Raw genomic sequence first — 71,611 nt, 5'->3', positions numbered from 1 at the left:
GTCTTATGACATTTGCAACTTTTTAAATTCATTTTGTTTAATTGAGTCTTGTGTGTTTCCAGCTGTGCAGTCAGAAGGTGGAAGTGGATATGGAGAAACTAGCAGCAGAGATGGCTGCCGCTGAAGAGGCAGCAAGGCGCCGGGCAGAGGAGCGGGAGCGGGAGGCCGCTGAGCAGGCAGAGAAAGCTGCTCAACAGCAACAGGAGGCTGCTGGAAACAAAGCTGCAGAGAAGAGCAGCACTAATGCTAGCCCCACCTCAGGGACCAAGGAGGAGGACAAACCTACACCAATGGAGACAGGTACCAGTGGGGGGGACACAAAGACATACACAGGGGGGTGGGGAGGGTGTCTGGTTGGTGAGTCTATCCTTGGGTGCTTCATTCTGCAAGCCAAATATCCTTGGGAAAAATACAATCCCCAAGATTCATCCATCAATGTGTGAGAATTTTTGAAAATATTTAAATATAGATGGAAAGTGCTTGTGTGAATAAGGCATGTTGGATAAAACGCTTTAAATCTTAAAACTTGTTTGGATTTAAGTACAATCATAATCCACCTGATAGCCACTGGGTTGATGGAGGAGTCGTTCAAAGCAGTTTCACTGTATATACAGTGGGGCAAAAAAGTATTTAGTCAGCCACCGATTGTGCAAGTTCCCCCACTTAAAATGATGACAGAGGTCAGTAATTTGCACCAGAGGTACACTTCAACTGTGAGAGACAGAATGTGAAAAAAAAATCCATGAATCCACATGGTAGGATTTGTAAAGAATTTATTCGTAAATTAGGGTGGAAAATAAGTATTTGGTCACCTCAAACAAGGAAAATCTCTGGCTCTCACAGACCTGTAACGTCTTCTGTAAGAAGCTTTTCTGTCCCCCACTCGTTACCTGTATGAATGGCACCTGTTTGAACTCATCATCTGTATAAAAGACACCTGTCCACAGCCTCAAACAGTCAGACTCCAAACTCCGCCATGGCCAAGACCAAAGAGCTTTCGAAGGACACCAGGAAAAGTATTGTAGACCTGCACCAGACTGGGAAGAGTGAATCTACAATAGGCAAGCAGCTTGGTGTGAAAAAATCAACTGTGGGAGCAATCATCAGAAAATGGAAGACATACAAGACCACTGATAATCTCCCTCGATCTGGGGCTCCACGCAAGATCTCATCCCGTGGGGTCAAAATGATCATGAGAACGGTGAGCAAAGATCCCAGAACCACACGGGGGGACCTGGTGAATGACCTGCAGAGAGCTGGGACCAAAGTAACAAAGGTCACCATCAGTAACACACTACAACGGCAGGGAATCAAATCCCGCAGTGCCAGACGTGTTCCGCTGCTGAAGCCAGTGCATGTCCAGGCCCGTCTGAAGTTTGCCAGAGAGCACATGGATGATACAGCAGAGGATTGGGAGAATGTCATGTGGTCAGATGAAACCAAAGTAGAACTTTTTGGTATAAACTCAACTCGTCGTGTTTGGAGGAAGACGAATACTGAGTTGCATCCCAAGAACACCATACCTACTGTGAAGCATGGGGGTGGAAACATCATGCTATGGGGCTGTTTTTCTGCCAAGGGGACAGGACGACTGATCCGTGTTAAGGACAGAATGAATGGGGCCATGTATCGTGAGATTTTGAGCCAAAACCTCCTTCCATCAGTGAGAACTTTGAAGATGAAACGAGGCTGGGTCTTCCAACATGACAATGATCCAAAACACACCGCCCGGGCAACAAAGGAGTGGCTCCGTAAGAAGCATTTGAAAGTCCTGGAGTGGCCTAGCCAGTCTCCAGACCTCAACCCCATAGAAAATCTGTGGCGGGAGTTGAAAGTCCGTGTTGCTCGGCGACAGCCCCAAAACATCACTGCTCTCGAGAAGATCTGCATGGAGGAATGGGCCAAAATACCAGCTACTGTGTGTTAGGGCTGCTCGATTATGGCAAAAATGATAATCACGATTATTTTCACTGAAATTGAGATCTCGATTATTTGACGATATTTATTTAACCCTTTAAGACCTACTATAGAACCAAGTCCACCAGAGCTTATATTATTTTTTTACATGCTGTAGTGCCATTTGTGGGAGCATTTCAAGTTGCTATACATCAATACAACTGTTATAGCCCATATTTTAATAATATGTATGCATTAAGTCCATAGTAATTACATAAAGTGCAAAAAAGTGCAATAAACTACAAAAAAAATTGAAAATCGCTTTTGTTTTGTTTACATATATTTCTACTTGGAGAAATTTAAGAGGTTTATCCCTCAAAACTTTAAATACAATAAAGTTGCAAAAAATAGTTTCCCACCACAGGAAATTTATTTTGAGTGTCTTCATAGTTTTATTTTGGAGATACAGCAATTTTTATATACTGCAGGAAAAACAAAAAACAATCCTATGATGCAAATTTGCAAAGAAAACAGCATGTGCATCATTTCACTGTGGGAAGTGTTACGAACAGCTGATAGGAACGGCAAAGCGTGTTTCTGGAATATTATGTTTTTGTTCCTGCAAGCGCTTTTTATGCAATTTTTGCAAAGCTATATGTGGAACGAAACCGTGACCGAGGACAAGCTGATGGCATAAGATGTAAGTACAACTCCTCCGGTTTCATATGCAAAACAAATTATTGCGCTAGCTTACACGGTTCAGGTTCTACAGGGATTTAACAATAGTTACGCAAAACGGAGCGTGCTGCTCTGACCGGCTTTAAAGGGTTAACAATGACTTTAAAAAAATAATATAAAATAGTGTGCAACACCACTGAAGTTCACTGAAGCTTCCCTCGGGTCCTCTTAATCAGCGGTCTCCAACCTTTTTTGCGCCACGGACCGGTTTATGCCCGACAATATTTTCACGGACCGGCCTTTAAGGTGTCGCGGATAAATGAGGGAGGGGCTAATAATCGGCTCAGTCATTTTTAATGATCGTTGAAAGCCCAGATCGTAATCGTGATTAAAATTCGATTAATTGAGCAGCCCTACTGTGTGTGCAAACCTGGTAAAGACCTATAGTAAACGTTTGACCTCTGTTATTGCCAACAAAGGTTATGTTACAAAGTATTGAGTTGTATTTTTGTTATTGACCAAATACTTATTTTCCACCCTAATTTACGAATAAATTCTTTACAAATCCTACCATGTGGATTCATGGATTTTTTTTTTCACATTCTGTCTCTCACAGTTGAAGTGTACCTCTGGTGCAAATTACTGACCTCTGTCATCATTTTAGGTGGGGGAACTTGCACAATCGGTGGCTGACTAAATACTTTTTTGCCCCACTGTAGATAGGTTTGGTCAGTGGAGTTAATTTTTTTCTTTAACTGTTTTATTAATTTTGCAGAGCTCACAAGTAGCAATGAACATTTAAATCAGATTTACTGGGACGTTACCCAGTTATGACTCCGCACCTTTGATGTGTACTATAATGCCTTCATTATTTGTATTGACTGAATTGTGGGACCAACAGAATGAATGAAAAGGCTTTTTTAATTACTCCAAATTGTAAATGTTGCTAATGGCTAACATGGCTGTCAGCTTATTACTAATAGTTAAACAGCTAGCTAATGTGCTGCATGATAGGTTAACATTTATGAAAACTGTTTAGTACGTAGATGTTGTTGACACAATACTTCTACTGACCTCTCAAAGTGCTTTAGTGCTTGTACAGCGCTTTGAGGTGACTGTTGTTTTCGATTTCGATAAAACTGGATTGGATTGAAACTGCTGTAAATGTCAGGTACAGCTACTATTACTTTAGTTTTAGTTGAGTTTTAGCAACATCTCAAGTAAAATTAATCAAAACTGAGCAGAGTTTAGTGGACACAGCATTAAACATCGTTTATACAAATATTGCACTTTTAAGAGTGGTTTAATTCTATTCTTCATTATTCAGGTTTTAAATGTCAATGACATGTGTCTTTAAAGACGGCTTATTTTTTAAATCAGATGTGTTTATACCAAATCTGCATCCATTCCTTTCTTTAGATGAGGCCGCACCTGCAGAGCCGCTTTCAGACCCCCAGGTGGCTCCACCACCACCACCATCTGATACTTCATCGTCTTCCTCTGATAAAGCAACACCTCCCCCTGAGCTCCCCAGGGAGAGCAGTACTCCCAACAGCAGTGCCCCCAGTGATGATGGGGGCAGCAGCAACAGCATGCCTCCTCCACCCTCAGACATCCCACCTGGAGCAGCAGCATCAGGCTCATTCCCAGACCCACCTGTAGGCCAAGAAGCCAACCTCAGTACAGCTAATCCTAATGAGGCCGCAGCACCAGCCCCTCCCTCAGAAGAAGCAACCCCTCCACCACCACCACCACCACCACTACTGACCCCCAGTCAGAGCAGCCAGCAGTACGATATGTAGTAGTGCTGCCTGTACAGTGATGGGTGTAGATGTCCTCCTGGTGCTGCAGCTCTCCCTCTCTGGATGGAGCAGCAGTGTTGTAGTGATGCAGAAGAAGTGGCTCTGTAACAGCTGAGAAATACTGATTGGTTGAGAGGTGTAAAAGTAAAGTCAATACAAAAAAAAATAGTGCGAGAGTGACGTAGATTTTCATCATCCAGCTTCATGTAGCTGCACCAAACGCAGGGAAAGTAGGATTTCCTTTAAAGCTCTGTATGCCTCCTGTAACTTTACTCAGCATGCCTGGTCTGATAATCTGACTTAATTGAAACGTCACCAAAGAGTACAACACCTGGCCCTCTTTGAGTTTGTGCTCCAGGCACTGTGAGAGCATTTCCTCTTTTCTAATCAGGTCACTTGATGTTATTTTTTTTTAAAGTAATCAGATACACACTCAGAAATAGGATAACACAGGGCTGTGAAACAACTGCTCAGCACAAACCGCACCACCGAGTCTGAAAGTCCGTTTACTTTTATCATCAGGGTTTGTATCCCCAGCACTGAGGTCAGAAGTGAATCAATCTGTTAGTGAGACTGTTTTCTTCTTCTTCTTTTTTTTTCTCTTTTTTTTTTTTTTAAGACTATAAAAAGGTTTAACAAAAACAAACCTGAATCACGACTGACTTCAGAGTGAAACGGCTTCAGATGAACGAGAAAAAGCAGCCACGTGCCCCTTATGGTTCAAATAAACACCTGAGATGAGGCTTACTGTATAGACAGGATGTGGTTGAAACACACACATCTGCATGCATTAAGCACATTAACAACCAGTCACAACATTGAAACCACCTCCCTGCTGTTGTCCACTTCATTACTGCAGTGTGAGTGTATCTATGATGTTGTGGTGCTGCAGCGGCTGAGCTTGTTGGTATGCAGCAGCGAGTAGGTGAATCTCAACAACCAGATGAAGGCTGGTAGCCAAGTTTTCCCAGCACAACTGTGATGATCATCAGAGGTTTCAATGCTGTGGCTGTTACGCTCCATGTTTGTTTATTTTTTGGACCACTGCAGAGTTTTATTTTGCGATTCATTTTGAGAAACCTGACATATGTTAAAGGGCCAGCTCTGACAAAAGGACCTCAATATTTTCAGCTCTCACTTATTGAAAAACCTCAATTTTCTAGATAAATTTCATTTGCAGAACTACTACTGTTACTTTTTTGTCTTTTGTGATTTAGTGAACCTTATTAAACGAGTGTAATCCAGGGCAACCTTGGTAATTTGTACTCTTGAATCAGATGCCATTTTAACACACACCCTTGTAAAGTCAGCATCAATTGATTTTTCCATATTCTGCATGTTTGGCTATGTACTAACCTTACCCATGTATGAATCTGAGTGCAGGTCTTGTATAGCTGGAGATGAGGAAAATTAAAGTTCAATACAAAACGCATGAAGATCCCAGCAAATAAATAATGATGGGATCATCTCCAGGGTATTTTTAAAAAATCTGAATAACATGTCTTGCTTTGAGTGTAAAACATTAACTTGGATATTTGTTCCCCTGTATTGAAGTCTAAGTAGAAAGAACTGACACTTGTACTCAGTTAATTTAATTTTTGCTCATTTAACCTGTAAAAGCTTCTCTGTGAGGCGAGGCTTTTGTTTAGACCACAGATTCCTGCTGGCACTACATGCATCTAACTTCACCAGAGAAATGCACAGGTAACCTCACTTATGTATTCAAAGGACTGTTTTCTTACTTGGACTGTTTTTTGGTAGTATGCCTGTCTTTTTTTTCTTTTTTTTTTTTTGCATTTTTCTTTTCTACTGTCTGAACTTGTTGACCCAAATAAAGATGATTTGTCTTTCTGCTACACCTGTTTTGTTTTTTTGTTTTTTTGTTTTGTTTGTTTGTCTCCCGAAAGACTGGATAAGGAGGTTAGTGACAATTTCACTCTCGGAGAAAGATGTTAAGAGTGAGCCAGTGGGTTTTGCTAAGAGGAGGGCTCAGCAACTGATATAATCTGGTACCGAAAGCATATACAGGTCCTTCTCAAATAATTAGCATATCATGAAAAGGTTCTCTAAACGTGCTATTAACCTAATCCTCTGAATCAACGAATTAACTAAACACCTGCAAAAGATTCCGGAGGCTTTTAAAACCTCCTAGCCTGGTTCATTACTCAAAACCGCAATCATGGGTAATCATGCCGACCTGACTGCTCTCCAGAAGGCCATCATTGACACCCTCAAGCAAGAGGATTTCCCCCCAATTTCGCTATATAAATAAACATATAATATCTCCAGCTGAAGCACAGAAATTGGGGACAGACTTATAAGAGCAAAGCCTGCAGCTCCACCGCAGGAAATAAGGAGGAAGTCTGACTGTTGAGGCTCAACTTTCCAAAGAGTTTCCACGGAGTGACGAACATTTTAAAAGCCTGGAATCAGAAAGTCTGATGTGAAAAAAAAAGTCAGATTACAAGAAAAAAGAAGAAAACAGGTGGAGGATAAGGAGCTGTCAGCCTCAGGTGAGAAACCCACTGCCAAAGTTTCCAAGGAATTATACTGCAAGTGATGGTCAAAGTCATTTTTGTCATTTGTTCATAAGAAGGAATTGTAAATGTAATCCTAAAGTAGTAAAATATTGATAAATTACAGATTTATGTGTATGCACTGTTAGTAAATGAGGCCCACTGAAATAACCTTACTCTTGCAAGACATGTATGTATAGAATGATGCTCCAGAAATCTTTCAGTTCACACTCCATACAGCTGTTTTCTTACATTTACTGCAAATTAACCATTTACCTGTTATACCATCTATATGTCAAGCTTCCCAGTCTCACATTCAGCTGTTGGAGGATGAGATCTTCGCTCCTCAAGCGATAATCCCCCCTTGGACTGTCTTGGTGCAAAACCAAGACATAAATCATGTCTCCTGGAAGGGGGAGGACGTACCACAGGCAGGGCACAGCGAGCTGAAATCTCTGAAACCAACTGGCCTTCACTTCCTACGAGACAGAGAAGCTCTTCTACCCCTGTATACGAGAGGAAACAGGACTGGACAACCGTGAATAGGAAGGTTAACAACAAACCTTCAAAACAACTGAACACCAACGACCAGGACCAGGATCTTCCCCAGTCCCCCAAACCCCTGACAGGCCATCACCCCCATCACCCTCCTCCCCCTCCCTTTCTCCCTCCTCCCCACACCTGAAATTCACTGAAGAGATGATGGAGCGGGTCAATGCTGGGCTCAGATCTACCCCCCGGCCCAATCCCTCTTTGTCCCCCATAAACCCCCCACCAAAGCAGCCAAAGGTTCACCACCCTCAACAGAGCAATCGAAGTCACATTGCCCAGCCTCGCCCCACTTAGTTCCTCCTTACCACCTTCATGCTTTGTCTCCGCAGTCTGATGTGTGATGTGTGGAGGGTCCGGGCTGCGAGGATTATGGCAGTGGTGACTTTTCCCAGGAGAAGCTGGGACCCTGTTTACTAGAAGGTTTTAAAATTTCTGTACTTTTAGGTGACAGAAGGAGACATGTGGCCTGGTCAAAACACAGAGAGCTGCACTCTAAAAGATCTTTAAATATAGTAAACATACCTCGTGTGCCACAGACTGCTCCCAAACACGAGGGGACAAGTAATGCCTCTAAAACACTTAAGTTGGCTTTATTAAACGTTAGATCTTTAGCTGGGAAAACATTTTTAATTAATGATTTAATCACTGAGCACAGCCTTGATTTTATGTTTTTAACTGAAACTTGGTTGGACCAAAGTAACAGTGGAGCTGTTCTCATCGAGACGACCCCTCCTAACTACAGTTTTATCAGTGAGGCCAGGGTGAGCAGGAGAGGAGGAGGGGTTGCGGTCTTATTTAATGAATCATTTCAATGTAAGCAGCTATCTCCTGGAAGTTTTCAGTCTTTTGAATATGTGGCTTTACAGCTGAAGGCCCCATCCAAAGTTGTGTTTCTTAATGTTTACAGGCCTCCCAAATACTGCACAGACTTTTTTAATGACCTCAGTGAACTGCTGGCTGTGATCTGTGTTGATTTCGACTGTGTAATTATTGTTGGGGATTTTAACATCCATGTGGACAACCCTCAGGACAAAGGGACTAAAGACCTGAGTAACACTCTGGGCAACTTTGGGCTGACTCAGCATGTAACAGAGGCCACACATAATAGAGGACACACTCTCGACCTACTGATCTCCAAGAGCCTGAGCATTTCAAACATTACTGTGTCTGATGTGGGCTTATCTGATCATTACTGTGTTTTCTTTGAAAGTAAAATCTCAGCCCACACAAATATATCAACAGCAGTGATCACAAAACGGTGTATAACTGAAGACAGTAGTGAGATCTTTAACCAGGTCTTCCCATTAACACCTGACCTGTCCAAAGGTTCAGTCAATGAGCTCGTCAATAGCTTTAATGCAAAAATGTTAAATGTAATGGATACTATTGCCCCCATTAAGGTGAAGGTTATCTCTGGAAGGAAAAAGTCTCCATGGAGAAACTCCACACTGGTGAAAAATGAAAAAAGAGAGTGTAGGAAAGCTGAGCGCAGATGGAGAAAAACAAACCTCCAGGTTCATTATGACATTTATAAAGAGAAACTTCACAATTATAATTTACAACTGAGGAGTGCAAGAAGGTCCTACTTCTCTGACATCATCACTAAAAACAGCCATAATGCTCGGGTCTTATTTTCTACAGTTGACAGGCTAACAAACCCTCCTGTGCCAGTGGCAGCTGAACTTCATTCAACCATGGCCTGCAATGACTTTGCCAAATTCTTCACAGACAAAATCCAAAAGATTAGACAAGCAGTTGGTACATCAACAGCAGATCCAGGATATGTACTGTGTCCACCGAAAAACTGTTTAAACACCATCAAACAGTTTCACCCTATTAACAGCAAAGACCTGGAGGACATCTTAGGTCAACTGAACTCCTCCTCCTGCTGTTTAGATGTCCTGCCAACAAGTTTTTTCAAAAAGGTCTCAAAGACTTTAGAGTCAGACCTGTTACAGATCGTCAACTTTTCCTTAATGTCAGGTGTGTTTCCAGAACCACTAAAAACTGCTGTAATCAAACCTATACTGAAAAAGGACAACCTTGACAAGACACAAATGAAAAACTACAGGCCGATCTCAAATCTCCCATTTTTAAGTAAGATCATTGAAAAAGCAGTTTCTCAACAGCTCAATTACTTCTTAAAACAGAATAACTGCTATGATGCCTTCCAGTCAGGTTTTAGACAGAACCACAGCACTGAAACCGCTCTGACAAAAGTGTTTAATGACATATGTCTGAATACAGACAGTGGAAAAATGTCAGTCCTAGTTTTACTGGATCTCAGTGCAGCATTTGATACAGTTGACCACAACATATTACTCAAACGACTGGAGAACTGGGCATGTCTTTCAGGAACTGTACTAAACTGGTTCAAAACATACTTAGAAAACAGGAAATACTTTGTATCAATAGGTAACTTCACATCCGAGCAGACAAGTATCACATGTGGAGTTCCCCAAGGTTCCATCTTGGGACCCCCTCTGTTTAACATTTACATGCTCCCACTGGCACAGATTATAAAGAACAACAAAATAAACTACCACAGCTATGCAGATGACACACAAATATATATCACAATGTCACCAGGAGACCGAGGCCCTGTACAGGCTCTTGGTAAGTGCATTGAGGAAATTAATGACTGGTTGTGCCACAATTTTCTCCAACTAAACAAAAACAAAACTGAGGTAATAGTCTTTGGCGCCAAAGAAAAACGATTACAGGTCACCAGAGAACTTCAATCTATACATCTAAAAACCACAAACCAGGCGAGAAATTTGGGTGTAATGATGGATGCAGACCTAAACTTAGAAAAACACATTAAGACAATAACAAAGTCAGCTTACTATCACCTCAAGAATATTTCAAGGATAAAAGACCTGATGTCTCAACAGGACCTGGAAAAACTAGTCCATGCATTCATCTTTAGTAGGCTTGATTACTGTAACAGCATCTTTACAGGTCTACCTAAAAAATCAGTCAGACAACTACAGCTCATTCAGAACTCTGCTGCTCGAGTCCTCACTAAGACCAAAAAAGTGGACCACATCAGTCCAGCTCTGAGGTCTTTACACTGGCTGCCTGTCCGTCAGAGGATAGACTTTAAAGTTCTGATGCTGGCCTATAAAGCTCTGAATGGTTTAGGACCAAAATACATCAGTGACCTCCTGACCCAGTATGAACCTTCCAGATCCCTCAGGTCATCTGGATCCGGTCTTTTATCAGTTCCCAGAGTCAGAACCAGACACGGAGAAGCTGCATTCAGCTTTTATGCTCCTTATATCTGGAACAAACTCCCAGAAAGCCTCAGATCAGCTGAAACACTCAATTTATTTAAATCCAGGTTGAAGACTCACCTGTTCTCAGCTGCATTTGAATAAAGCACCAAATCCACACTTTTAAGCTTAAATTTCAAAATTTACACTAACTACTGATCTTATCTATTTCTGATTTTATCTGTTTTGATTTTATATACTGTTTTGTTTGTTTGTTAAGCTTAAATTTCAAAACTTACATTAACTACTGATTTTATCTACTGTTCTGATTTTATCTGTTTTGATTTTATATACTGTTTTGTTTGTTTGTTTGTTTGTTTGTTTGTTTGTTTGTTTGTTAAGTGGGTTTAGAGCTCTGGGTAGCTCCCCAGCTGGGTCTAGACTGGGTCTAGAGAGTATTTTAAATTCAGGGAATTTAAAATAGAAAGTAGCTCGTCCACAGAAGGACTGGTAGCTCCCCTTACGATAAGGGTTCAGATCGCGCGAACAGGTGTGAAATGTGTGTGTTTAGTTAGTTTGTTTGTTTGCTTGTTTTAATCAATTTTAAATCATGCTTTTTATTTGTTTTTGTTTCTAATGTCTCTGTAAAGCACTTTGAATCACCTTGTTGTTGAATTGTGCTATACAAATAAATTTGCCTTGCCTTGCCTTGCCTTGTGGTATTGATGGTATTTTCCTGGGTATTGATATTGAACCTTAAATTCTAGCACATGATGACTCTACCTGAATCATGTAATAAATTCAATCTGCTCTTTGCTGTTAAATTCAACATCATTTTGGTAGTGTTCTTTACACACTGGCGATCCTTCTAACTGTACTGTCACAGAATTACTTGATATTGCCAAGTCATTTAATCTGGGCTTGTTCAAAATCACTACCCTTTCAGCTTGTTCGTGGCCAAAAGTGGCCACCAACAGATTAGGTTTGTAATTTTTATTTTTTTTATTTTTTTTTTGCCATTTTTTTCTGCATAAAGCTTTTAAGTAAGTTCAGTTCTTTTCATAAATATAAAATAATTATTACTTTTAAAATTTTTAACCCTTTAAACACCAGTTTGTTTGTCCACTGCACTATCTGGAAGACAACCTCAAATCTCGCAATTTTATATAATTGCATTGCTACTGAAATTTCTTGTATTATTAATAGTAGAGTCTGGGATAAGTAATTGATTCAATCAACACTGATTATAATGCATTGTTATTTTTGTGCAGGGAGAGCAAAAACATAAAAACTCCCTCTCAGCTTGTTCGTGGCCAAAAATGGCCACCCCCTTGTTTACGTTTAAAAATGCTATAAAATTAATATATATTAAAACATTTTTCAACTTTCATTGACTTGATTTTTTAAATTAGCACCGCTCCTAGTCATGAAAGCCAAAATATAATTCAAATTCAGATATTATACCCTTTGAATACCAGTCAGATTATGTATTATTACTACGCTTTTGGGGGAAAATAGTAATAAAGTTCACATTTTTTAGCATATGAATGATGAAACCTAATTTTTTTTTATCATCATTGCAGGTCAGTAACAGTAACTGTAACAATGATTTATTTTCACTTTATTTATTTATTTATTTATTTATTTATTTTTCTTTGGGGGGGGGGGGGGGGGGGGGGGGGGGAATGAATGGCCAAAAAGAATATCACACATGGTGTGTTAGTGGCAAGAAAGGCAATTTAATGACCCAATAACCATTGAAATGACCAATAAAATGATTGAAATTTATATTCCAGTGTGTGCTTCTGTGTGCATCCTCATTAGCAGCAAGATGTAGTAACCACATTAGAGTGGTTTTTGTAGGCACACTTTCTACACCTGGTGCAAGGGGCTTCTGTTCCAATCCAGGAGGTGCACCTTTTGCACTTTCTCGTTTCGTTGGTGGGGTGTGGGTCACACTCTGGTTCAGACTACTGTATCTTGAGATCAATGGCAGAAGTGGCTGAGAATTAAGGAGAAGGGTGTCTTGCAGTTGTTGAGGTCACCAGCATGTGCCCCAACTCTCCCAGCATCACTCTTCATTTGTAGGTTGTAGATGACTCCCCCACTTCAGTGAAGTTGTTTCCGGCGGGACAAAGCATCGTATCCCAAGACATCCAGGAAATTGGAGAAAAGAGCCATCAGCCATCAGTTAGTTTTCCTTCAACAACTCGAGGTGCCAACATCCTCTAAGTTATCCAAGCTGTATTTGTGCCTATTGTAGTCCAGGATTGCTTCTTGCTTTCACACATCCTTTATTCCCCATCACTGACTGCTGGTTCCTTGTGTGTTGCTGTCAAAAGAAGCACATTCCTCCGTTGCTTTGGGATGTGGGATATTTCTGTGGTAGTTTTGGTGAAGCCAAAGACAGACAACAAAATCTTCCTCTGTTGCAACTGGAGGAGCTGGGGAGGAAGCTCTGGGTTGTTTCCCCTGTGCCAGTTTTCATCTGAGGGGTTCCTCTGCCAAGGTGACCAAAGGAAAGACGTCGTCCTCGGAGCTCCTCCGTCAGTTGGAGTCTGAACCCCATGCCTTTTTTTACTTCCTGAGAACGTCCAGTGTTGTCATCCAACATGCTATGTATTGCTTTATTCTGGTTTAGGCTCACATCTCCACTTCATCTATAATCCTCCAATCATCACACCTTCGCCTCCCGTGCAGGTTTGTAAGGGTGCACAGCAGCTAAAAGATCTCCTTTGTTATAAAAAATCAAAAAGTAGATCTCAGGCTGCTAATGCAGGAAACTGCATACAGGCTGAGCCCTGGTTTGATACCAGTGGGCACTGGATTGTAGAGCAGTCTCTCTTCAGTGGTGGGACCCACATGGCTTTCCTTTCATGAGGGATCCACTCAGTCACCGGCTCCTCGGTCTCAGAAAATGCTCCTATGTTCTTTTCCATCAGCTGCTCGGCCTCCACCTCCATGCCCCCCAACCCCAGTCCTCCCCCAAAGAAGAGGATTCAGGCACTGGCTAGTACTCATCATCAGTGGTGATACAGTCAGCCTCTTTGGAGATTGTCCCCTCATCTTCTGGAGAGGAAGTTTCTTCATCTTGGGCAGATGTCTTTTCTTCAAGGGCAGAGGACTGCTTGCTGTCCTTGCTCTCTGACCAGATCATATAGGCAGTGCTTGAAGCAGTGATGGCCTTCTTGCCATATTGCCAGAGTAAATGATCTGGAAGCTGTTAGGCGCACCGTGGATGACGTCAGCGCGCACACTGTGTCTGAGGAGGATGAGTGGAGGTGCTTCAAGAAGGTGAACGCACGCAAAGCTACTGGTCCGGACGGGATTCCCGGCTGCGTCCTCAAGTCATGCGTGGCTGGCTGGAGTGTTTATCTTCAACCTTTCCCTCTCTCTGTCTGTAGTCCCAGCCTGCTTCAAAATGGCCACCATCGTCCCTGTACCCAAATCCTCCACCATCTCCTCAATGAACGACTGGCGACCTGTAGCCCTGACCCCCATCATAAGCAAATGCTTCGAGAAGCTGGTCAGGGACTTCATCTGCTCTGCACTACCAGACTCACTGGACCCTCTACAGTTCGCATATCGCCACAACAGGTCCACTGATGATGCCATAGCCCTGACACTACACACTGCCCTGTCACACCTGGAGAAGAGAGACACGTATGTGAGAATGCTGTTTGTGGATTACAGCTCAGCATTCAATACCATCGTTCCCTCAAAGCTGGACAGGAAACTGCAGGATCTAGGACTGAGCAGCTCCCTCTGCAGCTGGATCCTTAACTTCCTGTCTGACAGACGCCAAGTGGTCAGACTGGGCAGCATCACCTCATCCCCCATCACACTGAACACTGGTGCTCCACAGGGGTGTGTACTGAGCCCTCTCCTGTACTCACTCTACACCTACGACTGCACGGCCACTAACAACTCCAACATCATTGTGAAGTTTGCGGACGACACTACAGTGGTGGGTCTTATCACCAATGGTGATGAGACGGCCTACAGGGAGGAGGTCAGCGCCCTGACCCACTGGTGTCAAGACAACCATCTCACCCTCAACGTCGCAAAGACAAAGGAGTTGATAGTGGACTTCCGGAGGTGCTGTGGAGAGAGTGAGCAGCTTCCGGTTCCTTGGTGTACATCTGGCTGAGAATCTCACATGGTCAGTACACATAAACAAAACAGCCTCTTCTTTCTCAGGAGACTGAAAAGATTTGGCATGAGCCCCCGCATCCTCAGGACCTTCTATCGCTGTGCCATTGAGAGCATCCTCACTGGATGCATCACCACCTGGTATGGCAACAGCACCGCTTACAACCGCAAAGCTCTCCAGAGAGTAGTGCGGTGCTCTGAACGGATAATTGGAGGTGAGCTTCCCTCTCTCCAAGACATCTATAGGAAGCTTTGCCTGAGGAAAGCAGGGGGGGGGGGGGGGGGGGGGGGGGATCATCAAGGACTCCAGTCACCCCAGCCATAAACTGTTAAGACTACTTCCCTCAGGAAGGAGGTTCTGCAGCATCCGGTCCCGAACCAGCAGACTGAGAGGCGGCTTTTTCCATCAGGCCATCAGACTGCTGAACACATCATAGACACCTCACCCTTACTACTGGAACTTCAACATTATGCACTCCACGCCTTTTGACAGGTAGCAGGAAATTTTCTTCCATCACTCCTGTTCTTGCTGGCTTGCACTGGCTGCCAGTTAAATACCGTATTCAATTTAAAATACTACTTTTCACTTACAAAATTATCAATAATTTGGCGCCGAGCTACCTCAATGAGCTTCTTAGGTTACACACTCCTGTCAGAGCACTTAGATCTGCTACCCAACTTCTTCTGGAGCAACCTCGTTCTCGGCTGAAGTCTCGTGGCGACCGTGCGTTTGCTGTAGCTGCCCCAGTCTTATGGAACAATCTATCCGGGCGTCTGACTCTATGCCACTGTTTAAATCACGGCTGAAGACTTATTTATTTAATCTTGCTTTTCCACCTAGTTAATATTTGGTGTGCGTTGGTACATTTTTATCCGTTATGCTTGTTAACTACTTTTATGGTAGTTAACAAGTGGTACAAGGTCAGCAGCAGGTTGGAATCCAGTTTACTTTGGCGTTGGGTGGAATGTGCACAGCCGTGATGATCCCTACTGTTAGCTCTCTTGGTAGAAAAATAGGCCGGCATCTTACTGACATGTACTCAAGATTCAGGGAGCAGTGACTGTTTATAATTGTCCTGTTGTTGCACCAGCGTTCATGCATGTAAATACAGAGCCCCCCTCTGCTCTTGTAGTTTTACGGAGGGCGTTTATATAGATCAGCAATCTGGCTTTCCAAGCTAAATGATGATCTTCTAAATTATTGAGACACCATTTCAGCTCCAGATTACATGCTATGTACTTTTAGGAGTGCATTTGAGAGTTACACCAGGGAGTCAAGTAGTTGACTGACACCAAAACCTTTGTTTGCACACAACTATAGCATGCAAAGAAACCTCACAGCAATGAGTAGTGCAGTGTTAGTCTAAACACAAATTTGCTGATGTGTTTTACATAGTGCACGATGTTAAATTCAGACTTGGTTTTATTTTTGTTTTAAAAATCCTCTAGGTCCTGAATTTACATATAATTTGCAGTTGATGGCTCTGTTTGCAGTTATATGTTTAAATACGATAGGGTGATATAGTTTCTAAGTGGAATTTAAAATAAAATGGGGCTTGATTATTAAAAATCTTGCATGTGAGGAGACAGATTTTAAATTTGATTCTAGATTTAATAGGGAGCCAAAGAAGAAAAGGAGAAATATGCTCTTTCAAGTCCCTTTAAGTACTCTTAGTGCAGCTTTTTAGGGACTTTTACAACAACCTAATAATAATAATAATGAATTACTGTAGTAACAGGACAGGCTGTCATGTGTAGGCTGTGTGCAGGCAGACAACGTCCCCAGACAAGTTTGAACTTTTGCTGTTTTTCAGTTGTTTCTCAGCATCTCCATTCTGCTGCACCCAAGAAACTGTCATTTAGGTGACTAACCAGCCTCTTTGTGAGAGACTGTAACATCATGAGCAACAACACGGACAGTTTTCACTCTCTCCTGTATGCAGTAGACGAGTTGGCAAATAAGATTGATGATGATTGCGCACATCGCCCAAAGGCTCTAAACTCGCCTGTGCTCTGCGTGGAAAAGAAAAAAAAGTTTGCATGAAAAATTACCACTGGATTTCTGAAACATGCCAGCATACTATGTCCTCACCACCCTGCACAAGGCAGTCTCCTATTGCTAACTTGCATACTATCTGCATGCTGACCCGCCCCCATTTTGCTATATAAATAAACATTATACAATATCTCCAGCCTGCAGCTCCACCGCAGGAAATAAGGGGGAAGTCTGACTGTTGAGGCTCAACTTTCCAAAGAGTTTCCACGGAGTGACAAACATTTTAAAAGCCTGGAATCAGAAAGTCTGATGTGAAAAAAAAAAGTCAGATTACAAGAAAAAAGAAGAAAACAGGTGGAGGACAAGGAGCTGTCAGCCTCAGGTGAGAAACCCACTGCCAAAGTTTCCAAGGAATTATACTGCAAGTGATGGTCAAAGTCATTTTTGTCATTTGTTCATAAGAAGGAATTGTAAATGTAATCCTAAAGTAGTAAAATATTGATAAATTACAGATTTATGTGTATGCACTGTTAGTAAATGAGGCCCACTGAAATAACCTTACTCTTGCAAGACATGTATGTATAGAATGATGCTCCAGAAATCTTTCAGTTCACACTCCATACAGCTGTTTTCTTACATTTACTGCAAATTAACCATTTACCTGTTATACCATCTATATGTCAAGCTTCCCAGTCTCACATTCAGCTGTTGGAGGATGAGATCTTCGCTGTGGTATTGATGGTATTTTCCTGGGTATTGATATTGAACCTTAAATTCTAGCACATGATGACTCTACCTAAATCATGTAATAAATTCAGTCTGCTCTTTGCTGTTAAATTCAACATCATTTTGGTAGTGTTCTTTACATACTGGCGATCCTTCTAACTGTACTGTCACAGAATTACTTGATATTGCCAAGTCATTTAACTAAGTGCATCTAGGTTTTATCTGGGTTTTAATCTTGGCCAGTCTATAAACTCCCTGCAAATGTCTGATTCATATGAAGGGAGTTTGGTCCGACCACAAATGTGTAATTTTTGATACAGCCAGTATTTTCTTCCCAGAAGAAAACCATTTAGTCTGACATTTTTAATGAGCACCTGACAGCCAGGTTTTCAGCTCTCCTTTCTCACGTCCACATCACCACACCTACTTTTTTGGACATCTTGGTTAATTGGATTAATAGTTTATGCTCATGAATTCTCAATGGGGTAGAAGCCTGATTACCCCCAGCTGTCAACCCAAACCCCTGAATCAGTGATCATATCCCATCCATTATCATGGAGACACAAATCCCCAGGTTCACTACCTTCACATGAAGGAGTTGCTAACCACACTCAGCCTGGTTTGATTAATAATCAATAACAATAATCAAGTGGTAACTAATATCTTGGACAAATTCCAAGCTGGTTTCCAGTGAAACCACAGCACTGAAACAGCATTACTAAAAAATACTAATGATATTCTTATGCATTTTGGATAAATATAGTCCTACTAGATTTATCTTCAGCTTTTGTGAATGTGTGTGTGAATGGGTGAATGACTGAATGTAGTGCAAAGCGCTTTGGGTTCCTTAGGGACTAGTAAAAGCGCTATACAAATGCAGGTCATTTACCATTTTGACACCACTGATCATCCCACTTATCAACAAGTTACACAAGTGACATCAGTGGCAATGTTTACAGTTTTTAGCATACTCCTGGTGTTGTTGACCTCTGGCTTTGTGCTTTATGGATTCATGATTTGTTCTTTTGGATTTGTGATAAGTGAGTTTTGAATGCATAAATCCTGGAAAGTGTTCCCGTCCTGCCGTCAGCTGAGCTAACCCCCACTTTTTAAATGGCATTGCCAACTATAGTGCCATACTACGAGTGCAACATTGCGATCACTGCTACAGTTAGCCGATTGTGTTTCAGCCTTCCTCAGTTCTACATGATTTCATGTCTTCATTCACTTGGCTTCCTCTTTCTCTGACACCAAAACCGTTTTTTGACTATGGTATGCAAATAATTACAATCCAATGAATAGTACAGTGTTACATAGTGCTCAATGTTAAATTTAGACTTGATTTAATTTATAACATCCTCCAGCTCTGCTTCCAGTTATGTTTAAATACAATAGGGATCACAAGTAGGTAGGGTTGCCAACCGTCCCTTAAAAAACGGAATCGTCCCGTATTTAGAAACAAAAGTACACGTCCCGTATTGAGCTAATAAGGGACGCACTTTGTCCCGTAATATAGTGAGAATCAAAAGTAGTCTATAAATGTTAATGGAATTAACGCTTTGTTTGAAAACATAATTCCCAGACCCTCTCCTGCTTTGTGACCAATGAGCTGACAGCACACTTATGACAATTCGAGTATGACAATTCAGATTATCTCATTGGTCGAGGAAACGTCGCTTGCGGAGAAAATACCGGAAGACAACAGATGACCACAACAACAAGCATGGCCAACAGGGAAACAAACGCCGACACTGCGGTGCAAGTCTCGGATGACAGTACATCTAAAGCTGGGCAGACACTGCGATTTTTTCAGTCACGTTATTCAGCTCTTGCTCAAACTGCACGATTGACTCGCAGGGATTAGAAGTTTGCAGGTCACGATGCAGGTCTCACACTATACGGCCCGATGCTCTGATGCGACCTGAGTGCTCACACTGTGCCAACATAACATGAAGGTTATAACAGAAAATCTGTCGCTCGCTCTCTCTGTCTTTCACTCACACAGACACACCACCACCATCAACTTTGCTAAATTGCTAATGAAAAACATTGATCAGGCAGCTGTGATTGAGCAGCAATGTAAATCCAACTATTTTCACGGTTGTTGTGGTCGTGATAATTTTGTGATGCCACATCGAAAAGGCTCGGATGAGCTTTCCAAAGTTCTACAAGTGCCTCCATCACTTGTGTCCAGATCACACGCTGCACAGCCGTGCTGCTCCGTCTTTTTCACCGATGTTTACGTGTTTGCGCATGAGCAGTGTGAGCGGCTGTGGTGACACCCTCACGAGCGATTGATGATCGGGAGCTGGTCGTGAGGTGTTAATCGCTTCTCGTTACCCCACGTATACTACACGACGCACGATGAAGGCCAAAATCGGTCTGATCACCAAATCGGTCGCGCGACTCAAAAATCGGCTCAAAATGGGCCAAAAATCGCACAGTGTGAGCCCAGCATTAGAGCAGCAATGTTTGTTCGCTCAGAGAAAGAAAAATAGGCTGCAAAAGTACAGGGAGGACTGGGAAAAGGAAAACACCTGGCTGGGAAAGTGCACGATAACACCTTTAAAACGCACTGCACTGAGTGCCGGTGCACTTTTTCCATAGGCATGCTTCTAGTGGTGGGCACAAGAAGAACATGAGGGGCGTGAAAGCTCGGGGAACCCTTAACCAATTTTTTGTCCACCAGGCCACGGCAGAAGCAGATATGGTATGTAAACACTGGTTTGTTGTTTAAACCCTCTGGTTAAGGTTAATATGGGCATGTGCGGTGAATATCAGCGCTATGTGGCCAGAAGTGTGATAATATCATTTATTTTGTGTAATAAACAACTGCAAGGATGGATGATTACAACAAATAGATGAATAATACATAAAAGTAATACATAGATGAATAATGATGATGAGTTAAGGTGCGTAATCATGGGAACAAGCGGGTTTACAAACAGGAGCAGCTGATTAGCATTAGAAAAGCTGAAATAATACCGCAACTGAAGCCAATTGTACTAAATGCACTATATGTGCACTGTTACAAGAATATTTTTCGTTCTATTGCTTTCTATTAATTTATATAATTTTAAGTTAAGCAGGACAGAGTTCTTTTAAAGAAAGATTTACTTATATTCTCAAAAGTTAAGCATGACAGGCTTCTGTTTAAGAAAGAGACCTGTTTTACTGTGTTAATGTTGTCATTTTGAGCTAAAAATAAATGGCTAAATGATCATTTGTTTCCCATATGGTCATATCACAAAGAATATGCATCTGCTTAAATCAAATTCAAGTCAAATGGTTAAAAAATAATTTCACACACACAAAAAAAGAGCTACCACACTGGGAAGGGTGAAGACAACTGGGTTGCCCGGCCCTGGCCACGAGGTGTCCCTTATTTATTTTTCAGGGAGTTGGCAACCCTACAAGTAGGCAGTGTTGGGGAGTAACGGAATACATGTACCGCCGTTACGTATTTAGAATACAAAATATGAGTAACTGTATTCCGTTACAGTTACCGTTTAAAAAGGTGGTATTCAGAATACAGTTACTTTGTTGAAATAAATGGAATACACTGGGGTACTTTCCTGTTTCATTTTGTCGCGGGTCAGGACTGTTTGGGTTTGTTTGACAGCTACGATCTGTTGTTCCAGGCGGCAGCGTTACGGTTGCCATGGTTACAGGGCGACGCTCTCTCTCTCTGCGACTGTGTGTTTCCTGGGTGAGAGAGCGCCTTTTCGTTGTTGTTGTGCTAAGCTAACAGGCAGAATGCTACAAGCATAGCTCTAAAGAATGTAGCATCATGTTCAGTGTAGTCCGTGCTGCTGGGAGAATGGACTGCCATACACGTTATGTGTCTGTGAGCGCTAGGAGGGAGAAAAAGGGGAGTGGAAAGGTACGAGCAGTCATCGAGCAAAAACGGGAGCTGGAAGCATGTAAATATAATAATAACCACTGCAGCCAAGAAGAGTGCCTGACGAGCCCAGTTGTAAGTAAGCTATTAAGACTCGACTGTACACCGTGTTCGTGTTTTCCTCCGAAAACAACAAGTTCCGTTGGAGCAGCCTTTCAACGCCTCTCTCTGTCTGTCGCAAGAAAAGTTGACCCACACAACAAAGTAGAGCTATTTTTCGGCTACCAGCCGACAGGGACCCCGCTGTATTATGCTGGGCTTACACTGTGCGATTTTTTCAGTCGCGCGATTCAGCTCCTGCTCAAACTGTACGATTGACTCGCAGGGGTTAGAAGTTCATAGGTCACGATGCAGGGTCTCACACTATACGGCCCGATGCTCTGATGCGACCTGAGTGCTCACACTGTGCGTCCATAAAAATGAAGGTTATAACAGAAATTCTGTCGCTCGCTCTCCCTCTCCGTCTTTCACTCACACAGACACACCACCACCATCAACTTTGCTAAATTGCTAATGAAAAACATTGGTCAGGCAGCTGTGATTGAGCAGCAGTGTCGATCCAACTATTTTCACGGTTATTGTGGTCGTGATAATTTTGTGAGGCCACATCGAAAGGGCTCGGATGGTTCTACAGGTTGTGCCTCCATCGCTTGTGTCCAGATCACACGCTGCACTGCCGTGCTACGCCGTCTTTTTCGCTGACATTTGTGTTTGCGCGTGCGCAGTGTGGCAAACTGCGGTGACACCCTCACGACCAAGCGATTGATGATCGGGAGCTGGTCGTGAGCAGAGATGGGCAGTAACGCGTTACTTGTAACGCGTTACTGTAATCTGATTACTTTTTCAAGTAACGAGTAAAGTAAGGGATTACTATTGCAAAATCGGTAATTAGATTACCGTTACTTTCCCGTAGGAACGCTGCGTTACTGCGTTACTAAAACCGTGATTTTTTTTGCGAGAATGTCTCATGACAGTGACGTAAGCAAGTGCGACGTTGGTGACAGCAGCTGTGTGCAGATCAACAATGGATAATATATCGAGTGCGGGAGAGAGTATGAGCGTGCAGCGTTTAAAGTGTGGAAGTACTGACCTTACTTTGAGTTTGATTCCATAAAAAGTGACAAAAACATTAGCGTCCATCGTGCGTGGGAAGAAAACTTCTTTTTACAGCGAAAAAAACCCCTAAACTTCCGAGCAAGCACCGAGTAGCTACGACGTGATGGGAAACTCACAGAGACACTCGCGCGGATTCTTCAACTGACCGCAGCACACCTACACCAGGGTAACCCTCCGCCTACCCTGCTCCTGCTTTACAGGTGAAAATAGAGCAAAAGGACCGCTGAGTCTTTGACTTTATTTATTTTCTGCTGTGTTTTACTTGCATCTGTTTGAAAGAGTGAGTGAAAACACAAAAAATATTTTATTTTATGTGCTGGAATGTGTAGAAAATAGGTTTAAATGTTAAACTAATTTATTCAAGTCAGAGAATGTTGCATATAATTAAATGTTTTGCTTGATGCATAAAGTTAAAAGATTAAAACTGATAAAACAAGTTAAAAAAAGAGACTTTTCCATTTGATTACATTTTGTATGATGGATTATGTAGAAAAAGTAGAATTGGGCTGAAAGATCTATCACTTTATCACCTCTTCAGGTTGTAAATCGTGTTTTTAAAAAGTAACTAAGTAACTAAGTAATTAATTACTTTTGAAAATAAGTAATCAGTAAAGTAACGGGATTACTTTTGGGGGGGAGTAATCAGTAATTAGTTACTGATTACTTTTTTCAAGTAACTTGACCAACACTGGTCGTGAGGTGTCAATCGCTTCTCGTTACCCCACGTATACTACACGATGCACGACGCACGATGAAGGCCAAAATCGGGCCGATCGCCAAAACGATCGCACGACTCAAAAATCGGCTCAAAATGGGCCAAAAATCGCACAGTGTGAGCCCAGCATTAGTCAGAGGTCCCTTTACTACAGTTCAGAGTCGTGGACCTTCAGTAATAGTAATAAATCACACAGCAATAGTACATTCACATTGTTGTAAAAAGCATGATAATATTGTAGCGGGTCAGGGCTGTTCGGGGTTCTGCTTGTACAGTTATGTTTTGTGTATGTTGCCATGGTGACGGGTGACGCCCTCTCGCTGCGACGGTGTGTCCTTCCGGGGTCAGAGGGCGCCCTATGTGTGTTGTGGTTGCCGCGCTGAGCAGTTAGCTAGTGGCAGTGTGTTCTTCTGCAAATGTAATAAACGGCTGTGCTCCCTGGCTAGCTCACGGGAAGCAAGACCAAACGATACCTCCGTCTCCTCCTTGTCTGAACTCGCCACAATATATTAAGTAATCCAAAGTATTCAGAATACGTTACTGTCATTGAGTAACGGAATAGGTTACAGAATACATTTTGGGGCATGTATTCTGTATTCTGTAATGGAATACATTTTAAAAGTAACCTTCCCAACACTGCAAGTAGGAGTGAACTGCTCTATTAGGGTGATATGGTACTAAGTAGTATTAACAAGATATGATGGGCTTGATTATTTAAGACCTTTTATGTCAGGAAAAGGGTTTTAAATTTGATTCTGGATTCAATAAGGAGCCCAAGAAGGAAAGGAGAAATCCATCCATCTATCTTTCCCTGCTCCCAGATGGCCAAACGCCTCACCCTATCTCTAAGGGAAATGCCAGCCACCCTTTGGAGAGAGCTCATTTCTGCCGCTTACACCCTCGTTCTCATTCTTTCAGTCACTACCCAAAGCTTGTGACTATAGGTGAGGATGGGGACTTAGATCAAGCGGTAAATCAAGAGCTTCGCTTTTGCGGTCAGCTCTCTCTTTACCATGACAGACTGGTACAGCGTCTAAATAGCCATTCACCTGTTACACCGCCTATTTGTCAAGCTTCCTAGTCTCACGTTCAGCTGTTGGAGGGTGAGATCTTCGCTGTGGTATTGATGGTATTTTCCTGGGTATTGATATTGAATCTAACTTAAAGCAACTCTGTTGCTTGTGAAGCTCGCACACAAGAATTTCACTCACATGTACTGTACCAATGTACCTGCACATGTGATGTGACAATAAAAGTGATTTGATTTGATTTAAAATTCGAGTGTCATGATGACTCTACCTAAATTGTGTAATGAATGCTTCAATCTGCTCTCAGATGCTGCTGTTAAATTCAACATCATTTTGGTAGTGTTCTTTTTTTTAAAGACATTTTTAATGAGCACCCGCCAGCTAGGTTTTTCAACTTTTTTATTTCTCATGGTGTCTCATTTTGACATCACTGATCATGCCACTTACCAACAAGTTACACAAGTGACATCAGTGGCACTGTTTACAAGTTTTGGCATACTTAAGGTCCCTGAGTTGTTGACCTGTGGCTTTGTGTTTTATGGATTCATGATGTATTCTTTTGGATTTGTCATAGTATTCATGTTCAAGACTTATTTTGTCCCCTGTTTAAATTAGTGCTTCTGAGTTTGTCATCTTTGCTTTTAGTTCTTGGTTTCTCTTTAGATAAGAAGTTATTTCTGTTTCAAGTTAGATGGAAACATCTACATATAGGCAAATAAAAATCTTCAAAATGTAAGAGAACTGTTTTTATTATTATTATTAATTTTGTTAGATTTTTTTAAATATCGGATGTTGGAATTAATTGTATATAACTATAATAAATTTGGTACAAAAAACCGAGAGGAATTTAGTTCCTTTTCTGCTGTCAGCTCAGCAGACTGAGGTAGCTCAGTCTGTAGAATTACAGTAGTAACAGGACAGGCTGTCATGTGTAGGCTGTGTGCAGGCAGGAGTGGTGGTAAGGAGGACCCAATGTACAAACACTCTGAGGCAGAAAGTAAACTCAAACTTTGATTTATTGCTAGATGGCAGACAGAGAACTAACAAAACTAAAAATACAAAAACTAAACTGAAAATAACAATAAACTGAACTGACAAGCAGACAGACCACACAGCATGAAATGAGGGTAGATCACAACATAGACAGAGGAAAACACAGAGCTTAAATACACAGAGGGAGCAATCAGGGAATGAGAGACAGGACGAAAACACAGCTGGAACAAATCAGGCCTAGTGAGACAAGGGAAGCAAAACCAGATACATTAACATAGGACACAGACTTTTAAAGTAAAACAGGAAACATAACACAGAGATGCGGACTTAACAAGGGGATACAGCTGACAGGGGAGACAGAGCAACTACGAGCACAGACAGAAACCAGAAGGCAGTACTCTAACAAAGAAACCAAAAGATTAGAAATGATGAATAAGGGCAAAATCAAAGTTAAACAGCAATGACAACTCAAAACTCTGGGTCAATGACCCAAGTCTCCTTTTTTTTTTTTTTCCTTTCTTGTGTCCCGTTTGGATCTTTAGCCATCAGAATTGTTGTCTTAAGGCCAAGAAAGATGCCAAGCGGATTTATTTTACCAAGTGGATCATCATGGCCTTGCCATATTGGTCCATTTGATTGACCTTTATTATAATTATGAATTTATTTTATTTTCAGTTGCTACAAACGGGACAGACATGACTGGGGGATAGGACAGGGAGAAAGAATGAAAGAAAGAGAGGGAGAGAAAGAAAACCAAAGGGGAGAAGAGACGGTGAGAAGGGGGGGAAGAAAGAAAAAAAAACAACCAAACAAAAACAAAACAAAACACCTGGATCACCTGTATGGAGAAAAAAAACAGAAGAGAAAGCAAACAACAAAGAGCAGCATAAAAAAAACCGGCACCATCACAATAAACTAGCTAGCAGTAGATATCAGTAGATACAAAATAATAAATGATATTGTGCAGCACGCAAGATAGACAGCGCACAATGTGCTTTGAGGCAGCAGCCAAGAAAGCTGTAGTCCGCGTATGTGAATACCCGTGTGTACACCTGTGTGCATACCTGTGTGGATCAGCATGCTTGCATTCCAAAGGTTTCTCCGTGTAACGATCTGCTAGGGAGTGTGGGGAGCCACAGCCCCGTCCTCCAGGGTATGAAGCAGGTATGGAGGAGATCAAAACTCCAGACATCCAGAGGCCCCCAGAACACAAGAGACCAAGGAAGACCAACAGAGGGGCAGCCGCGCCACTGTCCCAGAAAGAGCTGAGGAGAGTCCCAGATGAGGGCTCACTCAGCAGCCGCGGAGCAGAAGCCAGGGGGAGTTGCAGTGACGCGCCCGTGAGCTCCGCCGGCAGCCAGCCGTGCCTGAGTGACCGAGCCCCAGGCCCAGAGGCCGGGGGCACCCCACCTCCGAAGTGGCCCGAGCGAGCCCCAGGCTCCAGGCCCCGATAAGCGGCCGCCAAGGAGTGAGCCGGTGTGTACCCGGACGCCCACCCCCAGACACAAAGAACCACCAACGCACCGACACCTGAGGGAGTCCGCCACTGGCAGGGGAAGTGGTGGTGGGTGGAGATAGGCCTCCAAACCTTGGAGGGCCTGAGATGTCCCCAGAGAGGTGGCGTCTGATACCCAACCTGACATATAGACACAGACATACAGGCACACACAGACACAAACATCCATTCCCACCCTCATGCTCTCATATGCATTTACTCCACACTCAACCAACGTGGAGACAGACATAAAGATACGCTGTACACACGATCACACTCCCCAAGCGTACTCTACGAACCGGGTCTAGGTACCCTTGCCCCTGGAGGGGGGAACTGCACCCAGACCCAGGTGGTGTTACCCTTTTCCCTGCGGTGGGGGGAGGCAGACCGCCCCGACTCCGCAGCAGCAGGGAGGCCCCACACTCCAGACCGCAGTCGGACGGCCAACTCCTCCTCCTAGCCCCCCCGCTCCAGCAGGCCGCAGAGAACGGGGGTGAGAGAAGACTCCAAACCTCCCTCCACCCGCTCATTGTAGTGTTGATGCATGTGTGTTCTAAGGTGCAATTAAAACCCAGGAGGGCATGGAGCAACTACGAGCACAGACAGAAACCAGAAGGCAGTACTCTAACAAAGAAACCAAAAGATTAGAAATGATGAATAAGGGCAAAATCAAAGTTCAACAGCAATGACAACTCAAAACTCTGGGTCAATGACCCAAGTCTCCTAACACAGGCACAGAGATGAGTCCATAGTCAGAGGCCATAAGATCATTTGTAACCTTCACTAGTGCTGCTTCAGTATTGTGATTACTTCAGATTAATTATTATTCTCATTAATTAATGGGAGTACTTCTTTCAGCAGTCCTGTACTTGGCTCTGACAGACATGTTGATGGCTTGGAGGAAGTGATTGTTGAAGTTAATTAAGAAAGATCAATCAGAGAAAAAGAGTCAAATAAATATCAGTAGCATTAAAGATGTAAAGGATTTATCTGTGGGAGGTTATGAATTTTTTTTGATGGTTAAAATGTTCTTTGGAAACAAATTCATGAAGTGCCAGAACTAGTGATAGTTGGATAATGTAGTGATAAGACTACACACCTTTGGAGCGGGAGTTCAGTTCCCACCCAGTTTCCAGTAAGGGTCCTGGCTAAATCCCCCATGCTAAAAACCAAGCCCTGGAATGGCGTGGCTACATCTGCAGCAGGGACGCAAAACATTTCACTCCATGTTGTACTTTGTATGATTGTGTATGTGACAAATAAGGCTTGTTTGTTAGTTAAATTATAGGATCAACTGAGCGCTGACGTTTTGTCAGCTTACAATTATAATTAGCTACAGTGCTGAAAATAAACCTTTGGTTGGTCTCATTATATTCAATCAGCGATGAATTGTAAGATGTCCGAGCTTTATGGAGGGTTTTTCTTTTTAATAGAGACACTTCTAATTGCTACTTTAGCACTTCTGATTTTATAGTCCAGTAAAGTCACACTAAATACATTCAGCAGCCTCTTTACTAGGTATGCCTCTTCAACTGCTTGTTAATATAAATATCTAATCACCCAATCAAGGGTCAGCATTTAGGCATTTAGACGTGGTGAAGAAAACCTGCTGAAGTTCAAATTAAGCACCAGAAATAAAAGTGATTGAGAGTGACATAGTAGTTTATACCTGACAGGCTGGTCTGAATGTTTCAGAAACTGCTAATCTACTTGGATTCTTTCAGACAATTAGGATTTACTGATGGTCTGAAAAAAAATAAAATCAGTAAGCAGCAGCTTTTCTGGGTAAATTAACCTTGTTGATGTCAGAGGTCAGGCGAGAATGGACAGACTACTTCAAGCTGATAGCAAGGTAACATTAAATCGAATAGCCACTTGTTACAACTGAGGTACAACACTGACCTTGTTGAAGCTATGCCACAAAGCTCTGAAGGCAAAAGGGGGTCCAACCCCATACTAGAAGGTATATAGGCATGTCAACTAAGACAGCCTTACAATATCCAGAGCCTTCAGGAAACTAGCGTGAACCTCCTCCTCCCTAGGGGCCCTGCCACTAATGATTTAACTGCCTGAGAGACCAGGTAACTGTCGGTACCTATAGCTGCCTCTGAAGGCCCATGGGCTACCCAAGCCTGAGCGGACTCCTTCAACCTGATGTTCCCTTCACCTCTGGTGTCCACCATCTGGTTCAGGGATTATTACCATGACGGGCACCAACCACCTTGTGGCTGCAGCTCCTTTAGCAATGGAGGTGCTGAACATGGTTCATTTGTCCCCAGTCTCCCTCAGAATGCTGTTGAAGCTCTGCCGAAGGTAGGAGTTGAAGATCTTGTGGACCAGAGCCTCTGTCATGCGTCCCCAGCACACTCTCACCATACATTTAGGCACGCCAGGTCTATCCATCATCCCTCTCCCACCTGATCCAACTCACCACCAGATTAGGTTAGTAGTTCACAATTAAGCTTCTCTCTTCACCTGAATGTCCGGAACATATGACTGCAGATCTGATGCATCCATCCATCCATCCATCCATCCATCCATCCATCTTCTTCTGTTTATCTGGGGCCGGGTCGCGGGGGCAGCAGCTTAAGCAGAGAAGCCCAGACCTCCCTCCCCCCAGCCACCTCCTCAGCTTATCCAGGGGAATACCAAGGCGTTCCCAGGCCAGCCGAGAGATTTAATCTCTCCAGCGTGTCCTGGGTCTGCCCCGGGGCCTCCTCCCGGTGGGACATGCCGGAATACCTCACCCAGGAGGCGCCGAGGAGGCATCCTTGTCAGATCCCTGAACCACCTCAACTGGCTCCTTCGATGTGGAGGAGCAGCGCCTCTACTCTGAGTCCCTCCCGGATGGCCAAACATCTCACCCTATCTCTAAGGGAGAGGCCAGGCACCCGTCGGTGAAAGCCCATTTCCGCTGCTTGTATCTGCGATCTTGTTCTTTTGGTCACTACCCACAGCTCGTGACCATAGGTGAGGGTAGGGACGTAGATCAACCGGTAAATTGAGAGCTTTGCTTTTACACACAGCTCCCTCTTCAACACAACTTCACCACAACTTTATCTTTGAAGATGCCGACAGTAAGGATGGCTGCCGTCGCTCGGTGTCCTCCTCAACTTTGCATTCTTCTTATGTTCGTTATGTTATTTCTTAGTTTCTTTGCAGCCTGTGATGCTTTTATCCCCTATGATAGACAAACTCTCCTGAACATTCGACAAAACTCAAAAACCAACTTTTTTGTGAATGGTGGTGACTCACCTTTGCTACCTGGGCAGAAGAAACACCGGAGAAAAAGGGGTAAAAGAGCCAGGATTCGGGTCAGGCTGAGAAAAAGACGACATCGCACCCCGCTTGCCAGCATTCTTCTAGCAAACATAAAGTCCTTGGAAAACAAGCTGGATGAACTAAGGGCCAGGATAACTTTCCAAAGGGACATTAAGAACTGCAATGTCTTTGTTTTCACAAACAAAGACATTTCACATTGTCCCTGAGGAGCTCTCCATTAACCGCCGGGACAGAACAAAGGACTCAGGTAAATGTAGGGGAGGTGGCATGTGCGTAATGACCAACAAACGGTGGTGTACTGATGTACAGACAGTTTCGTCAGGGTGTTCTCCTGATTTTGAACACCTCATGATCAGATGCAGACCCTTTTATTTGCCCAGGGAGTTTACAGCGGTATTCTGCACCGGACGAACTGTTTGACATTATCGACCGGCATGAAGCGTTACACCCGGAGGCTGCTTTTATCGTGGCTAACGACTTTAATAAAGCCAACATGAAGAAAGTTCTGCCGAAGTTTTACCAGCATGTAAACTTTCCAACCCGTGGTCACAACACCTTGGACCATGTTTACACTCTGTACGCACATGCCTACAAAGCCCACCCCGACTGGCCTTTGGCAAATCAGAACACTCCTCTGTTCTGCTGCTGCCAGCCTATTGGCAGAGGCTGAAAAGCGACCAGCCCATGACGGTTCAGTTCAACGGTGGACCGACCAATCAGACAGCACCCTGCGTCACTGCTTTAGCATCACAGACTGGGAAATCCGCTGCTGACAACAACATCAACAATTATGCTGATTACGTAACAGACTTTATTCACAAATGCACCAATGACGTTGTACCGAGGGCTATTGTACGAACCTATGCCAACCAGAAGCCGTGGGTTCTGGTTGCAGCTGTCTGGGTGGCTGGTCTCAGACGATCTTGGAGGTGAACCTGCTGGATGTGGAGGTCCTGGGCTGGTGTGGTTACACGAGGTCTGCGGTTGTGAGGCCGGTTGGATGTGCTGCCATATTCTCTGAAACGCCTGTGGAGACAGCTTATGGTTGAGAAATGAACATTCAATGCACGGGCGACAGATCTGGTTGACATTCCTGCTGTCAGCATGCCAATTGCACGCTCCCTCATTGCTTGTGGCATCTGTGGCATTTTGCTGTGAGACAAAACTGCACATTCCAGGGTGGCCTTTTGTTATGGGCAGTCTGAGGTACACCTGTGCACTACTCATGATGTCAGATCAGCATCCTGATGTGGCACACCTGTGAGGTGGGATGGATTATCTCAATATAGCAGATGTGCCCACTACCACACATTTGGACTGATTTGTGACCACTGTTTGGGAGGGATGGTTATATTGTGTATCTGGAATGAATTTTAGGTCTCTACATCCATCCCATGGGGAATGGGAGCAGTAACTAAGGTGTTGCGTTTATATTTTTGTTGAGTGTACAATACATAGTACACCCTTTACTAAGCTATGAGTTTCAGTGCGGTACTGTTACAGTATATATTTTTACTTCCCCCACAGAAAATATCATACCGGAACAGTGTGTCTAACACTGCATCATGAAAGAGACTACAGTTATGATGATGCTCCTGTCAGGTCAGTTTGAATTATTTATTTCCACTTCATTTATTTTCATTGTTTTAATTGCACAAAGAAAACAAAATGTGTGCATTTGTCTATGATTTTTTGACCACAAATTATAAATTGAGTTTGTTTTCAAATGCTTCGAAGCGCACATTTGTGGTCAGTGATTTGACTGCACTCTGACATGTCACCCATTTTAGCTGTTTTTGCTACTAAAGACACCAAACTAAAAAAATTAATTATGTGTGTGTGTGTGTGTGTGTGTGTGTGTGTGTGTGTGTGTGTGTGTGTGTGTGTGTGTGTGTGTGTGTGTGTGTGTGTGTGTGTGTGCACATATCATTTCCACAGGACTGTTTTACTTACCTGGCTATTTTCCTCATCTTTACAACCTTGTTGAATATGGAAGAGACTGGACCAGAGCTCAGGAATACTGCAGGAACAAGTATACTGACCTAGCCATTGTACATAATGAGCAAGACTTGGCCAAACTGAGGAACCTCACAGAAGGGTTTTCTAATGTGTGGATTGGACTTATACCTGACACTGAAGCATGGAAGTGGTCTCTGGAAAACCAGGATTACTATGGTGAAGGGGAGACTGAGTTCAGGATGTGGAATGACGAGGAACCCAATGGTTTAGGACACCATAAAGTTTGTGCAGCAATGCTTAAAAATGGGAAATGGGCAGATGTAGAATGCAACAGCCAACTGCCATTCTTCTGCTACAATAAAAGTAATTAAATACAATATGCATACTGTATATCAGTGTCCTGATTATTATCATGACTATCATTGTAATCTCAAATGGAGGTGATGAATAAGTAACACAGATGTATAGTTCATTTGCATTCTTTGGCTGAGCAGTGAAGTTAGACCCTTACTTATGTTTCTTTGCTCAAATGTTTTCAGACACATCACGCTTCATATTTGTGAATATGAGTAACACCTGGGAGGATGCTCAGAGCTACTGCAGAAAGAACCACACTGACCTTGCCAGTGTGAGAAACCAATCTGAGAATGAAGAGCTGAAAAAGATAACAGTGAGTTCCTACACGTGGATTGGACTATACAGAAATTCCTGGAAGTGGTCGGATGGAACTGCACAGTTATTACACAACTGGGCTCCTGATAAACCATCCAAGATAGCCACAGATGCATGTGGGACTATATTTAAAGGCAAGTGGGTCAACTATCGTTGCGATGCAAACTGGTACTTTGTCTGTTATACTGGTGAGTTCTGATTTTACTGTATTTTTAATATATTCTGATATTTTCTTTAGTCTCAGAAGATCGTTACATCACAGCATTTTTTTTCCCTCATTCTTTTTTTATAAACTCAGCACTCAGGGAGAGGAAGGTGCTGAAGATTAAGCTGAAGAAAACTGACCCCTCTGTGGAAATGGAGGACCTGGAGGAGGAAATCTTGGAAAAGGTCATACCTGAGTTTCAAATAATATTTACCTATAATGAAAAAAATAAACGTTTTACTCAAAGAAAGTCTTTATAACAGGTATGTGATATCAAAAATAAGACTGACAGCAAAACCGACATGAAATGAATCTTTTTTAAATAGATGAATATAGTAATAAAAATAATGATAATTCAAAATGTTATCAGGTGCCTCAGCATTTTTCAATTTAACGCAGTTAGCAGATCACAAAATATGTGCCCAAAACTGAAATCTGGGGCCACTTCCTGTATTGCAAGTGGCAACAAGGACCAGAGACAGTTCAGTGCATACTGCATTGCAGTCTTCAACATCTAAGTGAAATGCTTAAGGTCTTCTTGAGACTTTAGGATGAGAGTGAGTCCAGTCCAGTTTATTGTTCAGATAAACACCAAGGTACCTGTAGCTGTCCACAGCCTCAATGTCCATACCTTGGATGTTATTTGTGCCTGCGGAAGTCTACCACCAGCTCCTTGGTTTTATTAGTGTTGATCTGGAGGTAGCTCAGCTGGCACCACTCCACAAAGTCTAGGGTCAGATCTCTGTACTCCTTGTCGTCCCCATCAGTGATGAGGCCGACTATTGCAGAGTCATCAGAGAACTTCTGCAGGAAGCACTGGGTGGAGTTGTGGGTTAAGTCTGCAGTGTAGATGGTGAAGAGAAACGGAGCCAGAACCGTTCCCGTTCCCTGTGGGGCCCCCGTACTGCAGACGACCCTGTCCGACACACAGCCCTGAGTTCTCACATACTGTGGTCGGTCGGTGAGGTAGTCCAAAATCCAGGTAGAGAGGTGATGGTCCACACCTGAGTTCTCCAGCTTGTCCTTCAGGACTGTGGGCAGGACGGTGTTGAAGGCACTGGAGAAATCAAAGAACATGATTCTCACAGTGCTCCCAGCGGTCTCCAGGTGAGAGAGGGAACGATGCATGAGGTGAATGACGGCATCATCCGCTCCAATGCCAGGCTGGTAGCCAAACTGAAGAGGGCCCAGTGATGAGATCACCAGGTGCCAAAGCTGAGCCAGGACCAGCCGCTCCAGGGTCTTCATCAGGTGGGATGTCAGAGCCACTGGCCTGTAGCTGTTGAGGTCCTTGGGGCATGAGGTCTTTGGCACTGGTACAACATAGGAGGTTTTTACAGAGCTGTGGGACTCTCCCCAGCCTCAGGCTCAGGTTGAAGACGCACTCCATCACCCAACACAGTTGGTCTGCGCAGGACCTGACAACCTTTGAGCTGATACCATCTGGACCCGCTAACTTCCTGGCTTTAATCCTCCTCATTTCCCTCCTAACCTGGGTGGTGAGAAAGACAGGCTGGAGCCTTGTGTTGAGTTGTTTTGGATGCTGTTGTTGGGGATGGAGAGGAGTGAGCAGGGTGAGTAGAGGAGGTGTGAAGTGTCAGAGGTGGAACAGCAGCAGTGGGGGTGGGTGAGTTGAAGACTGCCTCATGGATGTGAAGCTAGTCAGAGCCTTTAACACTGTCTTATTTTGACTGAGCATAAAGATATGAATCGTAAGTGGGAAATAGATACCAATTAACACCTCACCATAAAAAAAGATCAGAATAGAGGTGGAAACCGTTCGTGAACCCCTAAGGGGAAACCACACCTATGCACGGCACAGGGGATTTGCCTCCAGTTGTGGTGTGCATTGAGGAAGGCAACATATTTTACACGTTTTCTTCATTTCGTCACTTTTTTTATTCATAGATCTGGGCAAACTGCACAATAAAGCTTATTTGAAAAGTCCAGTATTTGAAAAGTAAAATCTTACTGCTAAAAATACAAAACTGAGTTTAGTAATAATCTTTTTATAGAAGCCAACTAAAATATTGAAGAACAAACATTATTTACTGAAAATGTACTTAAAGTACAGTTTTGTTAATGTGTAGAAAGTGATATTTAAATGTCATCATTATAATTACATGTTCATCAAGTGATGAAGCTCTTTCTTTACCTCTAGGTAAATGATTTATTAAAACGTTTTCCCACAGACAAGTCTCATTAATCAGAGATATTTAAAGATTCAACAGGATATTAATGAAGCATTTATGTTTCACAGTTCAGACAGAGACTGACAGAGCATGGCCTGAGTGGAGTCTTCAAACTACAATGGGTGAAGCAGCCTGATGGGAAGAAGCATGTTGAAGAAGAGGAGGAAGTAAAAGAGGCAAACTGTGGGGTCAAATAAAACATTTCATTATCCACATTTTATTATTGAATTCTCCTATTCAGGACATATGTTTAATTGGTTAGGTTAATATTCTTACAGTAAGGTACAAGTTTTTACTTTAGCAATGAAGCTTATGCATAAATTCAATAAGTAAGATCAGTCATCAGTCATCTGCCTGCTTTCTTGGGTGTTCAGCTGCTTTTCTATTTACATGTCTACTGCTTTCTCACGCTGTCAATCTCAATACTGACATCATTACTTTAGTCCAATCATCTTTTCACCCTTTTGCTTTGAGCCAATTAGCCTCTGCTTCGCATGCTTTAAATCTCAGCTCTCCATTGTTCTTTTTTTAGACTTTTTTTGTGCAGCCTGCCTCCTCCCCATCTCCACCTCAGACACCTCAGACAGAGCTCTATTCAAACCTCAGTCTTCATCTTCACCACCACCACCATCTAGACTCCAGGGGGCCGTGTCCTAAATCCTATACTGGTCCACTTGATTGTCATAGTTTATTAGGTTTTAAAAAAAATATATATTATTATTATTATTATTATTATTATTATTTAGAGTTATTACAATCAGAACAGACATGACCATGGAATGGGAAAGATAAAAGAAAAGGAAAAAGAGAAGTTGGGAAGAAAATTAACAGAAGGAGAAAAATGGAGGAGAATAAGGACAGAGAGAAAAGACACTGAAAATCTGCTTCAACACCTTTTTGAAATAAAGATGTATTGATAAAAATAAATATAAGCAGCCAAGTACATTTGTTTTTAACCAGAAAATATTTTAGGAAACGGTTTGTGAGCTGTCAAGGATGATGCACACAACCAAATACAGGATTTAACACCTGGCCCTACAGAAGGAATAATAGTGGTGTTGTGGATGCATAACAATTTGACCATCTTAAATGTTGTTAGTCTTTCATATTCTGCTTATGCTGTAATGCTGATGACTTAAAGACAGAAATTATAGTCCACCAACCAGCTGCTGACATTATTGACGTTATGTGTGAGAATAAGTTAGAATACATAGATAACTCTGTATCCAAAGGACTGTCTTTCATATTTACTGACAGTCAGGAGAGTCAGGAGAGACTCAGATGTTGCCTAAGTTGCCTTTTATTTTTTGGATTTCATGAACTTACTTTATCCCTTTGAGTAATATTTAGAAACATATGTTCATATGGCAATATAAATTCACAGGTGGTAGTTCTATGTTGTCCTTCTGCTTAGGAGCATAGCTATATTGTATCCAGTAGCTTGCACATGCTTATCCTGTTGCTGTAACAAGTAAACCATTATGCAAATTGTCTGTTATGTTCATTTACCTACAGCCATCGTTGTCAACTCCCCATGCTGTCTCCGCTGGTGCAGTTGAACCAAACTTGTTGCATTAAAATCACTGAAGTGATTCCCAAGACTCTGGCATTTTTATTCAACTGTGATACAAATTTTGCTCATCTCCCTTGACTTTTAACCCAACAAACATGCTCTGTGTACCAATCAAATGAACTATGGAAGAGAGGCAAAAGGGAGGTCAGGCTGGCAAAGGGAGGACCCAAACGAGGACTTCCTATGTAGAATACAGTGTGTTTATTTAGAGTGAACAAATGACAAAATGCAAATAATTCCCAGTGCGTGCTCTCTTAGGGTGCTTGTTCCCTGCTCCCGTGCTGTGACTTCTCCCAGTGTCCGTGGTGAGTATTTCTGCTCCTTTCGTCTCGGTATACATGTTCCCCTCTTTCCACTCATTTCTTCAATTCTCCTGGAAACAACAAAACAAATATTGTTTCCATAGAACTTTCTGCCAACCAAGTTTAATAGGACTTCTTATTCAGCTTGTCAGATCCCTTATCTTCTGGTGAGGCTGATGTTCAAAATATTGCTGCCTCAATTTGGTTTAGTTTAGCTAAAGTTCTTTTAGCTGTGATGTTCGTGGAAATAGGCCCTGGCAGGGTCTTCCAAAGCAAACTGATCTCCTGGAAGAGGCCAGAATAATCATAATTCAAAAACTTCCCAATAAATCTTAGATACTTTGTCTTAAAGTGGGTAATCAGGGCCCCCTAGTGGGGCCATACCTAGCAAGCATGGGTCTTGATCAGGTACAGTACAAAAGAAGTAATCATTTTCTATATGACTTATCCATCTATCGAAGCTATCTAAACATTTGCTATATGAAAAGTAACTGTCCAATGGCCTTGCCACCATTCCTATAATAGGAATGGTGGCTTTCTCATGACAGCAAGAACTGCAATTACTCATTCTCATCTCTGTGATGGAATTTTTCAGTGCAAAATGTCTCAGTTCAGCATTTTTAAGCTGTTTGTTGAACCATGTTGAATCATTACTGACCTCAATTGGGGCGAGTGAGGCCTGCAGTTGTTCAGATATTGTTCTGGATTTTTGTGACCTCCTGGATGAGTCAGCAGGTACAGCCTGCTCTGCACTTTCCTGTAGAGGGCGTCTGAATTGTGAGTCCAGTCCAGTTTATTGTTCAGATAAACACCAAGGTACCTGTAGCTGTCCACAGCCTCAATGTCCATACCTTGGATGGTATTTGTGCCTGCGGAAGTCTACCACCAGCTCCGTGGTTTTACTGGTGTTGATCTGGAGGTAGTTCAGCGGGCACCAGTCCACCCTAACCCTCTCCTGGAGTAATTGTGGTAGGTGGGCCAAACCTGGGAGGCTTCACCACTAATCCAAGTTTTTTTCATTTATGGATAATTGCTCTCACTGTGGTTTGCTGTAGTCTCAAAGCCTTAGGAATGACTTTGTAACCATTTCCAGACTGATAGATGTCAGTGAATTTTGTTTTTCATCTGCTCTTGAGATATTTTAGATTTTGGTATGATGTGTTGATTTTTGAGAGCTTTGGTAGCCTTTCCAAACAAGTAATACTTGTTTAGTTATTTTCCAAATGTACTGTCATGAACCTTAACATTTAAAATGTTAACTGAGGCCTGTAGAGTTAAAGATGAAGCTGTTTTTGTTTGTTGTTTTGTTTTGCATTTTATCTGAGCATTGCACAGGTGGACCGTGAAGTGATTTTGCAGGAATGTCCACTCCTGTGAAGAAAGTCAACTTTTTCCCCCCACTGTTGTGAATAACCTTTCTCACTGTAGAATAACTGACTTCAGTTTGTTTGGAAATGCCCTTGCTATACAACCATTCCCAGACTGACGGGCAGCCACATCTTCTTTCAGATTTTCCTTGTCATGGTGTTAAAAATCCCCCGAATAACCCAAACTTACAAAACAGAAAAGAAGTGATCCGAAGAAGAACTATACTCGTGCACCACCTCTAGGCTCTGTTATCAGGTTGTCTACACATTGTGGGGGTCATTGGCCAATCACAGGCCTTTTCAGTGAAAAAGGGTTGTTATGTTATGTTGTGGCCTTTTTGCACCGACAGATGAGGGATTTTATCTGTGTCATGACTCGCTCCGTAAAGTCGCACCCAAATCACTGGTAAATAGAAGTATTTATTTATTATTTATTTGGATTCAGTTGGTCCAGTGGAAAATCTCCTGTGGAGTGGATCATGGGACATGACAGAGTGTCCTAAGAATCACTCAATGGGTTCCACGACCAGGTACAACCTGTCATGGTTGGCTGTGTGGCAGGCAAGCAGAAGTGGTGGACCCAAAATTGCAGGACTCTTGGAGATGGGAATAAACTGAAAATGCAGCTTTATTGCTGGAGGAAAGATTCACAAAATAAAACTTACAAAAACAAAACTCTAAACCGAGGTGCTGGAGGACAGGACATTACAAACACACAGCAAGTTGAGGGTACGACACGACACTGACACAAAGAAACACAGGGCTTAAATACACAAATAGCAGTAATCAAGGGATGAGAGACAGGAGGGGAACACACCTGGGAGAAATCACAGCTGATGAGACAGGGGAAACGTAAACCTGAGCACACTCACATACGACACAGACCTTCACAATAAAACAGGAAACTCAGACACATGGAACCAGACAAGACATTGAACTAAACAGATTCACAAACAGAAGGGGTGACACCATAGACAGACAGATACAGACGCAGACTCAGAGGCAGACCGAAAATAACACGTAGAACTCAAACAACAATAATAATCATGATAATAAATTGGAAAATGATAATAATAAACTTAAAGCGCTGGGTCACCGACCCAGGACCATGACACAACCTTGCATCACTGCTGAGTGCAACACGGATACCACACATCCCTGCCTATTGTGGTTTCATTAAAGCACGGAAACTATTTTGCTAGATCAAGTTACAAAAACTAAGTTTAGCAAAAAAAACAAACAAACAACTAAACGTTTGATTTGAGTAATATCGATTATGCTTGGTTAGGGACAGACACAAAGAGTACTTTTTCACATAGTTTTGGGTTAAATGTAACATGCTAAACAGACATTACATCTAAAGGTAATGAAAGCAGCACAATCCATGACATTAAAATGGTAAATGGCCTGTATTTATATAGTGCTTTACTAGTCCCTAAGGACCCCAAAGCGCTTTACATATCCAGTCATCCACCCATTCACACACACATTCACACACTGACATTACTTAGCTTAAAAACAGTTACACATAAACATTTTATGCAATACTTCATTCCTAAAAATAAACAAAGGACTGAAACAAAAGATTTGCCATACAATAATAATATTGATGTTAATGCGATGGAATACGATTTTGTTATCATATACAAATGCTATTTCTGTTCATGGTTTCCATCCGCTGTCTGTTACAAAATGAAGGATTTATTTTCAGAGATTCCAGTAGTATTTAATTATTCATTTATTTGTCTGACATGTTAAAGTTGGAACCTCTGGAGCAATGTAAAAGGCAATCGTAGGAAGTTAAAATGACATTTAATCTTATTTGGTGACAAGAGCAAATTAGCAAATATGAAACTATGGCTGCTGTATAAATAATGAATTTAAAGAAAAGGAGAATACAATTTTTATGTAAATATAGTGGTAATATGTTTAGGTTCCAACTTTGTTTAGTTGAAAATCATTCATTATTACTTAAACATGAATAAAAACAACATAAAATATTTAAACAACCTTGCCCCTTGACTTTTCTCCCAGATAACACCTTGCACACGTCTATAACTTTTGTTCAGCTTTGCTCTTTCCTCCTTTTTTCCCTTTTTTCTTACCACATTTTGACCCTAAAAATGTGTTATTATGAAACTAAGCTATGATCAAACATTTGCCCTTCCCTGCGCTTTAATATCCTAACGTTACCTCCGGATTTGGCCGAAATTAAGGGCTCGGGGAGCCGCCTGCTGTCCTCGGGTAATTTCAGTGACGCTCCAGGGTGACGCGCATGTATGGGCGTCACAGGCGCTCCTGATAGTAGGAGGAGAAGTTCGGTTAGAGAAGCTCCTCAGTAATCGCACACACGGTTTAGTGTCAGGTAACCTGCTCGCCATGGCAAACCGCTATCTCTCAGTCCTGCTCGTGCTGATCCTGCTACTCCTTCCGCTGCCGCACGGTCCGGCGCGCGTGGCGGTTGCTGCGGAATACTCCAAAACCGACTTGGACTACGAGTTCGGCGACTACAGGGGGAAGTGGTGTATCGACGACCACGGCTTCGTGTACAGCATCGGAGAGGTTTACTACCCGAGCCCTACGTCGTGTCCATGCACATGCACCATCGACGGCCCAGTATGCGTCCGACCCAAGTGTCCTCGCATCCACCCCCGGTGCACGCGGATCAGGTATAAAGCGTGCTGCCCGGTGTGCGAGGCTATGGCCAGAGTCTGTGTCTACGGAGGCAAAACATACAGGCTGCTGGAGGAGTTCAGGGTGAGAAATAGCCAAACTTCTGAATAACTCCTCCAATCCATGTCCCAGCCACAAGTTCATAATATTACAACCCTGTTGATGTGTTCCATGCTAGTAGGGATCCTCTCTCAATCCAGATGTTTTTCCATCACCTACTTATAATAAAGTTCATAAATTATTGTTTCCTTTTTTGCCGCTCAGTAAAATAGTGTATTTTCTCCTCTTCTTGCAGCTGCATGACACATGTAAAGCATAGAATGTTTTGTATAGCATCCTCGCTGTGTCACTGTGATGTTTTCTAAAAGTGTTCCAAAGAAATAAGCAACACGTTTACAGGAAAAAAAAATAAAGGTTTACAGGGTTTGGGGAGTGGGGGGGGGGGGGGGGGGGGGATTTTTGGTTTTGTTTTGTTGTTTCACAACACTTATTCAAACTAGTTCAGAATGTGCAAACTTTAGATACACAGCCCTTATATGCCTTATTTTACAGAACACAGCTGTTTTTGCCAGAATAGTTTTAATGCATGCAGTAATACTATACGTCATCATGTCACTGATACATTTTTCATTGGTAATACATAATCATGTAATATGAAATTACCAACTCATCTAAAACCAGAGGGGGAAAAAACAAAACAAAAAACAGCAAGTTTGCAACATGCTTGAATAACTTTGGGATGAAAGGTGAAATGTTAAATTCTTAATTTTCAGGTCATTGAGTAAATGTCTAGAAAAAAGATTTTCCTTGTTGCAGTGATTCATTATCTCGAACTTCTGTAAACTCCTCCGACAACCAAATTCAAACCCTTCCTGCTGTTGCAGGTTGTTTGGCCCAATTTATGATTGTTTGAAGGCTTACACAAATAAGCTAATGAAGTAACCTACAATAAATTCCATAAATATGTTTTAGATATACACTCAATTGTTACTACTTGCTAATATTGGGTTTGATCCCCTTTGGCCTTCAGAGCTGCCTTAACTACTTTTGACATTGACTCAACAAGGTGACATTCCTCAGAGGTTTTGGTCTAGACTGACATGATAACATTTAAAAGCTGCACATCCATGATGCCTATCTCCTGTTCCACCACATCACAAAGGTGCTTTATTGGACAGAGCGCTGGTGAATGTGGAAGCCATTTGAGTACACTGAACCTTTTTTAATGTTCAAGAAACCATTTGAGTGGTGTGAGCTTTGTGACATGTGATGTGTAGGGAGATGTGTAGACTGTAGTCTCAAGGTGATGGACATTGGTCAGGAACAATATTCAGATAGGTGCTGGCATTTAAATAATACTGGGCTGGTACTGGGAAATCCAAAGTGTGCAAAGAAATGATCCCCCCGTACTAACACACCACCCTATTACAGAAGCATTAAACTGTTGATAGAGGGCAGGATGGGTCCAGGATGGGTTTGCTGCCCAGAGCACTAGCACTTTAAAAAAAAGGATGCCTTTTTTTAACATTCTGAAGGCACCAGAATGTTAAAGAAAAAGCAACTCTAACCCTACCATTGTTACGCATCTTTATTTTGAGACCATGCAGACTATCCAAATGTTAACATGTAATAATGATGTTCACGCTTACCTGTGTGTTTCAGCTGTCAAGGTGTGAGCGATGTCGCTGTGAGCCCAACAGAGAGGTGTACTGCAGCATTTCAGAGTGCCCAGCCCCACACTGCGTTAACCCCACCTACGAACCCAACCACTGCTGCCCCATATGTAAGACCGGTGAGAGTCACTCAGGTTCAAAGTGTTTCTTTCTCTTTGCCTCATAAAGATCTGCTTCAGTATCAGCTTTGCATACATTATGTTGCATAATCGTGTAAACTGGGAGAATATCATGAAAATTTAAATCCCCTTCTTGCAAACAAAAAGAAACAAATATGGATTTATTCGTAACTCAAAAAGTCTTTAGAAAACACGCTAAGACTTCCTGTTTGGCAAGTGATCGTATATTAAAATGCATTCACAAGTTTCACAGTTGTTTTTCTTAAAGACTCTAGTTTCAGTGGGCAGATTGTGTTCATAATGTTATGTTACCATAAGTGCAATTTAAGCTTCCCATCGAGTGTTACACAAAATCAGCAGCCTTTGGCCTTCTACCTTATATAATGTCTCTCTTACCAAACATAATGACAGTAAAAGTGACTCCAAATCTGAGCTTGTCCACAGTTTGTAGTTAAATCGAAAACCTTTGTAAATACAAAGGGTGTTGGTGTAATGATTATGAAATATCTTCAGATATGCCAAAACTGATAATTTGCTGTAAGCTTTCTCCATTAGGTCTCCCAATACCAACCAGATAGACAGCAAATAGACAGCCCCATGGATTGGCCCATTGTTACCAACAGCTGATTTACTTTTTTGAGCCAGGATCGGGTCGATATCTGATCCAAATATTGGATTGGTGCTCCCCTAGTACTTACCAAAACTTTTCAGATCGCTTCTTTTGCTCTCTGTAGTAAATGTAATCATTAAAACTAAGCTTAAATTTTTATTAAGGAATGGACGATAGCAAGAGTTGTATAAAGTCATTTGTAATGCTCTGTGTTCTCAGTTATAGATTGCAGTTTTCTTAGCCGATTGACCAGTGGTTTTTTTGCTCATTCTCATTTCCTTAAAAGAACTGAAATTGACAGCATATATAAACAAACTTAACTTTTTTTTTTAATGCTAATGCTTTTTAAATTTCGTAAAATAAATTATTAAATTTTAGATTTTCCCTCAAACTGCAGTTACAGGATCTTCTCTTAACCCTCATCCTACTGACTTGGGTGCATGCAGACCCCAGAAAGATATTTGCTGTCATTTATCTTAGGTGGGTTTTTTTTAATCATTCCAAATTTTTATGACTTTGTCATTCATTTTGTTCGTAATGATGTTCTCCCTTGATTAGTACTGTTGTAATATATTTGGGTATTCCCCGGGACCTAACACACTCAAAAGTACCAAATTCTGCCAAGCAGGTTTAATAAATGGCATTATTTATTGAGATGTTGTTGCCCATAAAGCGTATATCAGTATTATATAGTATCAAATAGCTGGTAGGAACTTTCTATTGTTCATTTTAAAGAAAAAAAACTCAATTACTGCACATCATCTGGATGGGAAACTTTCCAGACTGGAAATTATCTGAAAATTTGAGCCTGATCTCCATGACACAATTGGGGTGTGCCCCAATCCCCAGTCTGAGCATCAATGACCCTCAATGGAGTGAGGAGTCAGTAAAACTATTCACTCACTCATCCAAATTGATGAATTCAGAATAAGAAATAACTCATAGTCATCCACGCCCCTTCTTCTTTCGCTCCTTCCATCTTCCTTCTTCCTCCCCCCTTTTTTATGGCGCTTTTCAAGTCATTATTATTCTCAGACCACCTGCTCACATTAATACACAAGTATTGGGGGGACTAGAAGCAAGGTGGGTCTTGAATGATTGGTACGTCCGGCTATTGGATGACCCCATCTACATCCCGAACCCCTGCCCTCCACTTCTCTTCCTTTGCGGAAGCATTTTGAAGTTGGGACCATGGAGTTCTGGGCTGCCCCCAGACCTGATCAGAGGGAGTCAACCAATGTGTAAAATGCTCTTATCCTATTGAGAAATGATTCTCTGAATCCAAATTTCTCAAATATTGCAAACAGGAATTTACAGTTGACTTTGTCAAATACTTTTTCTGTATCGAGTGATACAATTAGAGTGTTACTTTTTTGATACTGTGAAAGCATTAAGTTAAATAGTTTATGAGTGTTTATAGATGAATGGCTTTGATGAAACCTGTCTGGTCAGGATGGATAAGTGCTGGAATTACTTTCTCAAAGCAGGATGCTAGGACCTTGCTTATATTTGTAATGTCTTTATTTACCAGAGAAAGTGGTGTATAACTAGTTGACTGAGTGAGATCTTTATTCGGTTTTAACAACAGTATTCGTGGTAGGAGGAATTCTAGAGGTAATCATAAATTTATCTGTCATTCTTATAAATAGTGGGAACAAGGTTGGCCAAAAATGTTTGTAGGACCCAGCAGGGACTCCATCTGGGCCAGGTGCCTTATTATTGGGGATTTGATTAAGAGTACAGAATAGTTCTTCTAGAGCAATAGGTTTATCCAACATCCTAACTTGGTCTTGTGTTAAATGAGCCAGATCTATAGCACTAAGAAATTTGTGAATATCTTCCATATTCGAGTCATGGTCAGAAGTGTACAGATTCATGTCAAACGTCCTAAAAACATTATTTATATCTTTAAGATTACGAAATGGTTTCCCTGCTAAGTCTTTGATAACTGTAATTGTTGTTTTTTCTTTATTTTGCTTAAGTAGGTTTGCCAGATATTTGCCTGATTTATTATTGCATTGAAATTTGTCATGTCTCCAACTGGCAATCTGATGGACGAGCAGAGATTTTGCCAGGGGAATGGTACTTGTCTGACTGCATTATTCTAAGTGTAAAGTTTGGTGGAGGGGTATTATGGAGTTGGGCTCAACTACTTATTTCCATTAAAAGGAACTTTTAATGCTTCATCATACCAAGATGTATTTGACAGTTTCAAGCTCCCGACTATGTAGGAATAGTTCCAACATGACAACATGACCAGTGCACAAAGCATGGTCCAAAATGACCTCGTTTCAGGCATTCGTGTAGTCAATCCAGGTTGCTCAGGTTGTCTGCCTGGTCTTAGAGTCCTGGTCTACTGCTCTATTAATAAGAAGTTGGTTCTTTGGCCCTCTGGTGTTTTTTCCAATGCCTTTCTGAACTGTGGTTACATACTGACTAATGCACCTACTCAGCTTGGTAGCTACAATGTTGACAGGAGCTGCCATGTGTGGGAGAGGCAGGTAATTGGCCAGTAATTTCATGATGGCGTGCCCTTGTGAGCATCCTTCATGATCAGGATTGTCTACCCTTTGTTAGCCAGTCTAGATGAGTACCTGCTGTTAGCCACCTCCTTTGTGCTTCCTATCATCTGTGGACTGCCGTTAGCTTCTTCAGAGGTAGGCATGGATCATGTCTCAGTTAAAAAAATGAAAATCCTTCTGTGCTACCCTGATTTTGGCTTCCAGCCTTCTTGTCCACGAGGATCTATATCTACATATATCCTTGATCTTGTACCCTAGTACTTGTAGGATTACCGTACTACAGAAGAAGTGACTCGCATCAAGAAACCTTACCAGTGGCTGGACAAAGCCATAGAGGGTGGGGTCTATCACACAAGGCAAGTTCCAAGGCGCAGGCTGTGCAAAGATCTAGAGACAATCCAGCACATAAGCGCAGGGTGCAAGATGCTAGCAGGAAGGGCATGGAACACCATGAGCTAAGATCCTGTGAGACTTGCAGATTAGATTAGATTAGATTAGATAGAACTTTATTAATCCCTCGGGTGGGTTCCTCTGGGAAATTCGATTTCCAAAAAAGCACAGCACCGACAGAAGTTACAGAGTTACAGAATATTATATATATATATATATAATACACACACACACACACACACACACATATATATATAAATACAGAGACAATATAAATAAAATATACGAAGGGGATAAATAGAATAAATAGGAATAAAAATAAAAATACAAGTGAACTGCACATTTCAAGTATTGAGTCCATTGCACCGTTGACTATTTACAAAAGTATTGCACAAAAGGTATTGCACAGTGAGGTGAAGAGGCACTACAGCTTAGTTGTTCCCCCATCCTTTGTATAGACAGACAAACTAGTGGTGGCTAACCCACTTGACATAGTAGTGGTGGACAAGCAGAGAAAGATGGCTGTAGTGATAGATGTAGCTCTACCCAGTAGCTAAAAAAAATGGTAAATGGAACCACTATGCGCAGGACCCTCAAGCGCTCAGGCCCATGGTAGTGGATAGAGAACCCAAACTAGGATAAAGGCTGTCTACAGGTCGAGTAGGGACATTTTTTTTTTGTGAGGGAATATGCGCATCAGAAATATGAGCAAGAGACACATAGCCCACAAAATCCATACCTGGACGTTGCCTGCATTAACAAAGTCTGTATCAGATGTTAAGGAACTAGGGCACATTGATGAGAAGTGGGCTACTGAAACAATAAAGCATAAGAAGACGAGGAATGAGAATAGGGAGCTGTTGGCATGCTACTACACTATGCTGCAATAGCAGCGGAAGGAGTTACATGACGAGATATATGGATTCTTTTACACCCAACAACTAGACTAACATCGAAAAAACTAGTAGCTCAGTAGTCCAACATCTGGAAGAAGCAACTGCTATCACAACTATGACAAGACTCATGACGTACAACATAAATGCTACAGCAAGGGGGACCCAGGACATCAGGTCGGGTGGAGGTATCATCATCCCCTGGGTTGGGGTGAGGTTGGGTAATGCAAGAACAGTTGCAAGTTTCTTGGGTTTTTCTCTTTATCTATTGTTGTAGGGTCTACCTTACAATATAAAGCGCCTTGAGGCAACTGTTGTTGTGATTTGGCGCTATATAAATAACATTGAATTGAAGTTCTAATTAAACATGGACATTAAATTACTTACAAACTCAGTGCATGCTTTTATACAGCTTATCAGTGCTTTTGGACATTTTTTCATAACAGTTCTGTTTAAAATGTTGCTGTCTGAATGTTTTCCCCATTCCCAGCTGTCATTTGTTTCATCTATGTGTACATCCACTCTCCTCTGTGCTGTTATATCCCATCTCACTGACTTTATCCTCATGCGCGCGCACACACACACACACACACACACACACACACACACACACACACACACACACACACACACACACACACACACATATTTAAGCTGTTGATCCCAGTGTGCACTATAGTAAGAGCGGTCATTGTGACAGTCAGTATGTTCACCCTGGAGCTCTCAGAAGCTGCACTGGTTATGTCACATCACACACCCTGCAGCTTATACAGTCATTCCCGTTATGTCACTCAGACTTTCATTGCTACTGGCTTTGAAACACTGGTGTGTGTGTGTGTGTGTGTGTGTGTGTGTGTGTGTGTGTGTGTGTGTGTGTGTGTGTGTGTGTGTGTGTGGGAGAGTTTGAGCTCTTTTGTAGCAGTGGGTATATTAGCTTTGCTTTTATATGTTGCCTTAATTATAGAATAAATTGGACATGGAAAGCAGTTAAAAGGTAAAAAAAAAAAAAACCCAACAGGAACATGCACATAAACATGCTTTGCTGTTGCCTTGCTCTTGGTGTCTAAAGGCAGTTGCAGTTAAGTTGAACCTTCTATTTTTACTGCTTCAGTTCTGCACAGACAGCGGGACAGATGGTTCAGTTTGTTGCGTCACTGTTTGCTTAATTTATTTATTTTTTTCCTTACTACTGCCAAATTCCCTTATGTCAGCTGTGCTTTATTGGATGCCATCAGATCTGGCATTAGATGAACTGTACTTCCTGTGCTCCTGCTGGTTGGGGTTGGTAATTGTTTCTCAGGTAGCCGCCAAATAAAGGAGCCCCATCTGTGAATAAGGAATGCAAATCAAAGGCAGGCTGTTTGCATTATTTAGTCAGTAATTACTATCCCACATAATTTGTAACTGCGATTTTGTTGTTGCTTTAATATGATATAGACCTGAGAGATATTAGAGGGCATTCATTTATCTTTTGGGAAGAGAGACTTCTTAAACTAAAATAGTAAATCAATAGTAAAACTGCTGTATGCAAGAAAATTGACATAATTTAAACGAAACAGGAAAAACAATAATTTTAACAGGTAATATTAAAATAAAATAAAAAAACAACTATATTTAGACCTGTGTTGCAATGGAAAAAAAACATTTCACTGTGTGCTTGTTTGTTTTGAGCACACTAGCAAGCCATGATAATATTTTTTTAACTGAATAATTCACAAAGCATCAAGCATACAGCTAATACTGACAGTGCTGAGGTGGGTGGTTGGTGGGTTGTAGCTTGGGAGTGGACCCCCATATCAAATTGGGGTTAAAGCCCTATAATAACCTACAGCCAGATTTGTCTGTAATTACAGATCTGAGACTTAAAATATGCAAGAATGGAGTTATTTATTCTTTAGGTTTATGATTATTTTTAAAAGTAAACCCTACTTGAAAACAATGAGACTAAAGGTGCGGTCCCATTAGAGAGACAGCCGGCATGTTTCACAAGCGATAACCTCGACTACAGAGGAAGGATACGCTCTTCTATGAACTCGTTCACTGTTTGATGACGGAAACGACAATAAAATGTTAACTGTCATTATAGGTCCCAACTGTTTTGCTGGGAACAGGGTGATCCCAGCAGGGGAGCGTGTGAACATTGACGAGCGAACAGTATGCTACTGCACCTACCGGGATGGGACATGGCACACCCACCCCCATGCCACCTGTGAACAGCGCCCACAGCCCAGCCCAACACAGAGCACCCGCACTGAGGCCCCCAGCGACAAGGACAGCAAAGGGAAGGGAGGGAGGCCATTTATTCCCAGACTGGACGTAATACCTTGAATTTTAATTTGTTAGATAAATTTATCAGAGGCAGAGTCACTCTTGAGGTACAAATCAACTCATGAGTCTGCTAAACTTCAACTTTTAGAGCACCACATAAAATGTATTGTTCAGAATCTAGCTTAATTATCCAAATAGAACAGCTTCTCCATATGGAAAAGATATATATAAATCTTATAAAGTTTGTATCTGTCTTGTGTCTGTCTTGAAAAGCATATAAGAGTGAAAACAGATATAAGATCCCTTGAAAAATTATATAATGAAACTTGTATGTTTTGGATACTTACTAAAACAATGTATGAAAGTAATGAGAAAGTGGCCACTTTCATGAGTAAATCATATAAGTTTTCACTATTTCTTTTCCATATGGGTCGGTTCTTCTACCTGAATTCAAGATCTAAAGTTAACTTGTTGGGAAATAAAACAAATTGGTTCCCATTTCTTTCTGGGAAATGGCACATCTTAAGTCCACACAATGGGAACTTCACATAGCTTGGCCAAAATTCTGACTTGTAGTGAAGGTGGCTCCCTGGAAATTTAAACTCTTTTTCCACTACAGCATTGGGTAAGCTCTACTGTATATTTAAAAACAAAAAACCCCACTAAGCTGCTTCTGTTTGGCGTTGGTGAAATAAAAGTGAAACTGTAAAATAATCAAAGAGATGTTTAGTGTCAAGTGTAGAAATGGAGCTGGTTGGCAAGACCATTGGGAAAGAAGTTATATTGACAGTAGAAACCCAAACAAGAAAATAGAATACACAACTCTGAGACAGCTTGAAACAAATGCCCAAGAAAGTGGTTAATATCCTATCTTACTCAGTCCATTACTTTATTCAAACCTGAACTGCTGTCATACAAAATGACTGAAGAATTGACACTCTAGCCTTTTGATCAAATACAGTAAATGTAAGCTTTTTTTTCAGATGTAAAGACCAGGAATTTTTTTTGAGATACCGCACAGCCAAAGAAATTCTACTGTAAACACATGCTCATTTAATGGATTTTCTTGTCTTACTGTATTGTTGAACACTGCTGAAGACATCAAACTGTTAAATTTCACTATTAAGAAGTCATGAAGACCTACAGATTTTACAAATATCTTCAAGTAGTTCCCACAAATGCTTTTGGTGGCTGTGTTCTCTTAAACTCTGTGCTCCTACTCATTTCAAGCCATCTCAGATGCATGGGCCATTCTCCTGAAAAATAGATGATTGTCCAGGAAGTTCAGAGCAGACTGTATGCTGTGTTAATGGAGAATAATGTCCATCTAGCAAAACTTGAAAAGACACTGAAAATATCTTGAAGAAAACTTGAGTTGCCATGGATGACACAGCATTTCTGACACACAGTAGTAATACTAGAATGACACCATCCTAAACCAGTCCAGAGTAGACCGACTGTGCCACACATTTTAAGTATGCTGAGATTTGGTTGTTTATGAAAAATAAAAAATAGCATTGAAATTTCCTTTTACATGAGATTGGATAAAAAAAAATTAAAATACACTTTTCTTATTTCTACACCTCTGTGGCAGCAGTACTAACCTATGTGTTGCCCTAGTATGTGGGAACAAAACTCTTAAGAAGCCCATTACCAAGAATAGACATGAGTATCCAATCAAAACCATTTTATAAACCAGTAGGTAAACTTAAAGTAGTTGATAGTTTAATTGGATTCATTGGTTTAATTGAAGGCTTTATAACGATCAAAAAAAAGTTGTACTTCCCAATTTTAAACTAATTTAGACATAAAGGGGCATTTCTAGAGCAATGCTGTTTGATGAGCTGTGGTTTCTCTAACCCATCTTTGCAGCAGAAAGAATCTCTTAAACTTCAGGTTTCCCAAACTGAATGACTTTCATATCTTAAAGTAATGTTGAACTGTTGTTTATTAGTTGTTATTAGCCATTAGCAAAGCCATTCTAGAAGCTTTGTCTGCTTTATCCAGTCCAAAACCAGTTTTGATCCATGTTTAGCATTACCCTCCTGTTGGAACATTCTGTTGTATCCAGCAAAACAGCCTGAGAGCATACTGCCACCACCATGCTCGATAGTCGGTATATTTGCAGAGGTTTTAAAGCCTCCAAACGCCACAGTGATCCAAAACCTGTCCTACTGTACAGTGACACTGACATTATAGCAGTTTCCAAGACTCAGGCAGACTTGAGCCTTGGTTGTTCTTGAATATCCTAACCAATTTCTTCACCTGAGTGCAGGATAGGGTCTTCTTCTACAACTTGGCGGTGATGACACATCCAAACAACTTGTACCTACACAAAATTGTTCAAACTGATGATCTTGGAATCTGCAGATGTTTATAAATGGCTCCAAGACACCTTCCCAAGTTGTGTAACTCTGTAATTCTCCTTTCTTAGACTTTCCAGTTGTTCTGCATATTTGTCAATTCAATGATTGTTGTCATATAACTTCCTCTATGCTGGTAAAGAGAAAGTCAATTATGATCGATAATGAGAATAGCTCTTGAAGTTGAAAGACAAAAGTGAATGTGTGTATATATTTTAGCCTGTATATATAATTTTGACCACAAATGAGCCACGAGAAACCATCTCATGGCTCATTTGACAAGTATTCCCGTCACCTCGCTCCAGGAAAGACTTTATTCCGGTCTCACTTTGCTTCTCTCCCTCAGTGTTTTAGTGAGGAGGATTATGTGAGGTTATCACTAGTTCTGTTTTCTAAAAACAAAATAAATTCAAAGTTGTGTACTAAATATTTTTTAAAACATTAAAGATGTATGCCCTGCAATTATTATACCAGGGGAAAAGAACAATTCAAAGAAATTGTTAAGGCTCAAAATATCAAGTATGTAAACTTCTGACCACAACTGTGCATTCTACAGCTAGATAGCTTTGCACTGTCTGCTTATTTGTCAGGCATTTTATGTCCATTGTGTCACTAACCTCTTGCATTAACACTTCCAAGTTCTTTTACTAAACCTGCAGGTACACAGGCTACATGACCACAGCTGAACGTTCACCTACACATACACAGTATTATCTGTACCTTTGTTAAGCGCCACTTTTTCACAACTGAAACTGTATGCAGACATACTGTCACAGTGAAGTGCGGGAAAATGCAATGTTTTTCTTTTCTTTGTACCTCAGACTGATTGACTTTGGAACATGGGCATGATGAAGGCATCTATGACAGAGGAAACATGCTATATGCAGATGGTAGTGTGGCTTCCATCTGCCAAGCAGTGAGGTGCCAGGGATGTCCAAGTACAGCAGACAGAACTGAAAATGGCCGAGCAGGAAAGCACATTTATACACTAACTGAAAAAGGATGGTGTACACATGCATGCCAATTCACAGGTCACCTCCACTGTATATTCAAAACTCTATTAATGCCACACTCCTATAAAGAAGTCCACTAGGGGAAGATTTCATTCACGGTTAGGTGGTGACAGCTAGACACTGTAAAAACACATTTTGAAGTGTATTCCTCTTTATTAATTTTGTGTGGCTTCTATCCCATCCTCATGTCGGCTGTAAAATTCACCCCTCACGAGTTAGTTTGTTTTGATTTAAATTCTCCAGTCAGGTTCAAAGTTTAGACTTCTCCCTACAGCTGTAGTCTTGACATTTTTGTTAACAACAACATCTTTGTTGGCCCTAGTGTATCTAATGTGAGGAACGGCAAGGGGTACCAGCTCTCAGTCATGTACATACTGAATATAAAAGAAAAATAAACTTCATATTACCAAAAAAGTTCTGAGCATGTACTTGACTCTTTATGAATATTAAAACACAACAATAAGAGCCTTTTCTGTAATAGTCTTAACATTTTGGACCGAAAGGTAAATGAAACAACCAAGACACATCTCAATAACAAGTTTTTATTGAAAACAAACAGGTGCAGGGTCCAGCTCAGGCTATGCTGCCAGCATTGGAGGCAATCCTGGGCCACAGGTCAGCACACTCTTTGGCCACTGGGCCTGTGATGGCAGAACCTGTAGACACACACACACGAAAGAAACATAAGTCCCGATACTTGTGTTATTTTAAAAGCTTAAAAAATAAACTGATTTTACAATGGAGAGGCATAAAAGTTAGGCAAATTGATAAGGTGGTGTTATTTTCATTACTGGGAGCACATCATTTGGGTCAAACATCACATTAACCAATACATTAAAAGAAAAAGTTGTACTGAGTATTTATAAATTGTCTCATCCCTGATTGAGATCAGTCAGCCACAGTGGGGTCGCTGCCGTCTCACCCACAGTGATGAAATCAATATTCCCTTCTACGACAACTCACCGAGCCACTGAGCAGACAAAGCAAGTGCTTTTGGAAGGGCAAATATGCGCCTGTCATGACCACACACCAATCACCTCCCTGTACAGCGCGCATGAATGCCACACCACGTTTCAAAAACCCACCTTTCATTTCTCCTTTGTTGTTTACTATGACACCCGCGTTGTCTTCAAAATAGAGAAACACGCCATCTTTTCGTCTATACGACTTCCGCTGCCGTATCACCACCGCAGGATGCACTGTGGAGAGGGGAACAAGGTTAATTTGAGCTTAAAATGAAAAACTAAAAACCATATTTGAACAACTTTCTGCAACTGAAACTGGCAACTTATATTTAGACATTTAAAGACTGCAGATGGCGACGGTAGTTCCTGCTCTGCTCTAGGGATCTTCCAGCTGGAAGGCTACTCCAACCAGAACCTGTAAACACGTTTCACTAAACTAAAGCTAAACAGGCAAAGAGGAATACAGTCACCAGCTTCACTGTTAATGGATCCACCGCTCCTTATTGTTTAGTTATCTATCATTGAGAAATGACTGCTTCTGCAGGAAAGCAGCTTAAATGACATTTAATAATTAGTTTATGAAAGTGTGTGCAACGCTGCAAACAGAACCTACATGTCTGGTGAAGACTGTATGACGACCAGTTTCCCACTTACCCTTCTTCCTGAGCTCTGGCTTGCCTTTCTTGACTGTGGCCATGACCATGTCACCAACTCCAGCAGCAGGAAGACGGTTCAGACGCCCCTTGATGCCTTTCACAGAGATGATGTACAGGTTCTTGGCACCTGAAAAACACAGTAAGAAACACCATAATGAGAACAGAGGACAGGGTGGCAGAAAATAAGATCTACTCCCATTCCGGTTTATGATAAATTCACTTTGTCAGCTTGTCTCATCCCTGATTGAGATCAGTCAGCCACAGTGGGGTCGCTGCCGTCTCACCCACAGTGATGAAATCAATATTCCCTTCTACGACAACTCACCGAGCCACTGAGCAGACAAAGCAAGTGCTTTTGGAAGGGGCGGACAGAAGGAACCAACTGGTAGCCATTTTCCCAGTGCTTCACTAGGGCTGTTCGATATAACGATATATCGCATGACGATATAAAAACATCTATCGTTTCATTTTACACTATAGTTTGTTTTGTGGTGTCGCAAAATAAACTGTTTACGGCAATATTTTTTCATTATTTTGATGCCACTGTAGTGGCTATATTAATGTCTTAAAGTTCTCTCTTTCTCTTATATTTAATATAACCACACTACGGACAGACAAGCGCCTGTTTCTATGCGTTGTCGTTAGTAACAACGACGGTAAAACTATCGCGTGTCCGCTTGTTTATTTTCTACATAAATCTTTCACAATAAAACTCAAGATCCTGTTGAGACTTTTCAAAAATAAACTGAATCACGTGAAAGAGTATGCAGAGTATTTACGGGTGAGAAGCAAAAAAAGGGCCGCCAGGTGCTAAAAAATAAACCTTAGACTCAAACGTTAGAACAGGCTTTTCCCTGCAGCACGCCGTGTAATAAATACAAAGAAAACGCCGGCCGTTTCAACTTATATCTAAAAATGTATCGTTTCATGCATCGGTTAAAACACTCGACTCCAGGTACACGACGCCCAGCTAGAAACACTTCACACAAGTCAAGCTGCCCGAGATTCACAGAATTCACAGAAAATGTTACAATTTTGTGATTTGTATCGTTATCGGGACGATAGATGTCTTATATTGGGATACGAGATTTTGGTCATATCGCAAAGCCCTACCTGTCACTGTAGTTTCACTTTTAAACAACAGTGCTATGTTTATGCACAGGTTCACATAATGTGAGATGCAGTTACTCAAAGTTCTGAAACAGTTTCTTTTTCTGCCAAGTACTTTTTAAATTGGTTCTAAAAAACAACATACCTTCAGTGTCTAATTACTTTACCCCCCAAGGTAAATTAATTGGACACTGCTACCAATCGTGCCCATTAATCTACATATTAATCCAAGTTCAACTTCAACAACATGTTTTTGAGTATAGATTTTAAGTCAGGTGAGCCTTCAGGTACAATCAAGTACAATCAAACAGTCAAAAGCATTCTGTCTAGAAAAAGTGGAAACAAAAGAACCATGTTGGGTGAGATCTTAGTTTTCAGAAAACCTCTCTCCTTAGACCTGACACACTGATGCTTTACATGTTAATTTTCACACAGAGGTTAAATAAAAAAATCTCAAATAATCCATTTATATGCATTAGTCAGTATGGTAGATACCATGTATTCCAAGTCGTCACTTATATTTAATGATAAAGCTGCTTCCAGGACAACAAAAGCAGACTTATTCAGTGCAAACATCAGCAGGTATAAGCAACAAGGATTAAAACAATATCTTTCAATAAGAAAGAGTACAATGATTATATTTGCTAATGTGTTTTATTAGCCTTTTGTGATCATTACTCTGCAAACAACTGCTTTAGGAAAAAAAACACTATGAAGTTACAGGGAATAACGAGTAAGGGGTTTCTTCTCTACACAGGGCAATACCAAGGAAGTGGGAGGTTTATCGCCATTCCAAGCAGTAAGAAATTAATCCAGGTTTCCAGTACATTCATCATTGAGCAGCACATGGTTCTCTATAGCCAAGTTAAAATTAAGCAGTTTCACATAACTTTCAAAATTTGAAAGAAAAAAACAAACCAACCCTGAGATTTACCAACTTTGTCCTTTTGTGATACTTTTAGTTTGAACTATTTACAACAACAAAATCAGAAGGAGCACACCAAATAAACTAGTTCACATACAGGGAAGAATGGTGTGGTCAGTCTTAGTGAAAAGATAACAGCTCAACATCAAAAACAGCAAGTTTTAGGCTGGATCTTAAATTCCCTTCAATCACTTAAGAGTTTAAGACCGTATTGTATAGAAAAGGTGAACAAGAGAAGCAAAAGTCAACAGGAGTCAACCTGACACAGCAACGAGTTACCACAGACCTACCTGTGTTGTCCGCGCAGTTGATAACTGCTCCTACTGGGAGACCCAGGGAGATGCGGAACTTGGCTCCAGAGGAACCACCACGTCCTGCAGGAAAAGAAACATGCTCGAGTAAGAATCATTTCTACCTGACAAATTGGGCATTTGTGATTCAAACTCAGAGGAAAGATATTTCAAATGTAAGTATTTACCATGAGTGCCCTTGTGTACTTAGTGACACTGAAATCCCTGACTTATGATAGCGCTTTAATCATCACATAGGTCCATTTTAGGAGCGAATGTCACATTTGAGAAATCTACACACCCACTGTAATACATAAGCAGCAAGCTACAGCATGCTTTACTGAAGCTTGTAACGCAGCATGAATATGACCTTTGATCAGGACACAATGATGGTTAAAATTCAGAGAAGCCAAATCTAAAGGAACGTCTAACCTTAAGGATATTACAAATACACAACTTTTTACAATTCTGTTTAATTTCGAAGCTACAAAACACGTAAACACTTTAAACCCTATTTTCCATTCACTGGGTTAAGAGTAATGACACGTAGTAACCAAGAGCTAAAACTACATTGAACCTCACGCATTTTCCCTTTTGCTCAATAAGAGTTTGTTTCAAATGTGGCAGCTCCAATTTATCTACAATTCACGCTTGGTGTGCACCGGCTCTGCTTAGCTTTCCCGGCTAGCCCTGATCACCACAAATAAATTCACTTCATTGGCACACTTTCAGGTCAGGAAGCATCGTTATAACTCACTTAAAAACAAAGACCTTATCACCACACAGAAGGCTAAAGTGTGTGGAAGAAAATGCGACTAGCTCGTACACATTTTCCGCCTCTAGCATTTCTCGCTTCAGTAATACATGGCGCTGAACGAAAAACATGGCTTCCTTCAATTCCCATCTCAACCGCGATCTTTATAAAATCGCTAACTTTTGTCATAATTTCAAAACTAGTCCCACAAAAACATTGATTTAGCTTCTCTATCACACATAAACAACTATATACGCTGTAGCTCGTCTTAGAAAGAGCAGATGGAGGTGGATTTTATAAAGCAACTCTCATACCTCTCTTAGACATTGCTGCAGCACGGAAAGAGGAAGGCGGAGAAAGGAATTGTGGGTAATAAAGCTGAACAGAAGTTCCTCCGGGTCAGGGTGACGAGACGCGTTGCGTTCAAGAACAGTCGGGAAAATTCACCAAACACATTTGGTGTTTACGTTATTTTTTGCGTCTACGATAGAAAATCGAACTGGATCACAAAGTGATGTTATACTTATTAGTCTCGCGTGTTTTAAAAACACTGTTTACCTTAGCTTCCCAGTGTTTCTTCTTTTGTAAGTCCAATTTTTATTATTATTATTATTATTATTATTATTATTATTATTATTATTATTAGAATCAAATTATTTACTTGTTTACCTAAACAATTTACCTGGCCGTTATATGTAGTTCCCGTTTAATTCGGTCTTGGGAAAGGGTTGAAAAATTGTTTTAACGGTTTCGGATAGAAATGTAGTTGTACAATCATTTGTTTGGACTGCTAAGAGGTGACACTGTTGTACTTATTGTTGTGCTTTATGAATACATTTTTTGTTTGAAAAATCCTGTGGTTAAAATTAATTATCATTTTATATCATTCATCATTTGTTACTGAATCATAATGAATCAGAACAGATCACTGACACAACAACGTCCTCGTCTGTGCGTGTTCTCTGTTTAAAAACGTCAGTCTGTTACATTAAGACTTTAATTACATTTCATGAATATAATTAAGCAAAGAACTCAAGGATATTACATTGTAATCGACATGATGGGACAACAGAAATTAATTTAAACTCAGATGCGCATCTTTCTAAAAAGAAAAAAAAAGAATATCACAAATTGTTAAAACTGACGGTTTATGAGGCTACATGTATATCTTTGCTTTTTTCTTTCTTCTGGCCTCTTGGGGGCAGCAGAAGCTTGTTGAGATAATATGAAGAATCATCAGTGGTCTGGATTGGACTGGTAATCCAGCCCAGGGTAGATGCAGTTGTAGGCCGTTGGGTCAATATGATTTTTCACCTAACTTCAAACCTAAACAAGAAAACCAGCATAGTCAGAGTGTTAAGAGCGGTTAAAGAAATACCTAGAAATAAGTTGTGATATTTTCAGTGATCTCCAGTAGAGATTGTAATTATCTGGCCTCTGCTGTTGTTCTTTGCGGATTTAGCCATCTGAATTCATCAAGAAATAACCAAATATTACACAAGCTATCATGGCTGATTTCCAGCACTTAGACAGTACAAAAGGAGTATAATGATGGAAATCAGTGAGTGAATCTACTCAAAAAGTTCTTTAAGCAGGGCTATGTGACTATTTGTCTGTCCCCATCATCTAGCAGACTGTGGGCATTTAGTAGTGAGTGCTGGGCGTATCCCCCCCATCACTGGCTTAAATCAGTTTCTGTTAACCTGTTGTGGTTATACCCCAAGGATCAGAGACTTGGAGCCTTTGAATAGAGACTTCTGTACAGAGGTAATCTAATGTTTACGCCATTTTTACAACACAGCTCACCATTATAAAGAGTTTCTAAGTGTTTTAAGGGTTTTTACTTTCAAATCCAAAAGCAACCTCTATAATAGTGATTACCAGGCTGCAAAGGTACTGCAGGTAAACTGCAGTAACAAGGGAAATTCAGTTTGAAATTATTAACATGTTAAGTTACATTTTTTTTTAGAAATGTATCTATTTACATAAAAAGTGAATTAAAACTTGTAATAAGAGGTTGTTAGTTAGTTATATTACTCTTTATTCTCGCCTAAATTTACAGCTCTTGCACTAAAGTAAGGTATTCAAGTTGCAGGTGTGTTGCACACTTGTCTTAACATTTTGCATATGAATGGGAAACATTAGCAATTTATATTAGCAATTTACAACTATAAGCCTGTGTTGTTTATGACAGTTTAAGAAAAATAACATTTCCAAGTAAATGCATCACTTTCTCTTGTTTTTTGATTAGAGTGCAGATTTAAGATGGCTTTCTGACTTTCCTTGACCTTGGGGATAGCTGCTCTTTAATATTCTATGTATACAATTTGGACCTGTGTGAACAATAGTCCCATAATGCACGGTGTTGGTGACGTCTTGATCCCCAGTTCAGGGTTAGGGTTGCTGCCTCTCTCCCCTTCTGTTCATTCTGTACACAAATGAGTGTCGCAGCAATTTCACGAACAGACATATCCTGAAGTTTGCTGACGACACAGTGATCGTCAGTCTTCTAGTGGGGGATGAGTCAGGCCATGGACAGGTTGTAGATGATTTTGTGAATTGGTGTGATGAGTCCTTCCTTTCACTTAATGTGTCAAAAACTAAAGACATGATTGTTGATTTTAGGAAGTCCTCTTATAGCTCATCAGCTACTATCATTAAAACTGCCGATATTGGGATAGTTGAGAGATATAAATATCTAGGTGTGGTACTTGACCATAAACTGTGTTTTGAATCTCATGTTGATGCCACTACTAAAAAGTTCAACAAAGACTGTTCTTTTTAAGGAAAATGAGATCTTTTAATGTCTCATCTGAGATGTTGTCTTTGTTTTATAGAAGTTTTATCAAATCTGTGATGTCTTTTTGTATCGCTGCCTGGTTTGGTAACCTGACGGTGAAGAATAAGAATCGGTTGGGACTTCTGGTAAAAACTGCTAGCAAAATTTCAGGGCGCTGGCAAGATGGACTTTTGGCCATTTACAATAGAAATGTGCTTAGAAAGGCTCATTCTATTATTAATTGTTTGAACCATCCACTTCACAGTGAGTTTGAGTTGTTGCCTTACAGCCGCCGTTTTAGAGTACCTGTGAGGAAGACTAAAAGACTCTTTTATCCCCACTGCATCTTGTCTCCTCAATGGCAAATAACTGTCCTTGGACTTTCTATCACTATTATTGTCATTATTATTTTATAGTATTGTTCTGTTTATTTATATCCTGCTGCTAAACTAATTTCCCCTTGTGGGACAATAAAGAAATTGAATTGAATTGGTTTGTGCTCCAGTGGGTGTTGAGAGTTAAGCCTTTTAGTACTGATCCATATGCACTGGTTTATGGTACAAATCAGTTTTTAAATGCCCTTCATTACTGATGGAAATCTCGCAGTCTAAAAAGGCTATCCTGTCATTTTTTGCCCTAGTTCCTAATTCTGGTTTTCCAGAGACCACCTACATGATTCCGTGTCAGCATGGAGTCCAATCCAGAAATAGTTGAGAGTCTTTGTGAACTTTCTTATTCTGAGCATGTCTTGGTCCATCTCTATTGTTGCCAGGTCTGTATATATGGTCTGGCACTGTCCCTGCTCTTGATTTGGAATGTATGTCCTTTTATATCAGCATGAAGGTTTTGTCCTAGTGAAGAACAGCATGACCTTTTGGTGGAGGTCAGCCATATTTGTTTACAAAAATAAGAAAATATTTGAATAATTACATCCTTCTAACAATTTTATAGAGATACAGTGAAAATTATATGTACAGATGACAACACTGTACCTAAAACATAAAAGATAAAGTTAATTTTTTTGTGTTTTTTCCCCACTGTACATGTAAAACTACAGTACTATTGACTGCTTATTTGAATATAACTACATGTTCAGATGGGGTTTATCATCATCATCATCATCATCATCATCATCATCATCATCATCATCATAATAATAATAATTTGTGTAGCACCTATTAGGAAACCCAAGGGTGAAGTTTGAGGACTGTTTGGTAATTGTTAAAGTTGTCAGGGCCCAGACTCCTGACTCCAGGGAAGACTTGGTGATATCAACTGTAGGGGGACACTGAGCGGGTAAACATGCTTTGACCAATGCTGTCTGCATTGGGAAGAGTGCACGTAGAGTAATTAAACGGTAATTAAAAAAATGGCATAAAAGCTAACAGAGCAACGAGAGCACAAGTGTTTTTGGAAAGATAATAACATGACAGAACACCTGTGGGAGTGTGAAGCTAACAGTAAAAAGTAAGTTTTTGAATTTGATGTTAGAAAAAAAAGTTGGGGTAGGGCAATGTCTGTCACTGACTAGCAAAGGCAATATAAAAATGGTTTTACAGTAAGTTGGCTTTATTTAAAAAACTACAGTAGCTTTCTCTAAACAATGCATTGTGGCAGATTCTTTGACCATTAAATCAAATACACAGCCTATGTGGCCTAAAATGCAACTTTACAGATGCATTGTGGATTTTCTAATGTTGGGAGAGGTTCCAGCTGTGAGTGGTGGGATTTTCAATGTGGGAAACCTTAATTGATTCAAATGTTATTTCAGTATTTGTCAGTATGTGTGTACGACAGGAACAGCTAAGATTTGTTCATGGCAGCTTAAATACATAAACTGTGATCATTTTCATTTAAATTGAAGTTTGAAGTTAATTGGAATTAAATAAGTTGCTTGTTTGTGTTTCAGATGCTGTATGTGTATTAAAGTAAGTATACCAATAAGCTGGTCCTAGCTGGATGCTAAAATCCTACATGAAGCTGAAAACAGCCCACATATCTTAAGTTCACTTGATAGCTAGCTAGAGCTAGAGCTATAGACAGGGTCATGGTCTTGGGTTTAGGACCCAGTGTTCTGAGTTTTAAGTCCTTTTATAGCACTTACTGTTTTTCATTATATTGAGCTTTATTGATTCTGTTCTTGGTTTCAGTTTATATTGTATATCATTAGTTTCTATGCAATCCTAAGTCTCCTCCTGTGAATTTATCCCCTCAGTTTGCTTCTGTTCTTTGTCACATCTTCCCTCTCGCTGTCCTTTGTGTATCCAGGGTACTACGTTCCCTGTTGCTTCCCAGCCTGGGTTCAATTTTATTTTGCTTCCTGACTCCTGTAATTCAGCAATAAAGCTGTGATTTGAGTTGAATTCTGCTTCCGAATTATATCCACTGATAATCAAATTCAACCAATGTTTTTGAGTATTTTCTAAAATTAAAGGGACTTTTATTTTATGTGTTAATAAATAACACAACAGAAAGACACCTGAAGGGTAATTTCATGACACAAATCAGTGGTGAGGATTTAAAGCACGTTTATTCTGTATGTAAAATGTATAAAGCAAAAAAGCAAACTGTTCTGTATTGTAGCATCGTGACATTGCTTATAAAGTGTCTGCTTATGTATATTTGCTCACTAAAGTTTTTTCCCTCTGATAAACATAGGCGAATTCTCAACATATTGTTGGATGTGAACATGTGAATCTAGGTTTAGTCTGACAACACTGAGGTCACAAAACTGGCAAATCAGTTTAGATCTCTATGCAGATTATAGATGTTTGACCATTTTTAATCCGGTTTTCAATATCAGCACTCCACTGAAACTGCTTTTTAAAATATTCGCATTGATTTTCTATTGATATCTGATGCAGAAATGTTTTCATTACTCATATTCTTTGACCTCAGTTGTCCCTTTGATACTGTTGACCATAATATCTTTCTTAATAGGCTTGAGGTTTGATTTGAATTGAATTCATATACCTTTATTAGTCCCACAAGGGGAAATTTCATAAGGCTGCCGACCTATTGCACGCAATGGCGGCGCCATCTTACCCTCCGACCATATATACATACATTACACAAAACATCACATGGGGAAGACAGGTCAGAGAAGTATAACAATGGAAAATGCACCACATGAGGAAAGATAAGGAGAAAAAAATAACTCCCCCCAGACTGAGCTCCAACAGGGAGATCAGTTTGAGAACAGAAAAAAACACCTCTGCACATAGCACATGAAAAAACTCTTAATGCACCAAAGAAACACATGACAAGCAACAGGGGTGGGTAAAGGGGGAATTAGACAGTACATCCGGGCCTGCAGCCTGTGCGCTGGTCTCCTTGATCCACCGTCAGCATCGGAAGGGAATAAGCGTCGAAGGCGTTTGGAACGGGAGGGGGGATGAGTGTGTGCATATCAGTGTATATGTATGTGTGTGAATGTCCAGAGTTCAGCTGAGACAGTGTCCCTCGCCCTGCTAGGCTAAGTAAACAGTCTTCCAGCCAACCCAGGTGGTTTAGGCAGGTATCTCTGACCCATCACTAGACTGGTTTTCCTCATGTTCCGATCTGTTACAATGAGCAAGTTCTCTTTTTACACTGCTTCTGAATGAGGGGGTTCCACGGATTGTTTGTGCATTTGTGTCATCAGGTCACTGAAGTGTGGTGTTGCTGGGATTGCAGGAAGCCTTCTAAGAACTTTGGAATGTCCTTCAAGAAAACTGGAGATGCCTAAAAGAAATTACAGAAAAACCTGGAAAAGAGTTCTGACTGTGTTAAAGAGAAAAAAAAAATCTATTTTTATATGCTGTATTTACATTTATGTTTGCATATGTCAATAAACCACTTCATGAACATGCAAACTCCAGGACCTTCTTGCTGTGAAACGACAGTGCTAACCACTGTACTGTTCCATAATTAATTCTTATAGGAATTATGTAATAATATCTCTATATAATTATATAAAGTCAAGCCAAAGCATCCAATTAATGTATTACAACAGTTATATTCAGTAAAGTGTAATAGCATACATGACCTACCTACAAGTTATTTATAGGTGGCTTTCAAAAGCCTTTAGAACATAATCTTAAATTAGTACAGCAATTTAAAAACAAATACAGAATTAAATAAAATAAATGAAACAAATAAAACTGCAAAACCACAGAACAAAACTATCAAAACTGATCAACAAAGTTGTGTATATCAGATTATAACTTCATGATGAAAGAAGACATCAAGTTACATGTTCTTATTGTTTAATTAACAAGTATTATCATACAAGAAATAAAAAAATCTGCAAGTCAATACCTACATTTTAAAATATTCAGTTAACAGTGACTCAAAACAAATGTGAATAACTGAATAAAATTAATACAGCTGAGAAACATTTTACAGATACATATTATTATTTCTTATGTATGAGGTATTTTGAGTTGTAGTTTCATTTTTGTACAATTGCACAATTGCTGTTTTAGTACAAGTACCCTGTGTATTTAATGGTGCCTAGCCTATATGATCCACTTTAAATGCTCTACTCTAAAACCTAGGATTTGGATTTAGAATATTTGACTGTTAAATGCAGACCCGTCTACATAACTCGTGATTTTACTGTCGTCCTGGTAACAGCTGTATGTACCACCAGATGCTAATGCTAACTCGGCCATGGATGAGTTGCACAAGGCAAAAAGTAGTCAGCAAAACTCCTGTCGCGACACAGTGGATGTCATAGCTGGGGACTTTATCCATGCTGACTTAAGTTCAATACACCCCAGAATTGAACTGCATATTAAAGGGGGAAAACACACTGGACAAAGCCTACAGCAACATCCAAAAAGCTACAGAACAACCCCACTACCACACCTAGGTTTGTCAAACCACATATCCATGCTATGGAGACCTGCATACTCCCGCCAGGAGAGCACGGTCAGCCACATATAGGGATGCCTCCTGAAATTTCACAGCAGTTCGAACATTTCTCCCCCCAGATTTAAGTGGAGTAGTCTTATTCATTTTAACACTAGGTTCAGATTGGGCAGAATGAAAACAGGTTCTTAAATCCTCAGAGCAGGGGTTCACAGGGTTGACAAACACAGACTCAACTACCTTTAAGTTAGTAGATTTAGATTCACTTGAATGGCAGGTAGTCTTCAGAATCTTAGGGGTGGATTTATTGTTTGTTATGTTCATGAGTTCAGGAGGAGCATGAGAAAGACAGTCTTTGTTGCTCACCACTGCTGACTGTCCAGAGGAAGCGGAGCAACGGCTGCGTGAGCGTCGCTCACTCTGGGAAGAGGGAGGTAAGCCAGACTGCGAATCCTCCTGCAGACGGGGCCGAAAGTCTTTCGGTGGGCCGGGCTGGGACGAAGAGGCGGGAAGTTTGTGTAGCTCCGAACGTGGAAGTCCCAAAAACAAAGCAAAGGATTGCAGTGGAGTAAGCCCAGTGTCTTCCACCACATAATCCTTCTTTCGTCGCTGCTTGCCCCTCCTGCAGGGCCTGAATTCTGAGAGCAGCGGTGGAGTGACACCAGAAAACGGAGGAGCTACTGCCGTCGAGGGAGAGCACTTGGCCCCTCGCATCCCTGACGGAACAGCTGATGGAACGGCGGTAGCCATCGCAGTTTGGAAGCTGCGGGGCCCACCCAGAGCCAAACGAGACCCATCGAATGGTGACTCGTGCTCCCAGGCACACCTAGCCCCCTGCCTCTCCCTCTCCTTGAGGAAGGTGGAGACTGCGGGTCGCCGATACCATACGGAGTCTGCTGGATCCATTACTGGTCGCGTCGTTCTGTCAGGGCTCTGTGTGCAGGCAGGCAGAGATGAGGATCCAAATGCAGGACTCGAACACAGAATTGTAACTCAAAAACCTCAGCTTTATTGCTGGCAGGAAAACAAATATGAAGTGAGGATGGAACACTGAGACCAAGGACACACAGGCATAATCTGAGGGTACGACGCGACACTGAGCATGGGAAAACACAGGGCTTATATACACAGGGTAGTAACGGGGAAATCGGCAACAGGAGGGAGACACAGCTGGGAGAGATCAGGGCTAACGAGACAGGGGGGACAAATCTGCACACACTAACATAAGAAAGACTTTCACAATAAAACAGGAAACATGAATCACAACTGAGAGACACGGACTCAACACAGAGACAGAAATTGACACATGGCCAAAGTCTACTAAATAATAATCATAATCACAACAGTATCAGATCATAAATCATAATATAGAAAAACACCAAGTACCAGAGAAACAAAGGAAAATCCATGATGCAAAAATACCAAAACATAATGAACTCAAAATACTGGGTCCAACGGACCCAGAACCGTGACAGCCGGTCCAGACAGGGTGACCGGGAGGATCCTAAAAGAATGTGTAGACCAGCTGGCCAGGGTCTTCATTAAGATCTTCAACGCTCCACTGTCCCAGTCCTGCATCCTGCCATGCCTAAAGTTAGCCACAGTCTTACACCTGTTATAATGAGGTCTTTTGAGAAACTAGTCTGACACCACATCATGTCCTGCCTGCCACCAACACTCCACCAGCTCCAGTTCGCATACAGAGCTAACAGATCAGCTGAAGAAGTGCGCATGCGCCAACCAGTGTGCAGCCTGTTACAGTCGCTCCTGCTTTTTCTCTTAGTTTAGCTCTTTTTGTTACGTATTCTTTTTTGTCTGACTTGTATTTTCATGCATTTATTATCTTTTACTCAATCATGTGGATTGAGAGAGTTTTTGTTCTTCTGGTGGCCGTGGAACTATTACTTTTATCAAGGAACGGGACCGCGGCACATCTCCTACACTCACGGACTGTTTACTCCAGAGATCAGCTGATCGCCCTGATGCTGGCCGGCTCGCTGGCCAGGCCCGCAGAAGTACCAGCTGAAATTTGGAGGAAAACACATCGGGGATGCAGAGGTCAAGGACAGAAGAGAAGAAAGAAGGAGACGGTGAGACAGCGGAGGCTTGAAGCGAGGAGGAGGTATAAACCGTGTCTGCCGTGTCTGCTACAATGTAGCTTGCCATCACCAGTGTGTGAATGTATGTGTGAATGGGTGGGTGACTGGATATGTAAAGCGCTTTGAGTTCCTTAGGGACTAGTAAAGCGCTATATAAATACAGGCCATTTACCATTCTATCGTGATGGGAAATGTGCGATCGTTATCGAATAAAATCGGCGAGCTCTCAGCACTGGTACGGAGTCAGAGGGAATACCGAGAGTGTAGCCTGATGTGTTTCACCGAATCATGGATGCACCAGGACATTCCCGATGAGAATGCTTCCGTGGAAGGCTTCCACACTGTTCGGGCGGACAGGGACAGCATCGCTAGCGGTAAGCGGAAAGGAGGTGGGCTTGCTGTTTTAGTTAACAACCGGTGGTGTAACCCTGCCAACATAACAATCAAAGAAAGGATTTGTTGCCCAGACATTGAACTGTGTGCTGTTGGACTCAGGCCGTATTATTTACCCAGGGAATTCTCTCACGTCATCTTGGTGACTGTTTATGTTCCTCCCTCTGCTAACCCCACAGCTGCATGTGACACTATCCACTCTGCCATAGCCCGGTTACAGACTCAGCACCCGAGTGCCTTTATTGTGATCTTGGGTGACTTCAACCATGTATCACTGGAAAATACACTAACAACATTCAGAGAATATGTTGAAAAAATTCTAGACCTACTGTATGCTAATGTCAAGGATGCATACAGCTCCTCCTCCCTCCCCCCACTTGGTAGGTCAGATCATAACCTGATTCACCTCACCCCCCGCTATGTGCCAATTGTGAGGAGGGAACCTGTGACCACGAGGAGTGTTAGGAGGTGGTCAGAGGAGGCCTTAGCGGAACTACAGGGCTGTTTCGAGGTGACCAACTGGGAAACACTCTGTGAGCCTCACGCCGACGACATCAATGGGCTTACTGAGTGTATCACAGACTACATAACGTTCCGCACCGACTCCATTGTTCCAGCTCAGACTGTTCATTGTTACCCAAATAACAAGCCGTGGGTGACTAAGGACATCAAAGCCCTCCTCAACAAGAAGAAGAGGGCTTTCAGAGGGGGCAATAAAGAGGAGGTGAGGAAGGTCCAGGTGTTACTAAAGGACAAGATCAGAGAGGCTAAGGACAATTACATGAGGAAGCTGGATTGGAAACTCCAGCAGAACAGCATGAGAGAGGTGTGGAGGGGCATGAAGACCATCACTGGATTCAGGCCAACCAACAGCAGGGGAGCTGAGGGAGGTGAGAATAGAGCTAACGAGTTGAATCTTTTTTTCAATAGATTCGACACCACAGTGTCTGCTCCCACCTCCACAACCTCACCTGTAGTCAGCCTGGAATCCAGAGCCACACCACTGTGCCAGCCTCTCTCTTCGCATGTCGCTGTTGCCTCCTGTGAGATTCCTGACACCCCTCCCCCACCCATCACCTTCTCTCAATACCAGGTTGAGATGCAAATGAGGAGACTTCACTCAGGGAAGTCTGCTGGACCAGACGGAGTGAGTCCCCTCGTCCTCAAGACCTGTGCCCCCCAGCTGTGTGGAGTCTTTCATAAACTGTTTATGCTGAGTCTGAGTCTGCAGAGGGTCCCAGTGATGTGGAAGACATCATGCCTCGTCCCTGTACCAAAGACGCCACGTCCCAGTGGCCCCCAGGATTACAGGCCCGTGGCACTGACCTCCCACATCATAAAGACCCTGGAAAGGCTCATCCTGGACCAGCTGCGACCCATAGTAAGACCACATCTGCATCCCCTTCAGTTCGCTTATCAGCCTCGTCTCGGAACTGAGGACGCCATCATCTACCTGCTCAATCGTGTCTACACCCATCTGGACCAGCCGGCGAGCACTGTGAGGGTCATGTTTTTTGACTTTTCTAGTGCTTTCAACACCATCAGGCCGACCCTCCTGGGTGATAAGTTAGCAGCGATGCAGGTGGATGCTTCTCTGGTGTCCTGGATTGTTGATTACCTGACAGGAAGACCACAATATGTACGTCTCCCACAGTGTGTGTCTGACAAGGTAATCAGCAACACAGGGGCACCACAGGGGCACCACCTCTCCCCCTTCCTCTTCACCCTCTACACCACAGACTTCAGCCACTGCACAGAGACCTGCCATCTTCAGAAGTTCTCTGATGGCTCTGCGGTGGTTGGTTGCATCAGCAGGGATGACGAGACAGAGTACCGGGCTGTGGTCGACTCCTTTGTCACGTGGTGTGAGCAGAATCATCTGCAGCTCAACGTGGCAAAGACCAAGGAATTGATAGTGGACTTCAGGAAGACCAGGAAACACTTGACCCCTGTTTCAATCCAGGGGGTCAGTGTTGACATTGTGGAGGACTATAAATACCTTGGAGTACACATTGACAATAAACTGGACTGGGCTACAAACACCACAGCACTTTACAGGAAGGGCCAGAGTCGTCTCTATTTTTTGAGGCGACTGAGATCCTTCTACATCTGCCAGAAAATGCTCAGGATTTTCTATGAGTCTGTTGTGGCCAGTGCGATCCTCTATGCTGTTGCATGCTGGGGGAGCAGGCTGAGGGTCGCAGATGCCAACAGACTTAATAAACTAATCCGTAAGGCCAGTAATGTTGTGGGGATGGAGCTGGACTCCCTCAAGGTGGTGTCGGAGAGGCGGATGCTGTCCAAGATGAAGACAATGTTGGATAACACCTCCCACCCACTCCATGACATGCTGGTCAGTCACAGGAGCACGTTCAGTGAGAGACTGAGATTACCGAAAAGCACCACTGAACGACACAGGAAATCTTTCCTGCCTGTGGCCATCTCCCTGTACAACGCATCCACTTAACACACTGGTTACTACTCAGCTACACATGTTTCTTTTCCAGCTATTTATTAATGAGTGACTTATATATATATATATATATATATATATATATATATATATATATGGCCAAGCTTGAAACCTGGATCCCCCGTAGCCGGTTACCAAGATTACGTGAAGTACCCTCAGAAGGTCTGCTAGATGATGTTAATGCAGCACTACGGGCAATACCTACAACCACGATTACCGACACTAACAAGCTCATCTACAATACGGCAACAGTGATCAGTGAGATGCTTGGCTACAAGTTGAACAGCGACAAGGGGCAGTACCCTCCATGGAGAAGGAGGCTAGAGGGCAAGATCAAAGTAGCACGAAGGGAGGTTAGCCAACTAACGGAGTTGCAGAAAGGTGCGACAAATAAGGTGCCTAAGAAATACAGCAAGCTGTCCATACCTGAGGCCTTGGAAACTGCCAAGCAAAGACTCACAGCCTTGGCCAGCCGCTTGAGGAGGTACACCAGAGAGATAGAAGGCAGGAGAATAAACCAGCTGTTCTCCACAGAACCAGCAAAGGTGTACTCTCAGTGGCAAGGGAACAATAAGAGAACAGCACCACCAAGGCTGGAGACGGAGCAATACTGGAAGAGCATATGGGAGAAGGATGCAACCCATAACGGCAATGCTCAGTGGCTAGAGGATCTGAGGGCAGACCACAGCGACCTCCCTGAACAGGGTCCAGTAACCATCACAGTGGCAGATATCCAAGAAAGGGTCTCCAGTATGAAGAGTTGGACAGCACCAGGGCCCGACATGGTTCACGCCTACTGGCTGAAGAAGCTGACTGCACTCCACGAGCGTCTGGCAGCACAAATGAACCAGCTGCTAGTTAACGAGAGACACCCGGAATGGCTAACTGAAGGCCGGACGGTCCTGATCCCCAAGGACCCCAAGAAGGGACCGGTCCCCTCCAACTACCGACCAATAACCTGCCTCAGTACTACATGGAAGCTCCTGTCAGGCATCATATCGGCTAAGATGAACAGGCACATGGGTCAATACATGAGCGGGACAAAGAAAGGAATTGGCAAGAATACCAGAGGCGCAAAACACCAGCTACTGGTAGACAGAACAATCAGCCGAGACTGCAAGACCAGACTGACCAACCTGTGCACTGCCTGGATTGATTACAAGAAGGCCTATGACTCAATGCCCCACAGCTGGATACTGGAATGCCTAGAATTGTACAAGATCAATGGGACCCTAAGAGCCTTCATCAGGAACTCAATGGGGATGTGGCGTACAACACTAGAGGCCAACTCCAAGCCCATAGCACAAGTCACCATCAAGTGCGGGATCTACCAAGGAGATGCTCTGTCCCCACTGCTGTTCTGCATAGGCCTGAACCCCCTCAGTGAGATCATTAACAAGACTGGCTACAGATACCGACTACGGAACGGAGCAGTTGTCAGCCACCTCCTGTACAT

General features: G+C 41.8%; 4 protein-coding genes across 10 annotated transcripts in view; 3 read left to right on the top strand and 1 right to left on the bottom strand.

The window, feature by feature from the left end:
- LOC309704700 (SWI/SNF-related matrix-associated actin-dependent regulator of chromatin subfamily E member 1-like) overlaps positions 1-6,232 on the top strand; it is a 12,710-nt gene extending 6,478 nt beyond the window's left edge. For both annotated transcript variants that reach the window (XM_082530083.1, XM_082530082.1), the window contains exons 10-11: positions 63-300; positions 3,994-6,232. In XM_082530083.1, coding sequence (XP_082386209.1) covers positions 63-300; positions 3,994-4,376 — 621 coding nt within the window. In that variant the 3' untranslated portion in view covers positions 4,377-6,232. The remainder of the gene's footprint in view (positions 1-62; positions 301-3,993) is intronic.
- A 10,795-nt stretch (positions 6,233-17,027) lies between these two features.
- LOC309704706 (putative C-type lectin domain family 20 member A) lies at positions 17,028-36,654 on the top strand. Of its 4 annotated transcripts, none has more exons than XM_082530102.1 (6): positions 17,028-17,189; positions 31,591-31,665; positions 32,002-32,385; positions 32,562-32,882; positions 32,993-33,084; positions 35,165-36,654. In XM_082530102.1, the coding sequence occupies exons 2-6, from the start codon at positions 31,629-31,631 to the stop codon at positions 35,225-35,227; spliced, it is 897 nt and encodes a 298-aa protein (XP_082386228.1). In that variant the 5' UTR covers positions 17,028-17,189; positions 31,591-31,628; the 3' UTR covers positions 35,228-36,654. The 4 variants fall into 4 exon arrangements, with proteins under 4 accessions (XP_082386228.1, XP_082386225.1, XP_082386226.1 ...); XM_082530099.1 differs by having other exon boundaries at positions 35,160-36,654; XM_082530100.1 differs by lacking the exon at positions 17,028-17,189 and adding an exon at positions 21,213-21,509 and having other exon boundaries at positions 35,160-36,654.
- Positions 36,655-40,496: 3,842 nt separating this feature from the next.
- LOC309705557 (von Willebrand factor C domain-containing protein 2-like) lies at positions 40,497-53,292 on the top strand. Of its 3 annotated transcripts, none has more exons than XM_082531480.1 (3): positions 40,497-41,090; positions 42,669-42,789; positions 49,300-50,200. In XM_082531480.1, exons 1-3 carry the CDS (start codon positions 40,713-40,715, stop codon positions 49,539-49,541), a joined length of 741 nt encoding a protein of 246 aa, XP_082387606.1. In that variant the 5' UTR covers positions 40,497-40,712; the 3' UTR covers positions 49,542-50,200. The 3 variants fall into 3 exon arrangements, with proteins under 3 accessions (XP_082387606.1, XP_082387607.1, XP_082387605.1); XM_082531481.1 differs by lacking the exon at positions 49,300-50,200 and adding an exon at positions 52,666-53,292 and having other exon boundaries at positions 40,499-41,090; positions 42,669-42,798; XM_082531479.1 differs by having other exon boundaries at positions 40,507-41,090; positions 42,669-42,798.
- A 93-nt stretch (positions 53,293-53,385) lies between these two features.
- Positions 53,386-57,978, bottom strand: rpl23 (ribosomal protein L23). The gene is made up of 5 exons (XM_082531482.1): positions 57,872-57,978; positions 56,804-56,887; positions 54,477-54,605; positions 53,943-54,056; positions 53,386-53,513 (listed from the first exon to the last, which is right to left on the bottom strand). The coding sequence occupies exons 1-5, from the start codon at positions 57,882-57,884 to the stop codon at positions 53,431-53,433; spliced, it is 423 nt and encodes a 140-aa protein (XP_082387608.1). The 5' UTR covers positions 57,885-57,978; the 3' UTR covers positions 53,386-53,430.
- Between the last annotated feature and the right edge of the window lie 13,633 nt (positions 57,979-71,611).

The sequence above is a fragment of the Aulonocara stuartgranti genome (assembly GCF_965226115.1).
Source record: "Aulonocara stuartgranti genome assembly, chromosome: 4".
In the NCBI taxonomy this organism is placed as follows: domain Eukaryota; kingdom Metazoa; phylum Chordata; class Actinopteri; order Cichliformes; family Cichlidae; genus Aulonocara; species Aulonocara stuartgranti.
The sequence above is the reverse complement of the archived record's forward strand: the minus strand, read 5'-3'. Positions and strand labels throughout refer to the sequence as shown.

Excerpts from the sequence above, each read along its gene's own strand:
- LOC309704706 (XM_082530099.1), top strand. The coding sequence starts at position 31,629 with ATGAAAGAGACTACAGTTATGATGATGCTCCTGTCAG. Across the intron at positions 32,883-32,992 it reads GTACTTTGTCTGTTATACTG|CACTCAGGGAGAGGAAGGTG; the intron begins GTGAGTTCTGAT and ends TTATAAACTCAG. Across the intron at positions 33,085-35,159 it reads AGGAGGAAATCTTGGAAAAG|TTCAGACAGAGACTGACAGA; the intron begins GTCATACCTGAG and ends TATGTTTCACAG.
- LOC309705557 (XM_082531479.1), top strand. The coding sequence starts at position 40,713 with ATGGCAAACCGCTATCTCTCAGTCCTGCTCGTGCTGATCCTGCTACTC. Across the intron at positions 41,091-42,668 it reads GGCTGCTGGAGGAGTTCAGG|CTGTCAAGGTGTGAGCGATG; the intron begins GTGAGAAATAGC and ends TGTGTGTTTCAG. Across the intron at positions 42,799-49,299 it reads CTGCCCCATATGTAAGACCG|GTCCCAACTGTTTTGCTGGG; the intron begins GTGAGAGTCACT and ends CTGTCATTATAG.
- rpl23 (XM_082531482.1), bottom strand. Across the intron at positions 54,606-56,803 it reads CAACTGCGCGGACAACACAG|GTGCCAAGAACCTGTACATC; the intron begins GTAGGTCTGTGG and ends TGTGTTTTTCAG. Across the intron at positions 54,057-54,476 it reads GCCAGAGCTCAGGAAGAAGG|TGCATCCTGCGGTGGTGATA; the intron begins GTAAGTGGGAAA and ends CCCTCTCCACAG.